Source organism: Rhinoderma darwinii, chromosome 7 (genome assembly GCF_050947455.1).
Source record: "Rhinoderma darwinii isolate aRhiDar2 chromosome 7, aRhiDar2.hap1, whole genome shotgun sequence".
Taxonomy (NCBI): domain Eukaryota; kingdom Metazoa; phylum Chordata; class Amphibia; order Anura; family Rhinodermatidae; genus Rhinoderma; species Rhinoderma darwinii.
Genome location: NC_134693.1, coordinates 110,469,097 through 110,541,185, shown reverse-complemented (window position 1 = coordinate 110,541,185; position 72,089 = coordinate 110,469,097). Strand labels below are relative to the sequence as shown.

Here is a 72,089-nt window from a genome sequence, read left to right as displayed (position 1 = left end):
TTTCGAGTACACGACGTGTTCCATGCCTCCCTCCTTAAACGCTGCTCCCCGTCCTTGGCTCCCTCGAGGAAACCTCCGGTCCCTGTTCTCACCCCTGAGGGGGCAGAATTCGAGGTGGCCAAGATTGTGGACAGCAGGATGGTCCAAGGCTCCCTCCAGTACCTGGTCCATTGGAGAGGATACGGGCCTGAGGAGAGGACTTGGGTACCCGCTCAGGATGTTCATGCTGGGATATTGGTCAGGAGGTTTCACCTTCGTTTCCCCAGTAAACCAGGTCCACTTACAAAGGGTCCGATGGCCCCTCATAAAAGGGAGGGTACTGTAAAGGATCTGCCAGGCACAGCTTCGGGGTTAACGCCCATAGATAATCAGTCTGCACCTGCTTCTATGTCTGTGAGACTGACTCCATCTTCCACCACTCAGGGTGGCAGACTTAGGAGTGGGAGAACCTATCACAGCCTGGCCAGACGGAGCTAGCTCCCGCCCTCTGTCTATTTATACCTGCCTTTCCTGTTCCTCCTTTGCTTGTGATTCTTCTCGTTTGGTTTCCTGGCCCTGCTGCAGCTTCTTGTACCATTGTCCTTACTTCATATTGACCCCGGCTTGCTGACTACTCTCCTGCTCTGCGTTTGGTACCTCGTACACTCCTGGTTTGACTCGGCTTGTTTACTACTCTTCTGCTCTGCGTTTGGCACCTCGTACTCTCCTGGTTTGACTCGGCTTGTTCACTTCTCTTGTTGCTCACGGTGTTGCCGTGGGCAACTGCCCCTTTCTCCCCTAGCTCTGTGTACCCTTGTCTGTTTGTCTGTCGTGCACTTATTGAGCGTAGGGACCGTCGCCCAGTTTTACCCCGTAGCCTAGGGCGGGTCGTTGCAAGTAGGCAGGGACTGAGTGGTGGGTAGATTAGGGCTCACTTCTCTGTCTCCCCACCCCCGTCATTACAATATTATCTTCAACAATAAATACAGTCACTTTTCCGTTCGCCACGGGGACATGGGTTTAAGACTTGAGTGAACAGCAATAATAGGTCTGGAACATCCCAATGCACTTCTATCCTTATAGGAGATTAATACCAATCCCCCCCTAGCTCTGCTACCAGTCAGCAATTCACCATGACAGTCTAGATCATGAGTTCATGAGGAAGGGCACACTTATCTCCTGTTGTGGTTTTCTTTACTGAAGTCCTCCTGATCCATTTCTCCAATCTCTCTCTGTACTAATCCTGTCAGGCTCCTCTCTCACTGACATCCTCTGCACTCCCTCTAATGGAGGCTCCTTTCTTTCCTCAGCATTCCCGCTCTCCTTCTTCTACTCACAGGGTAACCTCCTTGCTCCCCCACATTCCCGCTCTTGTAGGGAGGACCTCCATCCTGCAGCTTCTTGCCAGGCTCAGGCACTGGGAGACCAAACTGTTCACACACAGACACACACACACACACACACACACACACGCCCGATATCTCGCATAAGCACATCAAATCGCGCCCAGCTCCTCCTTCAAATAACAATAGCATATTCTCGCTGTGGATCTCTAGACTTACAAAAAAACCGATATGGATATTATAAATAAAATGGATCCGGTTACATCTTCTTTGTTTTAGTTTTCGTAACTTAGGTATAACATTTGTTTTTGCTTTGTTTGCATCTATTGAGTATGTATGATGATGATGATAGATAGATAGATAGATAGATAGATAGATAGATAGATAGATAGATAGATAGATAGATAGATGGATGCACTGGCGTAGCTATAGGGGTCGCAGCAATCACAATTGCACGGCCCCCCGCACCACATCAATAAAAAGTTACTATAGTAACTCGGGCCGCGGGCCCCTGTTACTATAGTAACATACTTTAGTTACCTTCCTGGTTCCGGATCGCAGCGGAGGTCCTGACGTCAAGCGCTGTGCGCAGCGCATGACGTCACAGCGCTATGCGCCGCGCACAGCATCGAGACGACAGAACTCCCGCCGCGGCCGAAGAGGAAGGTAAGGTTAGCCCTGACTGGCGGGGTCCGACTCCCGGGACCCGCCAATCAGCTGTTTTGAAGGGGCCGCAGCACTCGTACGAGAGCTGCTCCCCTTCATTCCTGTCACTTCATTCCGGTCACACTGTGAATCCGTGTCGGTGATTCACAGTGTGGGCGAGTAGTGAAATGAAGGGGAAGCAGCTCTCGTACGAGTGCTGCGGCCCCTTCAAAACAGCTGATTTGCGGGTCCCGAGAGACACATCAACTATTGATGGCCTATCCTGAGGATAGGCCATCAATGTTTAGGGACTGTACAACCCCTAAGCCTACGATGTAGCAGGCTTAGGGGGCCCATGAGACAGGATCACAGATTGTGTGATCCTGTCTGCTGGGCCCTGTATCTAAGCCAATAACATGGTAGGCTTAGATACATGGACCATGCGTGATCCTGTCTGCTGGGCCCTGTATCTAAGCCAATCACATGGTAGGCTTAGATACATGGCCCATGCGTGATCCTGTCTGCTGGGCCCTGTATCTAAGCCAATCACATGGTAGGCTTAGATACATTGCCCATGTGTGAGCCTGTCTGATGGGCCCTGTATATAAGCCTACCACACTGTAGGTTTAGATACAGGGCCCCAGCACACAGTAATCTTATGCTGTATAAGATTACTGTCTGCTGGACCCTGTATCTAAGCTTACGTTGTGGTAGGCTTAGATACAGGGTCCCACAGACAGTATCACACATGGGCCCTGTATCTAAGCCTAACACACGTGTTACTAATAATTTTTTGTGTGTTTTCTTACAGGTTCGGTCGTTGGACTACGTCGGATTCCAGCACTACTTCGATGACTGCTTTTTTTTTATTATCAATAAAATGGTTAATGAGGGCTGTGTGGGTTTTTTTTTTATTTCAATAAAATATTTTTTCTATGTCTTTGTGTTTTTTTTTAAACTATATTACTACCGCCTTAGTAATGGCCGCCGGCTGATTGACAGCATCCATTGCTAAGGCGGGGCTTAGTGTTAGCCGGTGCAGAGGCGAACACTAACCCCCTTTATTACCCCGGTACCCACCGCCACCAGGGGTGCTGGGAAGAGCCGGGTACCATCCAGTACCTGACCATCTGTAGTGATGGTTGGCCACTGGGGTGGCCGCAGGCTGGTATAATCAGGAGGGGAAAGGCCAGATACAGTGGCCCTTCCCACCCTGGTAATGCTAGGCTGCTGCTGCTTTATTGTATCTGGCTGGTTATGAAAAATGGGGGGGACCCCACGTCATTTAAAAAAAAAATATAATTATTGTAAAGAACGATGTGGGGTCCCCCCCCAATTTTCATAACCAGCCAGCTACAACACAGCAGCAGCAGGCAGCATTACAAGGGTGGGAAGGGCCACTGTTTTTGGCCTTCCCCAGCCTAATACTACCAGCCTGCGGCCACCCCGGTGCCTGTCCGTCACTACAGATGGTCGGGTACTAGTTCATACCCGGCTCTTCCCAGTACCCCTGGTGGCGGTGGGTACCGGGGTAATAATGGGGGTTAGTGTAGCCTCTGTACCGGCTAACATTATGCCCCGCCTTAGTAATGGAGGTTGTCAATCAGCCAGCCGCCATTACTAAGGTGGTGATAATAAAGTTTAAAAAGATACAAGCACATAGAAAAAATATTTGATTGAAATAAAAAAACACAACCCTCATTAACCATTTTATTGAGAATTAAAAAAACGCCGTCCTCGAATCCGAAGTCCAACAACCGAACCTGTAAAAAAAACACAAACACACAAAAATAATCAGTAACACATAAAGAAGCAAAATTATTATTCTTACCTATCCTGGGTCCAGCGCTGGAGACGCAATGTCAGCGAGCTGAGCCCTGTATCTAATCCAATCATGTGTGATACTGTCTGCTGAGCTGTGTATCTAATCCAATCATGTGTGATACTGTCTGCTGGGCCCTGTATCTAATTGTATCTTGTGTGATACTGTCTGCTGGGCCACTGTATCTAATCCTATCATGTGTGATACTGCCTTCTGAGCCACTGTATCTAATCCTATCATGTGTGGTACTGTCTGCTGAGCCACTGTATCTAATCCTATCATGTGTGGTACTGTCTGCTGAGCCACTGTATCTAATCCTATCATGTGTGATACTGTCTGCTGAGCCACTGTATCTAATCCCATCATGTGTGATACTGTCTGCTGAGCCACTGTATCTAATCCTATCATGTGTGATACTGTCTGCTGGGCCACTGTATCTAATCCTATCAGGTGTGATACTGTCTGCTCAGCCACTGTATCTAATCCTATCATGTGTGATACTGTCTGCTCAGCCACTGTATCTAATCCTATCATGTGTGATACTGCCTTCTGAGCCACTGTATCTAATCCTATCCATAGTTTATAGGGTCGTAGTGCTATAGATATGCTATGCTGTCTCATATACACACATTTTTTTGGGGCGGACACATATGTATTGGGGCTATTTCCCCTGACATTTTAAGCCCTGAGGGTATGTTCACACGGCAGCGTCCGTTACGGCTGAAATTACGGTGCTATTTTCAGGAGAAAACAGCACTGTAATTTCAGCCGTAATGGCATGTGCAGGCGTCTTTCGCTGCGTCCATTACGAACGTAATTGGAGCTGTTTTTCTATGGAGTCCATGGAAAACGGCTCCATTTACGTCTGAAGAAGTGACAGGCACTTCTTTGACCGTCGGCACAGAACATCGTAAGACCCATTCAAATGAATGGGCAGATGTTTGCCAACGCTTTTGAGACGCATTTTCGGACGTAATTCAATGCTAAAACGCCCGAATTACGTCCGTAAATAGGGTGTGTGAGCCCAGCCTTAGTGACGCCCCGGCTGCTAGTGCTGCATTGTTGGGTCACTTAGGAGACCCAGCAATGCAGCTGAAAGCTGCGGACCGTCGGCCATGAGGAGTTTGCGGGGGGGGGGCCCAGTAAGAATTTTTGCATCGGGGGCCCATGAGCCTTTAGCTACGCCCCTGGATGGATGGATAGATAGATAGATACACAAAAAATGTCAACCGCACAGTCCAAGTCTCATAAAAATGAGGGTGCAAGCCCGCCAGGGATACGGCCACAGTCTCCCAAGGTATATATTTTTCAAAAAAACAGGCAGCACTCAAAAAGTTGTAGCAAAATTAGAAAAGGTGCTTTATTCCATCAATCCAATACAGCAACCAGGGGCATAACTAGGAAAAACTGCGCCCCATAGCAAACTTTTGACTGGGGCCCCCCCTCCCCAGGGTGTCACACAACCCCCCCTTGTAGATAGTGCCTTTTTTACAGCCCCCCCTGTAGATAACGCCATACAGCCCCCCCTGTAGATAACGCCATACAGCCCCCCTGTAGATAACACCATACAGACCCCTCTGTAGAGAACGCCATACAGACCCCCCTGTAGATAACTCCATACAGCCCCCTCTGTAGAGAACGCAATACAGCCCCCCTGTAGATAACACCATACAGCCCCCACTGTAGAGAACGCCATACAGCCCCCTCTGTAGATAACGTCATACAGCCCCCCCTGTAGGGAACACCATACAGCCCCCCCCTGTAGGGAACGCCATACAGCCCCCCACCCCTGTAGGGAACGCCATACAGCGTGTTCCCTCCCAAAAAAATGCGACCTACAGTGTGTCCTACAGAAGACATGTATCCCCTATCCACAGGATAGGGGATACATGTGTGATCGCTGGCAGCGATAGGGAGAACGGGGGACTGAAAGTCCCCCAAGTTCTCCATGACTAACCTCTGACTTCCGGCGTCTGCGCAGCTCAATAAAAATGAAAGGACCGCTGGTCACGCATGCGCACAAGCGCGACCGGCGCTCCATTCATTTCTACGGAGCTGCCGACACAGACCCCGGAAGTCCGAGGTTTGTGATGGAGAACTTCAGGGGACTTTCAGTCCCCCGTTCTCCCTATCAATGCCAGCGATCACACATGTATCCCCTATCCTGTGGATAGGGGATACATGTCTTTTGTTTAATGGCAGAGCGGGGAGATAACTCCCTGCTTTGCCGTAGTCGTGTTCAGTGGTGTCCCGCTGTAGCAGCCTCCGGCCGCGGGCCCTGTAGCAGCTGCTACGGCGGTAGTTACGCCACTGACAGCAACCTTTTTCAAGCTAGTGAATGCACACTCAGATTCACAGAATATTATTGTGTCACTTATGAATCGGAACCTGCACACTGGCAGGTCATAACATTGCATGTGTTGTTGTTAACTCTTTTTATGATTGCTCATTTATTATTCACTGCATGTGTGGTTTCATGGTGGATTGCCATGTGATGCAAGTACCTCCCACTTGATTGTATTTCCCCTATATATATGCTGTTTGAGAAAGGTCCGGACTAGGACTGAAACGTAGCAATCTTACATATGGGTGAATAAACGATTTTCACTTTTTTGACTACTATGTTGTGGAGTGCTGCCTATTTTTTTAATTCCTAAATTTGGACTATTGGTTGTGGTCTGGAGGCTTGCACACACGAAACCCTTGATAGAGGTGATTTTCCAAAATCTGTGGTGCGGCTCTTCTTTGTATTAGATAGATAGATAGATAGATAGATAGATAGATAGATAGATAGATAGATAGATAGATAGATAGATAGATAGATAGATAGATAGATAGATAGATAGATAGATAGATAGATGTTTAATGGAGAAATGTGTTTGTTTTTTATTACCACTATTATTACTATTCTCCCTCTCCTGCCAGGAGAGGGAGAAGTTACAGCAGTCCAGCGAGGGGGGCACGGTGGGCGCCGCGATGGGGGTGCGGGAGCTGCAAAAAGAATGTGCCTGGAGACACAATATTTTCTAAAACCATAAAATAATGTAATTTATTTTATGATTTTAGAAATGCTAGTGTTCCCAGGCACTAAATAGTTTAAACTGTGTACTCACCAGTCACCACTGTCCTGTGGCTTCGTTCTTCTCCTCTACAGTGTTCCGCTTCGGTGTGTCTGCAGCACTCTGCTCCTTAGCTCCAGGCAGACTGCTGCGCAGGCAGTGTCGTTGCATGGGGGCGTGGCTGGCAACAGGGAGGGTTCGGGGCAGGGTGGGACATTGCTGAGACCGCCGGGACGGCGGGACAGCGGTTAAAAACTGGGACTGTCCCGCCGGATCCGGGATGGTTGGGAGGTATGGATAACACGTAGGTGTAAACATCACCTCACACAGGAGAGAACACAGAACGCAGGTACCAACAAACATGGAGGCTGCACTGGGCAGACAGTTCAATTTAAAGAGGCAGCATCACCCGCTTACAAATAGAATTGTATTTTTCAAATTATGGCAAGCATCACACACACCGTTTTTGTGGCAGTTGTTCACTCAATTTTTTTAACCAAAGCCACTTCTGGCTTTGGTTAAAAAAAAACAAAGCTAAAAACTGCCACAAAAACCGCATTAAAACGGTGTGTGTAAAAACAACAGAAGATACTACATTTTCCATATTACTATATACAGTTTCAAAAATGTATTTAAAATTCTTTCATCTATAGCCACTATGGGTAAAATCAATATTTTACACCTAGTAGAACATAACTAAACTCTGACAATTCAATTTTGCCTCTTGCATTTGTTACGTAGGATGGACATATTATTCTGAACATGGAGTTTAAGTGAAATTTTCAGATATCTTTCTGTTTCATTCTTAGTTGTTCATAGACGTTCGATACTTTCAATATGGGTAATTTTTCAGCTGAAAAATAAGCTGACCAATTCTTACCATCCCCACTTCTTAACATGATTTTTCAAAAGTGAATATTAATCTTTAGGGGCCTGTTCAGATATTGTGTCTGAACGCAGTCTGATTGCATACATTTTCTAAAAACACAGTGGCCAGATCCCAAAATCCCTTCCATACAATGCAACCAAAAATACACACTTTATAGGGCATGTAGCATATTTTTTTCAGACCACATTGTGCTCTACCCTGATGTTTCTGTGACATTTTCTCTACTGAAGCTTTAATGGGTAAAATTGCAGCGAGGAAGAACCACATGTAGAAACTGCAACCAGTATTAAGACAATGGTGAGGAAATTAAAATGTCTCCAAATAAATAGGTACATCATGGTCAGAGTGCATTTTTTTGCCTTTATTTGACATTTTGCGGAAAAAAAATAAAATAATGTTTTTTACCGCGACGTGTGAACCCAGCCTTATGTTGAACCCAGCCTTATTTTGAACCCAGGCTTATGTTGCAATTAGAACTAATTGAAGGGAGCTTAAATTGAGTGCCCTCTAGTGTGATTGGCTGAACTGAGAGCAGAGGGGCAGTGTCGGCCAGGATAAAAAAAATTGTTGGAGTGCGAAAAGATTTATTATTTATTATTGAATATTTTAAATACTTGCTATTTATAATTTTACAATGTGGTCCAGCTATCTATATGTGAATGAAATGTAACTAAACCTGTCAAATGCACAGAAGTGCCTATGTATTTATGAATTTATTTATCCATCATAAGCTTTCGCTCTTTTCTGGTCCTTGTTTCCAGGCAGTACAAAGTGACAAGACATGGAAAGCTCATTTGCCTCATGGAAAACAGATGTGCCTTTGGACACTGAACCTGATACTGAACCTTTAGATGATGAGATAGTTATTGATCAAGAAGGTGAATGTCTCACATCCCTGACAGAGGACACAAGCCAACTTTCGGAAAATTCACTGGAAATAAAGATGAGGGACATGATAAATCTAGACACTACTGGGCAAGAATTTGTGATTCTTCAACATTCTTGCATAGATACAGACAGGGGACAAGAGGATTTTAAATATTTAGAGGAAGAACCCAAAATGTGCAATGAAATAACGGCCACATACTGGACTGGTGGTGGAGCTGAGAACCTAAACGAGGAAGGTTTTCCAACCTTTGTAGATGACACAAAGTTGGATGTTGGTGAGACAGATCCCTGCCTCACAGTACAAATGGTACCCGTCCAGAATAATACTAGAATTTACCTTCCACTTAAGAAAACACTGAGAAACCTCAGACTCCTTGACCTGAAGCTGAAATACAATAATCAACAGTTAGCACATCCAGAACATACAGTATCAGAATGTAATAATGACTCTGTGTCAAGCTCAGATGAAAGTGATTCAAAATATCTAGAGTCAAGAGAACTAGATGAAAATCCACAGGGAAATGACGGAGAAGCGGACAACTTGTATTTGATTGATCTCCTTTCCCAGTGTCAGTTCAAGCTAGAACAAATGGAGGAGCTGAAGCATTACTGCAAGAAAGTCACTCAAAGCGTAAGTCTGGTTTTCTTTTTGAAACATCACACACAAACACTCTCATGTTCACTGCAGTTTTTCACATCCGAGGTTCATCCATGCTCAGCGCTGCGGGACGCGATGTCACGCATCCACCATAGTTGAGTGTCTATGGAGGGATGCGTGATGCGTGAAAAGATAGGACATGTCCTATTTTCGCACGGACCCTTCACACGGTCCGTTGAAACAACGGCTGTGTGAACGGCCACATTGAATTACATAGATCCGTGGGACGGCCGCTGTTTCTACGGCCGTCCCACAGACGTTTAACACGTTCGTGTGAATCAGGCCTAAGGCTACATGCACATTTTGCGGAATTTGATGTGTAGAATCTGCATCAAAATCTTAGATAAACGCAGATAATTCCGCAAGGAAAATCCGCACTTAATATTGCGGTTTTTATGTGTTTTTAGATGCCTTTTAAAATTTTGGGGCAGATTTTATGCTGCGGATTTTGGTGTGTTTTTCTTATAAACTTGTCAGATACAATTCTGAGATAGAAATGCAAAATAAATTTATATGTTTATGAGAGTCAATTCTGCTGACATTTAAAGCGTTTGGTGAAATAAAATTGATCGGCTATCCTGAGGATTGGCCACCAATATCTAACTGGTGGGGGTCCTCCTCTCGTTAAACGCTGTGACCCCTTCAAACAGTTGATCGGTAGGGGTGCCACCACCAATCAGATATTGATTGTTATTCTTGAGGATAGGTCATAACTTTTAGCTAGCAGGACAACCCCTTTAACTTGTACAGATGTATACATACAGTAATACATGTATCTCTACTTAATATATTTTCCTTTATATATTTTTCTATTTTTTCTGTTTATAAATTTATAGTACAGTTTTACCAGAGGCAACTAGGATTAGAGAATTACATTACCACAAGATATATATCTCATTGTTGGTAACTGCAATGTTTTCAGGCTGACCCTCAGATGCAGTGTACATCCTGCACTAAAAAGAAATAAATTCATATACATTATAGCCAGCATCATCAAGTAAAAAAAAAACAACAAAAAAAAAAACCCATGCACTTAATTTCTTCTCACTCCAGTGTCTCCGCTCATAAGTGACCACTCATATGTCATTTCACCATCTCTATCAGCTCTGGAGAAGGCTATTCGTCCAGTGCGAGCAGTAAATGACTGACTACTAAGGTTGGACAGACTCCCAACTTTGTGGGAGACTTGAATGCTCTGCCAAGAGGTCTTCTCTTTTTCAGAAGATTCCCTGACAATCGTGGAGAGTTGGCCAATCCAATATCCATATCCAATATCAGAGTCCTGATCTTTACGAGCTGGAAAATCCCAATAATAGAGCATGAAAGCCATGACATTCTGGGCCATACCAATATGTAAAAACCAACAACTGTAACAAGTTTTAAGGGAGCCACTTCAATAAAAGTTATACATATTACAGATTTGATGTGTACACTTAAATTATTATGTATTAGTAGCCCCTAAAACAGCAGATTCGTGATGAACAGAATAGTCTGATGATATGTTTTTTGTTGCAGCTATGGGAAGCTCAGGAAACCATTGAGTATTTAAAAGAAAAGGTAGCTGAGCTTCACCAAGAAAATGGACGAAAAGAAGAGGACATCTTCCTGTTGACAGAAGAAGTTATAAAATACCGGAGCCTTTTATGCCAGAAATGTCAGAAATACACAGATGTGAAAACAAAAATTACACAAACTGTCGACCATGTGGAGAACCGACAGATACATCAGCAGTTTGCCTCTATCTACAAAATAAATGACCGGTTAGCAGAAAATACAGAACCAACAGAACAGAATACTTCTAAGATGTGTGTTATTTTGTAAGTTATTAGAAAGAACTTATGTTTGCATATCAATATTAAAATATTTTCAAGATTAAAGGGGTTATTCGATTTGTGAACATTTTTTAAAAACACCTGCAAATGTAATGAAACAAAAAAGAATTAGTACTCACCTCTTCTTTCCCCCGGCAATCCAGCGCTGACACTCTGGCGGGCCTCATGACATTTGTTTACAACATGTGACAGCTGCACCCAATCAGACGGCTCAGCGGTGACATGTTGTACTCTTGGCGGCACCACACAGCGATGGGATCCATGATACCAGGAAAAGGCATGTGACAGCTCAGCCATCTGATTGGCTGCAGCAAATATATGATGACCGCCTGTAAACAAGGACCAGGAGGACTACTGGAGCATCACTAATAATTCTGGATTGCTGGAGGAAAGAAGAAACAAAACAACAAAATTAAAAGTCGCCCTTTTTCCCTTATAAAGTCCTTTATTATTAGGAAAAAAAATTAACTATGCATAATTGGTATCGTCGTGTCCGTAGTGGCCTGAACTCTAAAAATATAATGTAATTTATCCCGCACGGTATCCGCCATAAAAAAAAATAACGATACCAGAATCACTCTTTTTAGTCACTTCAGCTCCCCAAAAATTTAATAAATGGGGATCAAAAAATCACATATACCCAAAAAATGGTATCAATAAAAACTAAAGTTTGTTCCGCAAGCCCTCACACAGCTTTCTTGATAGAAAAATAAAAAAGTTGTGGCTCTTAGAATATAGCAACACCTAAAACATAAAATACCTATATATATATATATATATATATATATATATATATATATATATATATATATATGGTATCGCCGTAATCGCATCGACCCACAGAACAAATTAAATATGTCATTTATAATGCACGGTGAACGGAGTAAAAAAAAGAATAAAAAAACAATAGAAGTTTTTACGGCCTAAATACACTAAATTCAGCAAAAAACCTATGGGATCAAAATGCTCACTATACCCCTATATAAATTCTTTTTAGGGCTGTAGTTTCCCAAATGGGGTCACTTCTGGGGCGTGTCCACTGTTTTGGTCCCTCAGGGGCTTTGCAAATGCTACATGAAGTTTTATTGGAAAAAATTTAGATTTTCATTTTTACAGACTAATTCCACTAAATTCAGCAAAAAACCTGTGGGGTTAAAATGCTCACTATACCCCTTGATAAATTCCTTGAGGGGTGTAGTTTGCCAAATGGTGTATTTTTGGAGGTGTTTTCACTGTTTTGGCCCCAAAAGACCTTTACAAACCTGACATGGTGCCTAAAATATTTTCCAATAAAAAGGAGGCCCCAAAATCTACTAGGTGCTCCTTTGCTTCTGAGGCCTGTGCTTCAGTCCATTACCACACTAGGGCCACATGTGGGAATATTTCTAAAAACTGCAGTATCTGGGCAATAAATATTGAGTTGCGTTTCTCTGGTAAAACCTTCTGTGTTACAGAAAAAAATGGATTAAAATGGATTTTCTGACAAAAAAAAGGGATTTGTAAATTTCCCCTCTACTTTGCTTTAATTTCGGTGAAACGCATGAAGGGTTAAGAAACTTTCTAAATGCTGTTTTGAATACTTTGAGGGGTGCAGTTTTTAAAATTGTGTGATTTATGGGGGTTTCTAATATATAAGGCCCTCAAAGACACTTCAGAATTGAACTGGTAACTATAAGGGTATGTTCACACGGCCTATTTACGGACGTAATTCGGGCGTTTTAACCCCCGAATTACGTCCGAAAATTACGGCTTGAAAGCGTTGACAAACATCTGCCCATTGAAAGCAATGGGCTGACGTTTGTCTGTTCACACGTGGCGTATATTTACGCGTCGCTGTCAAAAGACGGCGCGTAAATAGACGCCCGCACCAAAGAAGTGTCATGTCACTTCTTCAGGCATAAATGGAGCCGTTTTCCATGGACTCCATGGAAAACCAGCTCCAGTTACGTCCGTAATGGACGCGGCGTTCAAGTGCCTGCACATGCCGTTACGGCCGAAATGATGGGGCTGTTTTCTCCTGGAAACAGCCTCGTAATTTCGGCCGTTATGGACGCTGCCGTGTGAACATACTCTAAAAATAGATTTTGGAAATTTTCTTGAAAATATGAGAAATTGCTGGTAAAGTTCTAAGCCTTGTAACGTCCTAGAAAAATAAAGGATGTTCAAAAAACGATGCCAACATAAAGTAGACATATGGGAAATGTTAATTAGTAACTATTTTGTGTATTATTGCTATCTGTTTTACAAGCAGATACATTTAAATTTAGAAAAATGCAAATTTTTGCAAAATGTCTCTAAAGTTTGGTGTTTTTCACAAACAAATACTGAATTTATTGATACAATTTTTTCCACTAACATAAAGTACAATATGTCATGAGAAAACATTCTCAGAATCGCTTGGATAGGTAAAAGCATTCCTAAGTTATTACCACATAAAGTGACACATGTCAGATTTGAAAAAATCGGCTGCATCCACAAGGCCAAAACAGGCTTAGTCCTGAAGGGGCTAAACATGTTTACCCCTTTAATAAATTGATGTTTATCAGTTTCCTTATAAGTTAGCTGCTTAAAGCTCTACCTTGAGGCTCGATTGACATCATTTATTTGTTGCAGATTTTTTTGCTGTTTTTGATGCAGATTTTTTAGCCAAAGCCAGGAGTGGATCCAGGAGGAATAAGAAGTTTAACTCCTTAACGTCGAAGGACGGATATATCCGTCCTCAGCAGCTGCTAGTTCGCGCAGGAGGACGGATATATCCGTCCTGTGATGACGCGGATACTGACACTGTACCCACGCGATCAGCGGCAGGAGCACAGCTGTTATACACAGCCTGGCTCCTGCTGCAACTGCTGGAATCGAAGCACGCTCCGATTCCGGCAGTTTAACCCATTAAATGCCGCTGTCAATAGTGACAACGACATCTAATGTGTTTGACAGAGGGAGGGAGCTCCCTCTGTCACCCCATCGGCGCCCCCGCAAACAAATCCCGGGTCGCCGTCGGGTTTCCATGACAGCCGGGGGACTAACAAAGACCCCCAGGTCTGTCTTCAGCAAATGCCTGTTAGGCGATGCCGGAGGCATGACCTAACTGGTTGCCTGTCAGTTTTACACTGACAGGCAATAATGCTTTGGTATACCAAAGCATTATATATGCGATCAGCAGATTTGGTATCGCCGTGACCGTAATGCCCTAAACTATAAAAATATTATGTTATGCCATTACCCATTTACAAACGCTCTCTACTTAGACACCTCCTCCAAGCGGCCAAATCAGTTATTCCCCGTAGGTGGCGAATGCCGGTCCCTCCACTGCTGGATGAGTGGTTCCAGGAGGTAGCCTTATTGCAGCGAATGGAGCACCTTCTGGCTCATTCTGCTGCTGCTTCTACCAGATACAAGGACACTTGGTCTCTATGGCTTATGTTCCTTTCTTCCTCCACCTACTGGAAAAAGGTGACTTGAGATACACTGCATATCCTCCCCCATGGGACTTCCTCGGGGCGGGGACTACATACAGATGTGTGGGGGTTTCCTTGCTCGAATCATGTTTCTGCAAGGTGCATAGCTGCTTCTTAATTACTCATGCTAATCCGGACCGGAGTCCAGGCTCACCATGAAGCCCCCCCCTCCCTTGTCTCTTCTTTGTTCTTGTTTGTTTCCCATTCTATCTTCTCCAACTACTTCCCTTCTTGTGTCTGTCTTAATTGGTCATCGGCTTCCTGTGATTGCGCTTGCCCACTGTTGCCATTGCATTTTAGGACGTATGGGAAGTTGAACTGTGATATTTTTATTTTCTCTCTTAAAGGAACAGTGTCATCACAAATTATTTTTTTATATGTCAAAGATGTTAGTGCTTTATTAAAAACGTTTATATTCATTTGTGTGTTTGTGTTTTACTTTTTCTTATTTTTACACTTTTTCTTCCCTATGGGGGCTGCCATTTTTTGTTCCATTTCTGTGTGTGTCGATTAACGACACATACAGACATGGAATACGGCAGCCACAGTCCCATAGGGACTGCGAACGGCTCCCGTCCCATTGACTTCAGTGTACGGCGTCTGTGTGGGAACTGCGCATGCGCCGCTCCCACACAGTCCAATTCGAAATTGGCGACGTCCGGCGCCATTTTCCTGTGGACCGGAAGTCGTGGCCGGACAGTAATATTACTACTTCCGGTCGCGGCTTCCGGATTTGTGCACTTGGACCAGCGGCAGCAAACGGAGCGGACGGGCCGGAGGGAGCCGCGGCGGCAGGAGCAGGTAAGAGATTTCAATGTATGTTCGTGTTTGTGTGTGTTTACTACTGTATGTAAACCTACTACACTGTGTGTTAGCTCAAAAAATGGCGACACACAGTGTAGGAGGTTACACCGTTCAAACCCCTCGTTTATCCCGGCACTAGCCAGGATAAAGGAGGGGGGGATGCTGAGAGCTCACTAGAGCGAGGGCTTTTTACCCAATTTTGCAAAGCTGCAATTTTGGGGACAGCTCCATCTAGTGACCAAAAATGGGTAGTATTATAAATTAGAATTAATTTATAATATTTCCTGACTCGTGAAAAAAATAAAAAAAATTTGAACAATGTTTAATCACCCACACACTAAATGTTTAATTTTTTAAAAAAAAACATGTTTTTCTGGTAACACATTCCCTTTAAGCAATGCTCCTTTCTCATACGCTTCCTTAGACTCCTATGGCACTTTGCGCTTTCTATAGGATGTGATGTTCACCCTCATGTTTGGGCTGTGCCCTCATCTGTCATGTTCCCTTTATTTGTGGGGACACATTTTCCCTAATTGTGTTTGTGCCTATTTGTATTAAAACCAATAAAAAAACTTTGAATTCGAAAAAAATATTATGTTATTTATTCCACGCGGTGAACGGCGTAAAAAAAAACTTAAAAAATAATGCAAGAATTTCTTTTTTTGGTCACTTTGCCCTACAAAAATTTAAATAAAAAGTGATCAAAAAGTCGCATGTATCCAAAAATGGTGTCTATAAAAACTATAGCTCGTCTCGTAAAAAACAAGCCCTCATACAGCTCCGTCGACTAAAAAATGTAAAAGTTATGGTTCTCACAACATGGCGACAGAAAAAATACATTCTTTTTACAAAAGTAATTTTATTGTGCAAAAAGTTGTAAAACATAAAAAAGTGCTATAAATTAGGTATCGCCGGAATCTTACTGACCCGCAGAATAAAGTTAACATGTAATTTATAATGCATGGTGAACGCTGTATAAAAAAAAAAACTAAAAAAACTATGCCAGAATTGCTGTTTTTTGGTTACCTTGCCTCTCAAAAAATAGAATAAAAAGTGATCAAAAAGTCGCATGTACCCCAAAATGGTACCAATAATAACTACAGCCCGTCCCGCAAAAAAACAGCCCTCATACTATTACGTCTATGAAAAAATTAAATTAGTTAAGGCTTCCATAAGTCAGGAAATAAAAAATATGCAGTTGTGCAGATTAGAGGGGAACATTTTGTCTGTTTCAAGAGGTGATTTATCGGGGCCCTAAACTTAGGGAACCAGGAAGGGGGGGCCCGAACATATCTGCTAGAAGCGAGGGCGCCCGTATTATACCAGGATAATACTTCCTAGCAAAATTCCCCAAACTGCAAAGGTGCGGAGTGTGGACCAAAAGGGGGATAAAAAAAGACACCGTTTATCACTGCGACACCGGCCTGTGCAGAAATGATTGCTTCACAGCGTAATACACATCTATGGATTATTTTATTGTTTACCCTATTATTATACCACCTGACTATGCCCCTGATGTACTCTGCCCAGCTTACATATGCCCCCACATTTTAAACGGAAACACCAGTAATACTCAAACAAAACTACTACCAAGCAAAATCTATGCTTCAAAAGCCAAATGGCGCTCCTAACCATCTGAGCCCTACAGCGTGCCCAAACAGCAGTATACTTCCACATATATGGCACCGCCATACCCGGGAGAACTCTTTTAACAATTTTTGGGGTGTGTGTGTCTACAGTGGCATAAGCTGGGCACGACATACTTACCACTGAATTGGCAATTCTGGGGAAAAATTTTCATTTTTACTTTGCACCATACGCAGCACATTTATTTATGGAAAATACCTGTGGGGTGAAAATGCTCACTACACCCCTTAATAAGTACCTTGAGGGGTGTAGTTTCTAAAATGGGGTCACTTCTGGGGGGTTTCATTTATTATTTCCCATCTGAGCCTCTGCAATTGTGAACCAATTCTGTGTAAATTGCTAAATTAGGCCTCAATTTCGCATGGTATTCTCTCACTCCTGAGCCCTGTCAAATGTCCAGGCAAAAGATTAGGGCCAAATGTAGGATGATTCTAAAACTGGGAAACACAGCATAATAATTAGAGAGCTGTCTTGTTATGGTGGCACAAGCTGGGCACCACATATTGGCATATCTATTGAAAAATCCCATTTTCACTATGAAATATCAAGTGCACACTAATTTATGCAAAACACCTGCAGGGTTAACATGCTCACTACAACCCTAGGTGAATACCTTGAGGGTTGTAGATTCCAAAATGGGGGTCACTTTTGGGGGGTTTCCACTGTTTTGGTCCCACATGGGTTTTACAAATGCTACATAGCGACCAGAAACCAATCCAGCAAAATCTGTACTCCGAAAGCCAAATGGCACTCCTTCACTTCTGAGCCCTGCCGTGTGCCCAAAAATTAGTTCATAACCACATATGAACATATGCCATACTGAGGAGAAATTGCGTAACAAGTGTTGGGGTTCTTTTTCTGCTTTATTTTTTGAGAAAATTAAACATTTTGCACTAAACTACGTCTTATTGGAAAAAAAATTAAATTTTTATTTTCACTACCCAATTCAAATAAATTCTATAAAACAGCTGTATGGTCAAAATGCTCACTACACCCCTAGATTAATTCCTCAAGGGGTGTAGTATCACAAACAGTCCCTTTTGGGTAGTTTCCACTGTACTGGTACATTAGGGGCTTTGCAAAAGCTACATGGTGTCAAGAAACCAATCCAGCAAAATCTGTGCTCCAAAAGCCAAATGCCACTCCTTCTCTTCTGTTCCTTGCCATGCGCCCAAACAGCAGTTTATGGCCACATATGGGGTATTGGCGTACTCCAGAGAAGTTGCTTTATAAATTTTGGGGTTCTTATTTTCCTTTATTTGTTGAGAAAATGAAAAAATTTGAGCTAAAGCTACGTCTTATTGAAGAAAAAGGATTGTTTTTATTTTCACTGCCCAATTCTAATAAATTCTATGAAACACCTGTGGGGTCAAAATGCTAACTACACCCTTAGATGGAATCCTCGAGGGGTGTAGTTTCCTAACTGGAGTCACTTTTTGGGCGTTTTCATTGTTTTGTCCCCTCAGGGGCTCTGCAAATGTGACATAGCCTGCACACACCATTATTATGGAACAATGAGGCCCTGGTAGCTGCATTCTGGCATGGACTGTCTCCTAAAATTAAGGACGAACTTGCCACTCGAGATCTGCCGTCTACCCTGGATGATCTCATCCTTCTGTCCGCCCGGATTGATATGCGGATCCAAGAACGCCTCCAAGAACGCCTACGTCGGGAGGGAGGCCTTCCTAGTCTGGTCCCTAATTTGCAGCAACCCCTGCTGTCCTCAGATGTCGATCCACCAAAGGAGTCTGTGATGATGGACCAGTGTAAGCTATCCACTCAGGAGAGACAACGCAGCCGCACTTCGGGACTCTCGCACTGTCTATATTGCGGCCTCGGTGGCCATCTTGTGCGTCTGTGTTCCAAAAAATCCCAAAGCCTAGGGTTGCTAGGAGAGACAACCTTGGGTAAGAAAGGACTTCCGTCTAAATTGTCTATACCAGTGACCATAGTGTCCGGCGAGAGAACGCATCAGGTCTCTGTCTATCTGGACTCTGGATCCGTAGAGACCTGGTGGATCTTCTTCAATTACCCACCACCACCCTGGAGAGGCCGTTGACGGTTGCATCTGTAAATGGACTACTCTGCCAGACCCAGTTATAGGTGTGACCAAGCCGCTGGGGCTCCAAGTGGGAGCTCTTCACTCCAAACTTCTGTCGTTCTATGTCCTATCCAAAGCTGTTAACGCTGTCTTGCTGAGCCTGGCTCCAACTACATGCCCCAGTCCTGGACTGGAATTCTGGAGAGGTTCTCCAATGGGGTCCTGAGTGTCAAAGCCGATGCCTGGTGCAGATTAGTTTGGCTTAGCCTTCGCTGCCTCGATCATTGGCAGGATTGTCGTGTCATTATGCTGTATTTTCGGACGTCTTCAGCAAGAGGGAGGCGGTGACACGGCTTCCACACTGGGCGTATGACTGCCCTATCAAGCTGATTCCTGGTGCATCCGTTCCCCGTGGTAGGGTATATCCTCTCTCCTTGCCAGAGACTCTGTCCATGTCTGCCTATGTGAAAGAGAACTTGGAGAGGGGCTTCTTACGGAAGTCTTTCTCCCCGGCAGGAGCCGGGTTCTTCTTCGTCAAAAAAAGGATGGTTCTCTTCGTCCTTGTATTGACTACCGAGGTCTCAACCAGATCAAGGTGAAAAATAAATATCCGTTGCCACTGATCTCAGAACTGTTTGATCGTATACGTGGTGCCAAGATTTTTTCCAAACTAGACCTGCGAGGGGCTTACAACCTAGTCCGGATTCGCCAGGGTGACGAATGGAAAACTGCATTTAACACCCGTGATGAGAAACCTATAGTGCTAGTGTACAGATAGTGCTTCCTGTGAGGAGAGCACCAATAGTAGTTAGAAAAATGTATCATATATGCAGAGATTGTGCAGCAAGATGGCTGCTGCCCCACTTCCGGAATCCGCGTCATCGGAGTGGATGTGAGCCGGCGATGTCTGACAGCGCCGCCCACATCCAGCCACGATTAGAGACTGCGGCCGAAAGGTGCGTAAGCCACTCCCCCCCACAGCCAGCGCACCACCCCTCTCACGGGACCCACAATATGATTCAGAAAAACGCAGCCAATGTGTGTGGGCAGTGGAGGCAGTATATTTATGTGTATGGAAAGACCGGAACCATTAGGGAAGATACAGAATGTAATATATAGTATATCAATGCTGGATTTTGGCAAAGCAGAATATGTGGGGAGAGAATTGCTGTGTTAAAGACAATAAGTGATACATGAATAGCTAGATAAATAATAAATAGATAAATAAATAATGAATCGGACGGTCCAGAAAATTTATATGAATACAAGAATATGTATTAAAAGGGACCGATCATAATAAAAATAAGAATGTGAAAAAAGAAAAGGCGCAAAACAAGGGTGACATGTGAATGAAAGGAAAAGAGAAGAAAAAAATATAAAAAATAAAAAATAAATAAAAAAATAGAAATATATATGATAGTGGATATAGTAGTTAACAATTAGAAATAATGTAAAAACACACATATCTCCATTATTAAGTGATGTGTATTACATTTAAAAATAATAAAAAATAATAAAAATAAGTGCATAGTATAACGTAAATGTAAATACCGTATACATCAAAAAATAACCATATAAAGCAGATGATTTAACAGATATAAAGGCATATATATGTTGTGATTGTGTATCCATGAGGACGCGCACACAAGTATTGCGTGCACGTAATCCCAGAGACACATTTATCAGAACCAGTGATTGTGCATATAAAAATCAACATTCGTCTGCCAACAGAGATACCAATACAAAAAATATATATATATATATATATATATATATATATATAGAAAAAATGTAAAAAATAATAATGTTACATAATAAATGAATTATAAGCATATATACACATGTATATTATACGATATAACTCCTATTCTGATCTTTTCCCATGTCCATAGCTTCCCGTATCGTCTATGTATAGTTCCAATAGTGGCTGCATATCTGAGAACCTTGTAGGTAAAGTTGAAAAAACACAAGGGAGGGTAGTTAACAACATAACAAATATGTGCATAAAATATAAAAAGTATATATATTAAAAACATAGACCCGCAAGGAGTCAGTGGTTAAAGAAATGGAGCGAAATTCAGGGATTCATTCAATCCTAATTGATGCATTGTCCCAAGGGTCCAGATCCACCGGGCTTCACATTGCGCTAATTTTTGTTTAATGTTGCCCCCTCTCATATTTGTGACAATGTGATCAATGCCTCTCACCTTCAATTTGGTTGGATCACAGGAATGGTGTGTCTTAAAATGTCGTGGTATCGGTTTCAGAGTTTCCATCGCTTCCTCATTGGCTGCTCGTCTAATATCGGACATGTGCTCCCTCACCTGCACCTTTAATTCCCTAGAGGTGAGACCGACACACACTTTAGGGCATGGGCATGTTGCATAGTACACTACTGCCTTCGTAGTGCATGATATAGGATGTGTAATGGTATATGTTCTCGTACCTGTCACATTGGAAAATGTTGTTGTTTTCTCAACATTTGGGCCTGCCACACAACGTCCACAGGGGGAGCACCCCCATATTGCGCCTTTTGTTCCGAAAGGGTATTTTCTTATAGTCGGATCATAGTGACTCCTCACTAGATAATCTTTCAGGTTTTTGAGCATCTTGCTGTGATGCTGGGGTACCTAGTCACATATTTTGCAAGGATTGGATCCGTTAATAAAATTGGCCAATATCTCTTAAAGATCTCTCTCATCTGTGGCCACCTAGAATGGTAGTTGGTTATAAACCTCACCTGTGTTTGTATGTCTGTTTTTCTTTTTGTGAAGAGGAGATCATCTCTGGATGTATACTTTGCCCTGTGATACGCTCTTTTGATAGACCGCAGGCTGTAACCCCGATCGAAAAAGCGATTCTTTAAATCCTTAGCCTGTTCCTCAAAGAGAGTGTCAGAGGAGCAGATCCTCCTTATCCTCAAAAATTGTACAATTGGAATTGCCTGAATTGTCTGTGGTGGGTGGGAAGATGAGAAATGTAAGAGAGAATTAACAGAAGTCTCCTTACGGTACACATCACTTTGCAGGAAACCATTTATACCTTTGGTCAATTTGATGTCTAAAAAATCCATGTATTGCTTATTAGATTTGTAAGTAAATTTAAGATTTAACTCATAATATTGTTCATGTTATTCATGAAACTATCCAATTCTAGTGATGTACCTTTCCAAATAACCAGGATGTCATCAATGTACCGTGCCCAGAATAGGACCAGGTCCATTGAATCATCCTGGTCATTCGCCATCAGGTCTCTCTCCCACAGCCCCAGGAACAAATTGGCATATGAGGGTGCACATGCAGCCCCCATTGCCGTTCGATGGAGCTGCAGGTAGAAATGCCCATTGAACTTGAAAAAATTATGTGTTAAAGTGTACTCAAGTAGATCGGCCAGAAAATCACATGTAGATTTTTTCAAATTGGACGTGGAGAGGAAGAATTTTGTAGCCCTAATCCCATCAACATGCCTGATACTAGTATATAGAGACTCCACGTCAATTGCAACCAGTAACATGTCGTCATCAATGCTGATGCCGCTGACCTTCTGAAGATCAGCGGAATCACGAATATATGAAGGTAAGTTTACGACCAGTTCTTTAAGATGAAAATCAATATACTTGCAAATTTTTTCTGTGATACTCCCCCTACCTGAGATTATCGGTCTTCCTGGAGGTATTGTGTCATTCTTATGTACTTTTGGAAGTAAGTACAATGTGGGAATAATCGGTTCGTCATTGGCGAGTGCTGTTAATAACTCCTTATTAATAATATCTTCCTGTACAGCCTTAGATAGTATTTGCTGTAATATGGATCTAAAAGACAGTGAGGGATTGAAAGTCAATTTTTTTATTTAGATACATTCATTTCCATTGGGTTATAGATCATACTAGTACTACATGTGTACAAATTGGCTTCTTAACACCCGTGATGGACACTATGAATATCTAGTAATTCCCATCGGCCTGTGTAATGGTCCCGCGGTGTTTGTTAATGACATTTTCCGTGACCTCCTCTATGTTTGTGTAGTAGTCTATCTTGATGATATCTCGATTTTTTTTCCAGATCCTATGACTCATCAGAGACATGTACGTCAAGTTTTGCTGCGGTTAAGGGAGAATTGTCTGTATGCTAGGTTGGAGAAGTGCGTATTTGAAAAAGATGCTCTACCCTTCCTGGACTACATTGTCTCGAAATCCTGAAAAGGTAAAGTCTGTCCTTGAATGGCCACGCCCTCAAGGCTTGAGGGCCATACAGCGCTTCCTGGGATTCGCCAATTTCTACAGACAGTTTATTTCAAACTTCTCACTGATTTCTCCTATCTCTAACCTCACTAAGAAGGGCATGAACGCCAAGGTGTGGACTCCTGAGGCAGAGTCCGCATTCTATAGCCTGAAGAGTGCCTTCACGTCAGCCTCTATCCTCCATCATTCAGATGTCTCTAGAGTTCTCGTTGGAGGTGGACGCATCCTCTGTCGGTGCTGGTTCACTCCTGTTCCAGAGAGGCTCCAAGGGCAAGTCAATGGTATGTGGATATTTTTCTAAGCTCTTCTCTTCCGCAAACCGCAACGACTCGATTGGGGATCGGGAGTTACTGGCCATCAAATTTGCTCTGAAAGAGTGGAGACATCTACTAGAGGGCGCAGCTCATCCCATCCTGATTTTTATGGACCATAAGAACCTCACCTATCTTCAGACGGCCCAACGGATGAACCCTAGTCAAGCCAGGTGATCACTGTTCTTTACCAGGTTCCAGTTTGAGCCCTATTATCGCCCGGCCGACAAGAATGTGAGGGCCGATGTCTTGTCAAGGGCTTTCGAGACAGAAGACACCATAGATATTCCACAGAACATTATTGACCCGTCTTGCATTGTCTCTGTCAATCCCCTGCAAGTTGGGGACATTCCTCCAGGGAGGACCTTTGTGCCCCTGGCTGACCATGGAAGAATCCTCCGCTGGGGACACTCCTCTAGACTGGCAGGTCATGCGGGGACCCATAAGACCCGGGATCTGATTGCTCATCATTTCTGGTGGCCCACGCTGCCCAAGGACATTATGGACTTTGTTTCTTCCTGTTTAGTATGTGCAGCCAACAAGGTCGCTCACTCCAGACCTGCTGGTCTGCTCCAGCCATTGACTGTGCCCAATGCTCCCTGGCAGCATACAGCTATGGACTTTATTACTGACCTGCCACTTTCTGCCGGATGCAGTACTGTCTGGGTGGTGGTGGTGGATCGATTTTCAAAGATGGCCCACTTCGTTCCTCTTACCGGTCTTCCTTCTGCTCCTCTGCTGGCCAAGCTGTTCATTCAACACATCTTTCGCCTGTACGGCTTTCTGCAGCATATTGTGTCTGATCGGGGGGTTCAGTTCACCTCGAAGTTCTGGAGAGCCCCCTGCGGACTCCTAGGTATAAAGTTGGACTTTTCCTCGGCCTCCAATCCTCAGTCCAATGGTCAGGTCGAGAAGATGAATCAGATCTTGGAGAACTACCTACGCCACTTCATCTCCAAGCAGCATGATAACTGTGTTCAGTTGCTTCCGTGGGCAGAGTTCTCCTACAATAATCACACCAGCGAGTCCACACACAAGACACAGTTCTTTATTGTCTATGGCCAACACCCACGAATTCCTCTCCCGATCCCTGTTACGTCCGAGGTGCCAGCTGCTGACACAGCTTTTGGGGACTTTCTGCAGATCTGGCAGCAGACTCGATCCTCCATCGTGCTGGCCGTCGACCACATGAAGCGGAAGGCGGACATAAGGAGAAGAGAACCTCTTCAGTTTCTTCCTGGCACGAAGGTCTGGCTGTCCTCCAGGAATATCCGACTGAAGGTGCTGTCGTACAAATTTGCTCCCAGGTTCCTCGGTCCCTTCGAGATCCTGCAGTGGATCAACCCTGTCGCCTACAAGCTTCGGCTGCCTCCTACCCTCAAGATCCCCAACTCCTTCTATGTTTCTCTCCTGAAACCAATGGTTCTGAACTGCTTTACCAAGACTCCATACCTGTGGTTGCCTCCAGCGTCCCTTCAGACACCTTCGAGGTTAAAGAGATCTTGGACACCAAGAGAGTGGGAGGAAAGACTTTTTATTTGGTAGATTGGAGGGGGTTTGGTCCTGAAGAGAGGTCCTGGGATCGAGAGGAGAACCTCAATGCCCCTACACTTCTGAAGAAGTTTCTCTCTCACTCTGTTCCCAAGAGAGGCGTAAGAGGGGGGATACTGTCATGTCCGTGGCTGCGGGCCATCAGGTTCACTCTCCCCCTGACGGCCGCAGCCATGGGTCGGTGAGTGCTGGCCCCAGTAACCTCCTCAGGAGACGCCAGCGCTCACTTCCACTCACCTCGGCCGGATCCCATAGGGGCAACGCGCGCACCGGACTTTAATGAACTATTTGCCCATAACTGCCCTCAACTATAAGAGGGGTTCAGCCCCTTGCTTCTATGCCTGAGCGTTGTTGTCGTACCTTAAGTTTGTCTATGCGATGGTCTCCTAGTGTATTCCTGTTCCTGTTACCTGTATCCCGTGCTATCCTGGTCGTGTGCCGTGCTGAGCCAGAGTCGTGCTGTGCTGTATACCACTCCTGTCCTGCTTCACCACACCTGACGTCTGCCTGCTGCCTAGTCCCAGCCGAGCCTGCCTTGCTACTGTCCGAGCTGCCACAGGTACCCTGTATGAATTATAGACTTTAACCCGCACCCTGTTGGCCAGCTGCCATACCGCCAAGGCAGTATGGCCCAGTGGGTCCACGAACCCTACGTGACAGATGCTATAACAAACTGTGGAAACATTTTAAAAAAAGCAGGCTGTGTGGATGTTGATAAATGGTTGTTTATGGAGAGATGAACAAAGGGATGGTTGAATGACCAGGAGTTTACTGAGTTAACTAGGAAAGCATGGCTTAGGCTTCGTTCACATCTGCGTCAGGTCTCCGTTCCGACGTTCCGTTGGAGCTTTCCGTCGGAACGGATCCCTTACTGATAGCCCCGACAGAGCCATGACTAGCGTAGTCGACTACGCTATTGATTCCGCCAAAACGATGGAACCCAACGGAACCCCTGCACAACTGAGACAAACGGAACCCATTGGCACCGGATCCGTCACCATTGAAATCAATGGTGATGGAAACAGAAACCTCTGGTTTCTGTTTTGTCAGTCAGGGCTCCGTTCCGACTGAAAGCTCAGGCGGAACATCAGAACGGAGCCCTGACGCAGATGTGATAGAAGCCTAAAAGTGACAAAGTAAGTGATTACAGGTAAGTTGGTGTGAGAGGTATGTGAGCAAAGCCTAAAATGCAGATATTGTCAGGAGAAATTCACTGTTCTAGGCCATTGCATATTACAGGGGGCCAAACATTTGTCCCCAGATAAAGTGCACAAACCTACTTTGCTGGGATATACAGTATTGAACCCTGCTACATTACTTCCACAGGGTCCAAAAACAGGGGAGTAGTGATGAGACTGATCAATTATGTCTCAGTGAGAGTAACCCAGGACACTGCACAATTATTTTTTTTAACATACCTCTGGATCCTTTCATATCACTCTGGATACATTTCTCTGCGTCCGGGAGATGTGACTTCATGACTGCTAATTCCAGCCCCGGCAATACATGAGTGAAAAAGGATTGTGTAAGAATAAGCTTCTCACTTACCGCAGTTTTAAAAATTTCACTTTTGCAATGCCTGACTTCCAGTGACCGCTATTAGACGATTAATCTCCCGGGTTTCGGCACCAAAAACTGTTGCCGGTAAAGACCAGCTGGGGCGGTGGTTTACTGTCTGGATTGCAACCCTATTGTAGAATCCTAAGAAGAGTCGAAGCAATGAGCAGCTCACATTCTGGAAGACTCGGCCCGGACACCTTTTACATAGAAAGCCATTTATTTGAATGGTTGCAATGTATTACTATATGTGTGGCCGGCTACAACTTCTCCCAGAGATATCAAATGATTGCCAGGGGTTTCAGGAGAAAAACCGTCAGTTATCAGCTGATTGCCTCAGATGCTTTCGATAAGAGAAGGGGTTGTCTTGTTGAGTAAACCCCTTTAAATTTTCTTTAAAAAATGACTTGATAATTCTATTTTTACTTTAACGTAGCCAGTTCTGACCTCCCAGGAATCTGCCATTGGACAGTAGTCAGAACTGTGTCTGCAGTACTATAAAAAAAAACAACCAAAGGACATGCAAATTTTACATGTGGTATTCTATGGTCACATCCCCCCCTTAAGTCACTACGGAACAAATGCCATAAAAAGCTCCTTAAAATCACAATGCAAGACACAACGTCAAGAATCTGACAGACTACGTTGGTCCCCAGCACTGAATAATGGATTCTTTTTAACTCGAATCTTGTGTTTTTTTTGAGGGAACAAGGGGCACAAAGGGGGCATTATTTCTTTGTGGGGGACACAAAGTAATAATCATTTTGTGGGTTTACAAAGGGGGTATTTTATTGTTATTATTATTGTAGGGGCAATATTACTTTGTGGAGCACAAAAGGGGTCCCTAGTACTGTGTGGGGTATAACAGAGGGCAATATTACTGTGTAGGGCTCATTTAAAGTTACAGACGGGAAGCGGCTGGTGGCCGTGAAGGCAAGTTACGTAGTAGTGGATGGCATTTGAATTGAACTTGCAGTATTCCATGCACCTGCTGCAGAAACAACCACATTCAGGTGAATGGAACTGATTTTCACCCTCTGCAGAATTTACATGTTTTTTTTTTAACAAATCCAGGAAGGAACCAAAACGTCTCTCCTGGTTTTGGCTTAAAAAATGCATGCAAAATCTGCAGCGAATCTGCAATGCGTGAACAAGACCTTACACACACACACACACACACACACACACACGCGTTGGCCTCCTGCACATAGGAGGGAAATGCTGTGGAATTTCCGTCCGGGACTTCTGTGTGGCAATTCTGCAACGTATTACAATACCCAGTGGCGGATTAAGGAGACCATAGGCCCTTGGCTGTTCCCTAAACTTGGCCCCCCCCCCTCTCCACCACCACCCTGCCATCCTGTGTCTATATTAAACACCACCTTTTTGTGTGAGCATTAACTAATTATTGTTACGATTCCCCTGGTCTCCAACCATCGCTGACAGTATAACACTGTGTAGGAACACATTCTCTTGACAATGCACAAAGACTTTTTATAGAATACAAGGATTTCCTATAACAGACATGTCAGCAGAGGTGACAGATCCTCTATAGATCCAGTGACTCACAAGTGATGACTTCTCTGATGGGAGTCGTTCTGTTTTCTTCTCTTCTCCATTTGACACTGATCATTATGGCGACTTCTCCTAATGACTGCAGCGTTTCCTGATGAGAAATCTTTAACCCTCGATTCTGCAGCCATTTTCTGCATCTATAGCAACACTAAAAAAAATTAAGACCCCAGGTCCATACATTAACTCAGACCAATAAATTCATGCCGCAAGGGGTAAATAAACTTTTAAAAAACTTTTGTCGTGTCATAGTGATATGTCAGAAATTTTGATCGGTGGGGGTCCAAGCACTAAGAACCCAACCAATCGCTAAAACAAAGTGGCAGAAGTGCTCGGGTGGGTACTGTTCCATTTCATATCTGATCGTCTTTCCTCGGAGTGGTGTGCAGACTCATAGACTTTCTATTGAGCCAGTACACCGCTTGCTCGGCTATCAGAGGAAGGACAATCAGAAACATTGTTTTAGCGATTGGTGGGGGTCTCAGTGCCCAGACCCCCACCAATCAAAACTTTTGACATGTCACTATGACATGTCAATTTTTTTTTTAAAGGTTTAGTTACCCTTTAAAAAGTCTGACACCCCTCCCCTTGCAGTAAAATAACTCCTGAGGGCTTTATGGGGGGATTATACTGCAAGGGGGGGGGGGGGGCAGTGCATCTGATTGACTGCTGAGTGCTCTATTGGAGGGTCTAAGTGTTTGACTCTTATGGGTCTGGGGGGAAGGAGTTACCCCCCCCCCCCCATAGAGACCTCACCAGTCAGTCAGACACTCTAATCCCCCATTGCAGTATAATAACTACTGAGGGCCCTATGGGGGGGGGGGGTGAATTATACAGCAAGGGGGGTTCTGAGCATCTGACTGACTGCAGGTGGCTCTTTGAGTGGAAAATAATTTCACACAAAAATTCAGAAACGAAACACCCTATATACAATTCACACATTATATATATTTAAACCACACACTACACGCACACACTATATATATACACACACACACACACACACACACACACACACACACTATATGGACTTACATTATACACACACACACTATACATTATATACACTATACACACATACTGTATGCATTATACACACACACTTACACTACACTATAGAGACTTACATCATACACACTATAAACTCTATACACACAGCATACACTATATAGACCTACATTATACACACTACAAACACTATACACACATACACCACAAACGATATAGACTTACACTACATACACTTTATACACACACACTATATGGACTTACACTATATACACCACACACTATATATACCATACACATACTATATACACAGCATATATATGAGAAAGAAAGAGTCATAAGCTATATATAAAGTACAAAAGACAATTTTTATTAGATATAGTTTACATGAATAATTTAATAAAAAACATGGCGAGGTTTCTAAAAAGAAGAAGTATGCCTGTGGGTCACATTTGGAAAGTATACGACCATGGGTACATTAGTATAGTAGACAAAGGATGACACAGGAGCATACAGGTATATATTGCTCAAATGCACAGTTAGCAATTTAACCAGCACTACTGATATTCAGGGGAACGAGAACAGCATAAAGTCTATGTCAAAAGTGAATGTGCCGTACAAGGAGATCCCCAATAATGGTACAAAGTGCCATCCAATCTAAAGAGTCCAAGGACTTATTGTAATAACTGCACTCTGTGTGCAAAGTATACACAATACGTACGGCTACTATTCCGGAATCACCGGATAGAGCCAGGAAGCGTACACTCACCCATGGTTAAAAGAAAATGAAGTCGTGATCCACAGACAGTGAAAGGCCACCCCAACGCGCGTTTCGCTGTATCAGCTTCCTCAGGGGGTCTCAAAGACCCGTTTCGCTGTATCAGCTTCCTCAGGGGGTCTCAAAGACCCCCTGAGGAAGCTGATACAGCGAAACGCGCGTTGGGGTGGCCTTTCACTGTCTGTGGATCACGACTTCATTTTCTTTTAACCATGGGTGAGTGTACGCTTCCTGGCTCTATCCGGTGATTCCGGAATAGTAGCCGTACGTATTGTGTATACTTTGCACACAGAGTGCAGTTATTACAATAAGTCCCTGGACTCTTTAGATTGGATGGCACTTTGTACCATTATTGGGGATCTCCTTGTACGGCACATTCACTTTTGACATAGACTTTATGCTGTTCTCGTTCCCCTGAATATCAGTAGTGCTGGTTAAATTGCTAACTGTGCATTTGAGCAATATATACCTGTATGCTCCTGTGTCATCCTTTGTCTACTATACTAATGTACCCATGGTCGTATACTTTCCAAATGTGACCCACAGGCATACTTCTTCTTTTTAGAAACCTCGCCATGTTTTTTATTAAATTATTCATGTAAACTATATCTAATAAAAATTGTCTTTTGTACTTTATATATAGCTTATGACTCTTTCTTTCTCATATATATGCTATGCTATCAGTGAGTTTGCTATCTCATGACACTGTGGGGGTACTTTATACCAATGTGGGTTGTACCCAACCAGCTACCTGTCCCTGTGAGACATCTGTTTATAAACATACTATATACACGCTGTATACAGTATATAAACTTACACTATATACACTATACACACACCACACACTATATAGACACACACCATATACACTATACACACACCACACACTATATAGACTTATACTATATATAAACTATATACACTATATACACACTATGCACTACACACACACACACACACACACACACACACACACACACTATACACAGACACTATATGCACTATACACACACTATATACACTACCGTTCAAAAGTTTAGGGTCACTTAGAAATTTCATTATTTTTTAAAGAAAAGCACAGTTTTTTTCAATGAAGATAACATTAAATTAATCAGAAATACACTCTATACATTGTTAATGTGCTAAATGACTATTCTAGTTGCAAACGTCTGGTTTTTAATGCAATATCTACATAGGTGTATAGAGGCCCATTTCCAGCAACCATCACTCCAGTGTTCTAATGGTACATTGTGTTTGCTAACTGTGTTAGAAGGCTAATGGATGATTAGAAAACACTTGAAAACCCTTGTGCAATTATGTTAGCACCGCTGTAAACAGTTTTGCTGTTTAGAGGAGCTATACAACTGACCTTCCTTTGACCTAGTTGAGAATCTGGAGCATTACATTTGTGGGTTCGATTAAACTCTCCAAATGGCTAGAAAAAGAGAGCTTTCATGTGAAACTCGACAGTCTATTCTTGTTCTTAGAAATGAAGGCTATTCCATGCGAGAAATTGCCAAGAAACTGAAGATTTCCTACAACGGTGTGTACTACTCCCTTCAGAGGACGACACAAACAGGCTCTAACCAGAGTAGAAAGAGAAGTGGGAGGCCCCGCTGCACAACTGAGCAACAAGACAAGTACATTAGAGTCTCTAGTTTGAGAAATAGACGCCTCACAGGTCCTCAACTGGCAGCTTCATTAAATAGTACCCGCAAAATGCCAGTGTCAACGTCTACAGTGAAGAGGCGACTCCGGGATGCTGGCCTTCAGGGCAGAGTGGCAAAGAAAAAGCCATATCTGAGACTGGCTAATAAAAGGAAAAGATTAATATGGGCAAAAGCACACAGACATTGGACAGAGGAAGATTGGAAAAAAGTATTATAGACAGACGAATCGACGTTTGAGGTGTTTGGATCACACAGAAGAACATTTGTGAGACACAGAACAACTGAAAAGATGCTGGAAGAGTGCCTGATGCCATCTGTCAAGCATGGTGGAGGTAATGTGATGGTCTTGGGTTGCTTTGGTGCTGGTAAAGTGGGAGATTTGTACAAGGTAAAATGGATTTTGAATAAGGAAGGCTATCACTCCATTTTGCAACGCCATGCCATACCCTGTGGACAGCGATTGATTGGAGCCAATTTCATCCTACAACAGGACAATGACCCAAAGCACACCTCCAAATTATGCAAGAACTATTTAGGGAAGAAGCAGGCAGCTGGTATTCTATCTGTAATGGAGTGGCCAGCGCAGTCACCAGATCTCAACCCCATAGAGCTGTTGTGGGAGCAGCTTGACCGTATGGTACGCAAGAAGTGCCCATCAAGCCAATCCAACTTGTGGGAGGGGCTTCTGGAAGCATGGGGTGAAATTTCTCCCGATTACCTCAGCAAATTAACAGCTAGAATGCCAAAGGTCTGCAATGCTGTAATTACTGCAAATGGAGCATTCTTTGACGAAAGCAAAGTTTGAAGGAGAAAATGATTATTTCAAATAAAAATCATTATTTCTAACCTTGTCAATGTCTTGACTATATTTTCTAGTCATTTTGCAACTCATTTGATAAATATAAGTGTGAGTTTTCATGGAAACCACAAAATTGTCTGGGTGACCCCAAACTTTTGAACGGTAGTGTATACTATACACACACTATATGCACTATACATACACACTATATACACTATACACACACTATATGCACTATACACACTATATACACTACACACACTATATGCACTATACACACACTATATACACTATACTCACTATACACACACTATACACACACACATACTATATGCACTATACACACACTATATACACATACACTATATGCACTACACACACACACACACACACACACACACACTAAATGCACTATACACACACACACACTATACACACGATATACACTATACACACACTATATGCACTATGCACACACACACTATATACGCTATACACACACACACACACAATATACACTACACACACAGTATATACACACACTATATTCACTATACACACACTATATGCTCTACACACAAACACACACACACACACACACACACACTGTATACACTATTCACACTATATATACACTATATACACCACACACACACACACACACACACTATATGCACTATGCACACACTATATACACTACACACACTATATGCACTAGATACACACTATATGCATTATACACACTATATGCACTATACACACATTATACACACACACTATACACATACACTATATGCACCACACACACACACACACACACACGATATACACACTATATGCACTATACACACGATATACATTATACACACACACTATATACACTATACATACACTATATGCACTATACACATACTATATGCACTATACACACACACTATATACGCTATACACACACATACACGATATACACTACACACACAGTATATGCACTATACACACACTATATGCACTATACACACACACTATTTTCACGATACACACACTTTATACACTATATACACACACGATATACACTGTACACACACACTATATGCACTATACACGCATACTATATACACTATACACACACACACTATATACACACACACACTATATGCACTATACACACACTATATGCACAATACACAAGCACTATACACACACACACTATATGCACTATACACACCTTCACTATATACACTATACACACACACAGACACAGACACACACACACACACACACACACACACACACAAACAAACAAACACTTACCAGAGCCTCTTCCTCTGTGGTGCTTATGCTCTGGTACAGCCTACAGGACCTTGATCATGTAACTGTGATGTCACTACAGGTCCTTCACCTCCTACTTTCAGTCTTGCAGTTATCATGCAGCTGCTGGAGGTGTAGACAGGTGGGACAGTGCACAGCAGCACAGAGGAGCAGACTGTCAGAGAGAGTGACTCCAGCGCCTGCCCATCACTATGTCTGACAGTCTGCTCTCTACAGCTGATGTGCTGTGCCGCCCGCCCCCTGTTCCCTGGCCTAGCTCCCCCTGTACCCCCCACCTCTTCATCCGCAGGTGAGACCGATGACCGCTAGAATGTGGGAGCCTTGGGCACCGGGCGGCCGCCCGAACCGCCCATATGAGGATAAGCCACTGACAGTAGCAGCAAAGTGGATGTGATTTAAAAAAATGTCATCAACACACTGCAGAAAACACAAACGTAGAAAACACGTGCAGATTCTCAATATTATAGATGGAAATTCCCCAGCATTTCTGTCCCGTGTACAGGGGCCTATCAGTAGTTTTTGGGAGTGTTAGGCCTCATGCACACGGCCGTGCCCGCACTCACGGCCCGCGATTGCGGGCATGGCCGGCCGCTGATGGCCACATTTTTGGCCCATGCTCCCATACAAATTATGGGAGCATGGCCCGTAAAAAAAAAAAGTATGACATGCTCCATAATTCCCGGCACGGTTCTACGGCACGGACACCTATCCATAGCGATACGGAAAGGTGTCTGCGGCCAATAGAACAGGGCGGGTCCATAATTGCGGACCGTATTACGGTCCACAATTACGGAGAATTTTTACAGTCATGTGCATCTGGCCTTAGGCCCCATGCAGATGGCCGTGCCCGTAATATGGGAGTGCGGTCCGAAAAAAGCAAAAGATAGGACACTTCTACGGCCCGGACACCTTCCCCTAAATAAAGGGGAAGGTGTCCGTGGACAATAGAAGTGAATGGGTCCGTAATTTGTAACCTTTTACCATCGTGTGCATGGGGCCAGAGAGGAACTGCACAGGAGAAATGTTGTGGACACTAATTAGCTGCTATGGACATCAAGGACACTTTGAGGGCATTTGTATGGAAGTGGAAGAGTTGGACATTAATCTGCATCTGACATGTAGAAAAATTCCATCCAGCTGCAGGTGCATTATTTTCTTTTGATAATAAAATGATAATAATTTAATGTTTTACATTTATACAGAACACGTTTATCAGTTATTTAATCCATTACGTCAGCTAGTATAATAAACAGCATAGAACATAATTACCACGTAGTTCTTACTACTGTGTAATATTTCATCTTGACAGCAGATGGCGGAGGTGGACCGCAAGTAATGACACACAATACGCTTAATATGTGCGCCGATTTTCGTGACGTAATTTCCGGTGCGCCGGTCGTGTTCTACAGAACTCGCGTAGTGGTGCTGTCAGTGTTCCGAAAATGGTGAGATGTAAATAAATCGATAGCGCAGCGGTGCTGTGTAACCTGCCGCTCTCCTGTTGTTGTAGAAGTCCCAGCATGTCCGGATAACGGGCAGGCTGCCATAGCGTGCTGAGATTTGTTTCCCCACAGTGGCTTGAGCGGTGTAGTTTCCTGATCCGGCACTCCCAGCCGTTGTGAACCTCCAATTTGCAGCATGCCCCGACAGCCAAAGCCTGGGATTTGTAGTTTTACGTTTTACAGCAGCTGTAGTGCCGAAGATTGCTGACCCCTGTACTGATGTATCGTGAAGCTCCCAACCAAGACCCACTGTGTAAAAGGGAATCTGCCATAGGGTTGTAGGCACCTAAACCGCCACCATGTTGTTATACTGGATGGAAATCCGTTTATAAAGATGTCCCTGTATAATCTGTCCGATGCTGTATAATGGTGAAAAAGATTTTATAATAAAGTGCGTTGTATGCTAATTACTAATCAAGAGTCATGTGGGCGGTGCAACTCTCCTGAAGAGTCACTTAGTCCAGGGCCTAAACAGACTTGATTGACGTTCAACAGGCCAGGATTTGGAGCGGAGTTGTAAACTGCGAAATCCGAAAACTGCACGCGGTTTTTGCGGCAATTTGGTGGGTTTTTCGATGTGATTGTGTTTTTTTAATGCAACCGGTTAAAAAAAATTGCGCAAAATCTCGATAAAATTTCATGCAGTTTCTAGACACTTGTTTTGCCATGTGATTTTAAAGAGGCTCTGTCATCACATTATAAGTGCCCTATCTCCTACATAAGGAGATGGGCGCTATAATGTAGGTGACAGTAATCTATTTTTACTACTTTATTAGGGATTTTTGGTTTATGCTAATGAATTTCTTAATGCCCAAGTGGGCGTGTTTTTACTTTCGACCAAGTGGTTGTTGTACAGAGGAGTGTATGACGCTGACCAATCAGCGTCATGCACTCCTCTCCATTCATTTACACAGCAGCATCGCGTTCTTACTAGAACACGATCTGCAGCCACATACAGACATGAACGTTAATCAAGTGTCCTGATAATGAATATACATGACCTCCAGCCAGGACGTCATGTGTACTCAGAATCCTGACACTTCTGAATCTTTTCTGTGAGATTCCAGCAAGGGGAACTAAATCTCGTTTACCTCGTAATCTCGCGAGATTACGCGTGGCTTGCTGGAATCTCACAGAAAAGATTCAGAAGTGTCAGGATTCTGAATACACATCACATCCAGGCTGGAGGTCATGTATATTCATTATCAGGACACTTGATTAACGTTCATGTCTGTGTGTGTGGCTGCAGATCGTGTTCTAGTAAGAACGTGATGCTGCTGTGTAAATGAATGGAGAGGAGTGCATGATGCTGATTGGTCAGCGTCATACACTCTCCTGTACAACGCCCACTTGGTCGAAAGTAAAAACACGCCCACTTGGGCATTAAGAAACTCATTAGCATAAACCAAAATCGCTAATAAAGTGGTAAAAATAGATCGTTTTTTAATATAAAAAGCATTACTGTCACCTACATTATAGTGCCCATCTCCTTATGTAGGAGATAGGGCACTTATAACCTGGTGACAGAGCCTCTTTAATTGCACCTACACCGCTTTGTTGGAATGGACCCTTAGGCCTTATTCACATGGTGTAGTTTTTGAAGCAACAACCAAGAGTAGATTTAAAAAAAAAAAAAAAAAAAAAGGTAGAATCTTTACTATATACTATCCCTCCCTTTACGATCCACTCCTGGTTGTAACTTAAAAAAAACTGCACTGTGTGAATAAGGCCCTACTCTTCAGGATGGCGGTACCGCCCAGATGACTCGGACGGTAATTAGCATACAGCGCATGCTATTATATTCTTGTTCTACATCCTTCAGCATTGGACAGATTATACAGGGACATCTCTATAACTCTATTCCTGTCCAGTATAACGGCATGTTGGTGTTTAGGAGCCTAATTCTCATGACAGGTTCCACTTAACAGTCGAGGGTATAAATGTCAGTTGATTCAAAGAGTGCCGTGTTGCTGGCAAAATGTGTATTAAACCTTATTCACACCAGCGGATCCGTTTTGCGTCCGCAAAATAGGGGCGTTTTTCATGCATACGACTGTCGGTGTAGTTTCCGTGTGTCATCTGTTTTTCTTGTCCGTGTTTCTCCTCTGCAAGCACTTCCTGATTTTTCTTTTATTTTTTTTTCTCTGCATTACTTTGCCAACTGATGTGTGGAAAACGGTTGACGTTTTAACTTTTTAATGACTGTCCATTAAATGCATTGATGGGCTGGGTCTGCCAGGTCGGGAGCTGCTCTTACAGAGCAGTTTATCGTTCTTTCTCATTAGGGTGGCTCGGAGTGGGGGACCCCCCTATGACGTCCAAAAGTTGTGGATCCCCCTCTATGACATATAATGCATATAGACAGAGGTTGTATTCATGAGACAACCCTTTTAATGGCTTCTAATGTAAACACTGTTGGACAAAATTGGTCCCTAAGTGCCAATCCAGTACGCGGGCGGACGGATTGGCGAGCAGTCTTTGTACTTCTAGTTCCGCATGTGAGATTTTTACATTGATTCTAATGTCCGGTAAACGAGGACTTGCCCAATCACCTGCAGTCAAGATACGAGCTCAGGGGAAAACATTTTTTGATTAAGAATCCTACTATTGGAACTATAAGTCCTAGTAATATACAGGAATGCTTTCTGAAATAGCTGTGAAGTTAAGTTACATTATGATTGTGGGAAGTTTTATAATAAGCAAGATTTTCCCTATAAATTCTTGAACATCTACTATTTTCTGTTCCTCGATAACAGGCCCGTAATGCAGAGAAAGCCATGTAAGTATATGTTTATTTTCTACAAGCATCTTAAGAAATTTAGATATTGGCATGTCATTTACCTATAATCTATGTCCCAAGACTTAGTGGGCAATATGAATGTTGTAGACTTGATAAGATTTCGTCAAGAAATTTGTCAGGATAACAGACCTCTAACAAGTCAATGGGTGAAGTTGCACTTGCTGTATGTTGCCTCTGTCTCTTCTTTTTCGTGGCTTCTGAAGATAGCAGGCACTGAAATCCACTACATGACTATATCCACAGTAAGGGTATGTTCACACTCAGTGGTTTCAGTCGTAATTCGGGCGTTTTACACCTCGAATTACGCCTGAAAAAACGCCCCTAATACGCCTACAAACATCTGCCCATCTCTTTCAATGGGAATTACGATGTTCTGTTCCCACGAGCCTTTATTTTACGCGTCGCTGTCAAAATACGGCACGTAAAATGACGGCTCCTCAAAAGAAGGGCAGGACACATCTTGGGACGTTTTTGGAGGCGTTTTTCATTGACTACATTGAAAACGGCTCCGTATTTTAAGACGTTTTTGCTCACAGCGTGTGAACATACCCTAACTTATTCCATAGATGCGCCATATATATATATGAAGTATCTGCTACACTTTATTGTGAACAATCTTGTAAAGAAATTTCTGGTTTAGAATTTGAAAGCCTTTGTCTCTTTGTAAGTTTGAAATAGTTCTTTGGATGATAATAATTTATTAAACGTTCTTCCTTCTAGGACTGCTTTGGCAAGGTTTCGCCAAGCCCAGCTCGAAGAAGGGAGAGTTAAGGTAAGATTGTTCGCCAACTGTTTCCTTCACAAGTTTGTGCGATTTGTCATCCAATTGGCTAAAACATCTTACGATTTCAGACAGGACTCCTACAGCTGTGACATCTGCAGCATGAGTGATGTTGGGGTGCCAATTGCCCTAAAAAATCTGGGCACCATAAAAATGTGATACAGTTGCAACATTTTGCTAGCAACACTAGCTGTATGGTGGCTCCTTGCATTCTTCCGTTCCTGTAAATACAATTTAAAGGGCTTTTACTATTAGAAACATATACGACATATCCATAGGATATGTCATAAATGTCAGAGACCCGCACCTATCTCTAGATCGGGTCCCCCTAAACCCCTTTCTACCGCTCTGTGTTCCCGCTGAAGCGTGTGTTTTCCGACCCATGTTAGGTGAAAACAGCGTAGCTCTCTGAGCTATGCTGTTTCCGTAACTCCCATAGAAGTAAATGCCGGTTATGGAAATAGCATAGCCTGCGAGCTACGCTGTTTTCGTCTCACATGGTCGGAAATCACACACTTCAGCTGGAACACAGTGCGGTAGAATGAGGTTTAGGGGGCCCCGTTCTAAAGATAAGTGTCCCTGTTGGGAAAACCCCTTAATGTATCTGTGAATGGGGTCAACCCTTGACTGATATATTGGCTGAGATGTAGCCTGAAGTGTTTCTCATTCAATAGTTATAGTTATTTATACTAATATAATCAATTGTTTTTCCTCAACAGGAAAGGCGGCCATTTCTTGCCTCCGAATGTAATGAGTTGCCAAAATCAGAGAAGTGGAGAAGACAAGTATGTGATCTGGTTTATTATATAGCTAAAAACCCCACAATGTGAGACTTTTGAGGAAGCCAATTCTACATTTGTCAGAATAACAGTAAAGTGTGTCATGATGGTAATACATTACATGAAAAGAAAACCTTACACAGGGTCTTCAGTTTACCACTTACTCAATTTGTCAGACACCACCATTGCTATATACAGAAGATGATTTAAATGTGATCTATTCTGTAAAAGAGATCTCGTCAGTAATAATAAATTGGCCGAGGCATCTAAAAATGAACTTGGATGTGATGGATATTAGCTGGATCCTGTGTGTCAGAGACATACAGGACCGGCTCTCAGCCAAGCCGTCAGTTCAGCTGCACTGTATAGAGAGAACGATACAACTTCTATGTATAAAGGATACATAGAAGCTGCATCGTAAAAAGTAAGAAAAAGTTTCAATAAAAGTGAATTTAAATCAAGACATTGATTTAAAAAAATAAAATAAAAAATCTTTGCTTCCAATAGTGCACATAGCCTTTAAAAGAGGAGCTGTCACTAGGTCAACATATCAATGTTGTATATCTGACCTGAATCCCGCTGTCACACCCTGTTGACTAACTAAAGTGAATTTGCATATCGGGCGGCAAAACAACCAGCTGCCATATCTAAGGAACGGGACCCAGGAACAATAATAAAAAAACTGCGCTGGAATCAGGGCGACAGCGGGATTTAGGTCAAATATGCAGATTTGATGACCTAGCGACAGGTCCACTTTAAGGGTATGTGCACACGAGGGCATTACGTCCGTAATTGACGGACGTATTTCGGCCGCAAGTACCGGACCGAACACAGTGCAGGGAGCCGGGCTCCTAGCATCATACTTATGTACGACGCTAGGAGTCCCTGCCTCGCTGCAGGACAACTGTCCCGTAGTGTAATCATGTTTACAGTACGGGACAGTTGTCCTGCAGCGAGGCAGGGACTCCTAGCGTTGTACATAAGTATGATGCTAGGAGCCCGGCTCCCTGCACTGTGTTCGGTCCGGGACTTGCGGCCGAAATACGTCCGTCAATTACGGACGTAATTCCCTCGTGTGCACATACCCTAAAGGCTATATGCACCTTTAACATATGTCATAGGTAAACTAGTTTAACCCAAAAAAAAGTTTCAGGCTGCGTTCTCCATTCCTTTAGTCATTTTCAGACCGCCGGATAAGCAGTTTGCAACCTGCTCCTAGTTTCAGATTCATGTGATTGCTTCCCTTGCCAGTAATACATGCTGGATCTGTGGTCTGTGAATGCAAAATGGGAAAGGGCCCTGATTATTTTACAATATGCGGCCCAGAACATTTTTGGCTGCCCTGCTGGAGAGTAATATCTAATGTTTATGATCCGCTTCAGTTTGCTTCCATGCAAGTTGTCATGCTTTTCTCTCCTAGTTTGACTAATGAACGTCTATTTCTTTTAATAGATCATTGGTGAGATTTCAAAGAAAGTGGCACAAATTCAAAATGGTAAGGCTGTATGTGACACATAATGTAGCCTTGTGATTAGATAATTTAAGGAAAACGCGACATTTAAAATCAACATAAAATGTTGATCAGCTATGTAAATACTTATCTGTACATATTTTCTTCCAATATTGAGTCTGCATTCATGGTCGACCAGCAGAACTCTGAAAGCACACTAGGAATTTGATAGTACACTAGCTATTTGTGAGGTCAGACACTGATGTTGGAGGAGAAGGTCTTCCCAATTCTTCCCAAAGGTGTTCAATGGCGTTGAGGTCAGGCCTCTGTAGGCCACTCGAGTTCCTCCTCACTAAACCCATCACACCATGTCTTAATGGACCTTGCTTTGTGCACTGGGGCACGGACTTGCTGGAACACGAGAGGGCTTTCCCCAAACTGTTTTCACCGTTTGAAGCATATAACATTTCCCTTCACTAGTAATAAGGGCCTAGCCATAACCCTGAAAAACAACCTCCGACCATGATTCCTCCTCCACCAAATTTTACAGTAGGCACTATGCACTCTGGTAGGTAGCGTTCTCCTGGCATCTGCCTAACCCATATTTACCCATTAGCACTCCAGATAGTGAGACGTGATTCATGACTCCAGAGACAAGTGGTGGCCTGCGTTATACCACTCTAGACTGTCCGTTTGCATGGTCCACTGCATCGTGGCTGAGCTGTTGTTAATCCTAGACTCTTCCACTTCACTTGGGGTATATTCACACTCTACAGATTTGCTGCAGTCTATTCTGTGACTGAAGTTCTGTTCTTTTCATGGATTTCTGCAACCCCATTCAGATGAATGGGACAGTCACAGAAAGTCCTGCAACAAATTTACCCTTCCAGTTTACCAGAGCAGATCTAGCAGATCAGAAATTTCTCAAACTGACTAGTGACATCCTATGGCAGTGCCACGTTTAAAATACAAAACGTTTATTTGCAAAGTTATGAGCATTTTTCTATAGCCGAATAGGAGGTGACTTTCTTTTCACTCTGGGCGGTGTAATGTTTTCTGTATGACGCTGTCCAATCAGCACACAGCTTCTCCCCCTTCCCTGCCCAGCAACACAGTGTGATCATATAGTATACAGCTGCCATTCCTGACTGTGTATTCAACTGGCGATCTCTCCGGTTGTTTCACCGCTAGAACTGCGACTGGTGTCATAAGAAAGATTTAGAATCCGCTTCATGTTGATAGGTCAGCGTCAGAGGCTGTGAGGAGGCTCCACCTCTGGAGAATCGCTGGTGTTGACTCCCATTTGTCTAGTATGGGATAATTTGCATATGTAGAAAAAAGCTCATAACTTTTAAAATTAATAAATGTTTTGGGACACAATTTTCACTGGCATTTATCAGGGTGACAGCACCTTATTTAAAAAGTGCCAAAATCCACAGCATAAAATCTACGCCTGGTTCTGCATCAAAATGTAAAATCTGCATTAAAAAAAGCAATATTATGCTCGGATTTTACCTTCTGATATACCTATGGTTCTCTGCATCAAATTCCACAATGTGTGCATGTAGCATAATACTTCTTCATTCAGTATTTACGTCCAGGGAGCGTGTACTTCATGCTGCCTGGAGATGCCATAACAAGAAGAATTATTATTATATATATATATATATATATATATATATATATATATAATATACACAATCGAGTCACATTATTATAAGCAGCAGTTAATATCTAGAGTAACCACCGTGTGCAGCACGGACAGCAGCTAGACGGGCTGGGAGTGACTCAATCTAAGGCGCTGGTAGATTGTCCCAGATATCTGGCGCCGTGCTGACTGCAGTACATCCCACATTTGCTGGAGGGTGCGGGGGGGGGGGGGGGAATCCATAGAGCGAACACCACGATCGAGGTCCCACAGATGCTTAATTGGGTTCAAGTCTGGCAAATTATGGGGCCAGGGAAGTACTTGGAAGTCTTGTCGTGCTCTTCCAGCCACTGTCAGACATTTCTAGCCGTGTGACGTGTCACATTGTCTTGTTGGGAGATTCCATCTGCCCCAGTGAAGACAAACAGCATGTATGGGTGGACGTGATCTGCAACGATGGATTTATACCCAAATCGGTTGAGTGCCTTTCACATGGATGAGGGGGACCGGAGAATGCCATGAAAAAAAATAACACTGCCCCCACCAGCTTGTGTTCTTCTAGCAATGGTTGCAGGGAGTTTATTCTCTGATGTTTCTCAACTCACACGCCAACGTCCATCTATTAGTTGAAGCAGAAAACGTGACTCCTCGGAGAAGGCAACCCTTTGCCAATCATCGGTAGTCCAACTCTGATACTGCCGTGCAAATTGAAGCCTTTTATTTGTCCAATGCACTTTTGCTAGCATAGGAGCAGTGACCATCAGTCTGCTTCGGAGCCCCATACACAGTAGGGTTCGCTGAGCTGTTGTTTTAGACACATGTCTGGTAGCCCCCTGGTTGATTTTCACGGTGAACTTCTCCATTGCAGCAAGTCTTTCAGCCCTCGCGCACCTTCATAGCCAACGTTCACCTCTCGCATCAATGGCACGTGGTGCTCCGCGGTTTCCATGTCAGTTATTCCCAATGGTGCCGTTTGTAGACTCATGATACACTTCCAATACAGCAGCACGCGAACAGTTAACAAACTGCGCTGTTTGAGAAATACTGACACCCATGTGTTCACGGTTGTCATTTATTCATAGATTTTTCAGGAGGAATGGCAGAACTCACTAAGAATAGGTGCTCCAGAACTATTTCATAGGGAATACAATTATTTACTAAAACAGACAGAACTGACCGGTCCTCTTTAAACTGGCCGTACACGTTTAGATAATGCTGATAATTGAAGCTATGATGCTATGTTCACACGCTGAAGTAAAAACGCATGTAAAATACGGAGCTGTTTTCAAGGAAAAACAGCCTCTGATTTTCAGCCATTTTTAAAGCATCAAACGTTTTTGTTTTTTTTGGAGCGGTTTGTCTATTGACACATTGAAAAACAGCTAAAGAAGTGACATGCACTTCGTTTTATGGGTCGTTATTTTTACGCTCCGTTTTTTCAAACAGCGGCGTAAAAACACGCCCCGTCTGAGCGAAGAACTGCGTTTTTCCCATTGAAATCAATGGGCAGATGTTTGGAGGTGTTCAGCTTTCATTTTTTTTTTCAGGCGTTTACGCCCCGAAAAACATCTGAAAACACTGCGTGTGAACATACCCTTAGGGGACAGCCCGGTTGTCCCATGACATTAGCTGTTCGAGAAACAAGGGTCAAGCATGTGGGGTTTCAACAGGCCTCATCATCTCTTTCCCAGGGTAAAGTGACACCAGACCTGTCTGGCAGTGGTTTATCCCCCTCTTCCTTTCACCATAAATACCCATGTTTGATTTATCAAGCATGTGTGCTTTATAGGGGAGTTGGGGGAGATGGTTGTTCGATATTTATAGAGAATCTGATAAAATTTGTTAGATTAATGTATTTTTTAGCTTAATCTAATTGGCTTAAACTGATATCAAAGCACATGATATTTACCATTTGTTTTTTTTTTTGTTTTTTTTGCTGCCTTTATAATTTGCAAAAAATAAGACATTGGTTGCTTTTTTTTCTTCCATCAGTCCTGCAAAAAAGAAATATTTGAGTAGAATTCTAAAGGGATAAAAACATTTCTGGACATTCAGGAATGGGTTAACCCCTTAAAGGGAATGTGTTGCCAGAAAAACATGTTTGTTTTTTTTAATTAAACATTTAGTGTGTAGGTGATTAAACATTGTTCAAATTTTTTTTTTTTTTATCACGAGTCAGGAAATATTATAAATTAATTCTAATTTATAATATTTCCCATTGCTGGTCACTAGATGGAGCTATTCCCAAAATTGCAGCATTGCAAAATTGGGTAAAAAGCCCTCGCTCTAGTGAGCTCTCAGCATCCCCCCCCTCCTTTATCCTGGCTAGTGCCGGGATAAACGAGGGGTTTGAACGGTCTAACCTCCTACACTGTGTGTCGCCATTTTTTGAGCTAACACACAGTGTAGTAGGTTTACATACAGTAGTAAACGTACACGAACATACATTGAAATCTCTTACCTGCTCCTGCCGCCGCGGCTCCCTCCGGCCCGTCCGCTCCGTCTGCTGCCGCTGGTCCAAGTGCACAAGTCCAGAAGCCGCGACCGGAAGTAGTAATATTACTGTCCGGCCGCGACTTCCGGTCCACAGGAAAATGGCGCCGGACGGCGCCAATTTCAAGTTGGACTGTGTGGGAGCGGCGCATGCGCAGTTCCCACACAGACGGCGTACACAGAAGTGGATGGGACGGGACCCGTTCGCAGTCTCTATGGGACTGTGGCTGCCGTATTCCATGTCTGTATGTGTCGTTAATCGACACATACAGAAATGGAACAAAAAATGGCAGCCCCCATAGAGAAGAAAAAGTGTAAAAATAAGAAAAAGTAAAACACAAACACACAAATAAATATAAACGTTTTTAATAAAGCACTAACATCTTTAACATATTAAAAAAAAATTTGTGATGACACTGTTCCTTTAAGGACGCAGCCTAGTTTTGGCCTTAAGGCTCAGAGCCCATTTTTCAAATCTGACATATTTCACTTTATGTGGTAATAACGTCGGAATGCTTAAACCTACCCAAGCGATTCTGAGATTGTTTTCTCGTGACACATTGGGCTTCATGTTCGTGGTAAAATTTGGTCGATATATTCAGTGTTTATTGGTGAAAAATTGCAAAATGTAGAAAAAATTTTGAAAAAATTGCATTTTTCAGAATTTAAATGCATCTGCTTGTAAAACAGACGGTTATACCACCCACAATAGTCACTAGTTCACATTTCCCATATGTCTACTTTAGATTGGCATCGTTTTATGAACATTCTTTTATTTTTCTTGGACGTTACAAGGCTTAGAACATAAATAGCAATTTCTCATATTTTTAAGAAAATTTCAAAAGCCTTTTTTTTAAGGTACCTCTTGAGTTCTGAAGTGGCTTTGTGGGGCCTATGTATTAGAAACCCTGATAAAACACCCCATTTTAAAAACTAGACCCCCTCAAAGTATTCAAAACAGCAGTTAGAAAGTTTTTTAACCCTTCAGGCATTTCACAGGAATTAAAGCAAAGTGGAGGTGAAATTTGCAAATTTCATTTTTCTTGCTGAATTTCAATTTTATTCATTTTTTTTTCTGTAACACAGAAAGTTTTACCAGAGAAACACTACTAAATATGTATTGTCCAGATTCTGCAGTTTTTAGAAATGTCCCACATGTGGCCCTACTGCGCTTGTGGACTAAAACACAAGCCCTAGAAGCAAAGAAGCACCTAGTGCATTTTGAGTCCTCCTTTTTATTAGAATATATTTTAGGCAGCATGCCAGGTTTGAAGAGGTGTTGAGGTGCCAAAACAGTAGGAATCCCCCAATAGTGACCCCATTTTGGAAACTACACCCCTCAAGGAATTCATTTAGGGTTGTTGTTGTTACCATTTTGACCGCACAGTTTTTTCACAGCACGTATTTGAATTGGGCTCTGAAATGAAAAAAATGTCATTTTTTCCAATAAAATGTCATTTGTGATCAAAATTTCTTATTTTCACAGGGAACAAAATACCCCATTTTGTTGCCCAATTTGTCCTTAGTGTGGCAATACCCCATTTGTGGTGATAAACTGCCGTTTGGGCCCATGGGAGGGCTCAGAAGGAAAGGAGCGCTATATGTTTGTTGGAGTCCAGATTTTGTTGGATTGGTTTTCGGGTGCCATGTCGCATTTGCAGAGCCTCAGAGGTATCAAAGCAATGGAAACCCACCAAAAGTGACCCCATTTTGGAAACTACACCCCTCAAGGAATTCATTTATGGTTGTTGTTAGCATTTTGACCACACAGTTTTTTCACAGCACCTATTTCAATTGGGCTGTGACATTAAAAAAAATGACATTTTTTCCAATAAGATGTAATTTTTTACCAAAATTTCTTATTTTCACAGGTAACAAAATACTCAATTTTGTTGCCCAATTTCTCCTGAGTGCATCAATACCCCATTTGTGGCAATAAACTGCCGTTTGGGCCCATGGGAGGCCTCCGAAGGGAAGGAGCGCTATGTGTTCTTTGGAGTACAGATTTTGCTGGTTTGGTTTTCGGGTGCCATGTCGCATTTGCAGAGCCCCAGAGGTATCAAAGCAATAGAAACCCACCACAAATGACCCCATTTTGGAAACTACACCCCTCAAGGAATTAATTTATGGGTGTTGTGACCATTTTGACCCCATAGTTTTTTCACAGAACTTATTTGAATTGGGCTGGGAATGAAAACAAAATTATTTTTTTCAAATAATATGTCGTTTTGGCAGAAAATTTCTTATTTTCACAAGAAACAAAATACCCCATTCTGTTGCGCAATTTGTTCTGAGTGCCGCAATACCCCATTTGTGGTGATAAACTGCCGTTTGGTCCCATGGGAGGGCTCTGAAGGAAAGGACCACCATTTGGCCTACTGGGGATTTTCTAGTGCGAAGTCATGTATGCAGAAGCCCCTGAGGTACCAGTACAGTTGAAACCCGCAAGAAGTGACCCCGTTTTAAAAACTACACCCTTAAGGCATTCATCTAGAGGTGTAGTGAGCATTTTGACCGGAGACCTACACCCCATAAACTGTAATGTGGGTTCTCCCGGGTATGGCAATAACCTACATGTGGCTGTTATCAGCTGCCTGGGCACACAGCAGGGCCCAGAGGGGAAAGACGAGGGGGGATAAGCTGTGTGGAGTGCATCAGGGTAAGTAAAATTGGGGTAAATTATAAACCAAGGGATGTATGATAAATTTTAAAACACTCTTTCATACAGAGCTCTGGTTATTCGGGACACGTGTCACATTGATATATTGTGTCATCCATTATCGCCCTCTTATAGCAGACTTTGCACCTCTTTTGACTTTTTCCCTTCTTGCCAGTTTGGGGAACTTCTCCTGGAAAGTGTTGCCCTGGTACGATGCATGTGGCCCCGCTTCCAGAAGTACTGGGTGCCCCCCCTTCTTGGTCCCTAAAGATTAGGTTCTTGATAATCACCTCTTGAAATTCCAGGAAAGTTCCCATCTGGCCTGCACATCGACGTAGCATGTACGCATTGTACAATGCCATCTGTATGATGTGCACGGCCAGCTTCTTATACCACACCGCATGGCGCTGTAGGGCTTCAGTTCTTGATCTGACAAGTCCACCCCTCTCATGTACCTATTGTAGTCCAGGATGCAGTCTGGTTTGGGGGTAGCATTTCCTTCATATATCCTAAACCTGTAGGTATACCCTGATGCACTCTCACAGCTTATACATCTTCACGCCATACCTTGCCCTCTTACCCGGCAGGTACTCGCGGAATTGAACCCTCCCTTTAAAATGTACCAGGGACTCATCAATAGAAATACACTTCTCGGGGGTGTATGCTTGGGAAAACCGGGCACTGGAACGGTCTAATAGGGGTCTCCGTTTATACAAACGGTCAAAACTGGGGCCATCTCGGGGTGGGCACGGCTCATTATCAGTATAATGTAAGAAGCAAAGTATTGCCTCATTTATTTATTTTTTTAGGTTCCAGTTCAGTTCTGAAGTTGCTTTGAGGGGCCCATTTATTAGAAACCCCTATCAAATACCCCATTTTAGAAACTAGACCCCTCAAAGTATTCACAACAGCATGTAGAAAGTTTATGAACCCTTTAGGTGTTTCACAAAAATTTAGAGCAAAGTAGAGGTGAAATTTACATTTTTTTTTTGTCAGAAAATCCTCTTTATACCATTTTTTTTATAACACAAAAGGATTTATCAGTGAAACGCAACTCAATACGTATTGCCCAGATTCTGCAGTTTAGAGAAATATCCCACATGTGGCCCTAGTGCGGTAATGGACTGAAGCACCGGCCTCCGAAGCAAAGTAGCACTTAGTGGATTTTGAAGCCTCTTTTTTATTAGGCACCATGTCCGGTTTGAAGAGGTCTTGTGGTGCCAAAACATTGGGAACCCCCCAAAAGTGACCCCAATTTGGAAACTAGACCCCTTGAGGAATCCATTGTAGATTTCTTGGGGTGCATGCAGCTTTTTGATCAGTTTTTATTCTATTTTTAGGTGGCGTGGTGACTAAAAAACAGCAATTGTACGATTGTTTTTTTTTTTCGTTTTTTTTCCAGCGTTCACTGTGCGCTATAAATGACATATTCACTTTATTCTGCGGGGCGATACGATTATGGCGATACCAGATGTTTATATTTTTTTTTTATGTCTTATGGCGTTTGCACAATAAAATAAGTTTTGTAAAAAATCACTCACTTTTTGTGTTACCTTATTCTAAGAGCCAGAACGTTTTTATTTTTCAATCAATAAAGCCGTGCGAGGACTTTTTGCGTAACGAACTGTAGTTTCGATCAGCACCATTTTTCGGTATATGCAACTTTTTGATCTCTTTTTATTCCATTTTTTGGGAGGTGAAGTGACCAAACAATTGTGATTGTGGTTCGGTTTATTATTATTTTATTTTACGGCGTTCACCGTGCGGGATAAATAATGAAATAATTTTGTAGTTCAGGCCGTTACGGACGCGGCGATACCAATTATGTATAGTTTATTATTAATAAAAATATATAAAAAACAAATAAAGGACTGATAAGGGAAAAAGGGGGATTTTTACTTTTATTACTTTTAAATCTTTTATTTTCTTATTTTTACACATCTTTTTGTAACTTTTTTTTACTTTATTACTTTGTCCCACTAGGGGACATGAGGGCAGGAGGCCCTGATCGCTATTCTAATACATGCGTAGTGCAGTGTATTAGAGCTGTCAGCTACTCACTGACAGCAAGCATAGTGACAACGTCAGGACCCACTAGGCTTCCGTCTATGGCATAGCCGGACGCCATTGTTTGGTGTCCGGTTGCCATAGTCACCATCGCCGGCCGCTATCGCGTAGCAGGCCGGCGATGGCAGCTTAACCCCTAAAAAGCCGCGATCTCTATAGAACGCGGCTTTTAAGGGGTTAATCAGCGGGGACACAGCGATCGGTCCCCGCTGTAGGAGCTGTGACAGCTGCTGAACAAGACAGCAGCGTCACAGCTCCTGTATGTGTCGGGAGGACGGCCGAAACGGCCGTTACTCCCGAGACGTACTATTACGGCATGGAGCGCGAACGATACAGCTGCCATGACGTAATAGTACGTCAAGGAGCGGGAAGGGGTTAAAGAGGGTCAGTCACCAGATTATAAGTGCCCTATCTCCTACATAATCTGATCGGCGCTGTAAGGCCGGATTCACTCGAGCGCGTTCAGTCCGTGATGTACGGTCCGCAGGTCGGCCGCATTTCCCAGACCGAACACAGTGCAGGGAGCCGGGCTCCTAGCTTCATAGTTATCTATGATGCTAGGAGTCCTTGCCTCTCCACGGAACTACTGTCCCGTACTGAAAACATGTTATCAGTACCAGACAGTTTTCCCGCAGAGAGGCATCGACTCCTAGCGTCATAGATGACGGTAAGAGCCCAGCTCCCTACACTGCTCAGTCCGGGAAATACTGCCGACATACGGACCGTATATCACGGACTGAACACGCTCTTGTGAATCCGGCCTAATAGATAACAGTGGTTTTTATTTTGAAAAAAGATTATTTTTGACCAAGTTATAAACAATTTTAGATTTATGCTAATTAGTTTCTTAATAGACAACTGGGCGTTGTGAAGAGGAGTGTATGACGCTGACCAATCGGTGACCAATCCGTGTCCTACACTTCTCATTGTTCCAGCCCATTGTTACAGTGTGATTGTGCAGTGAAAGAAGCTGGGCTGGAACAATGAGAAACGAATTAGCATAAATCTAAAATTGTTTATAACTTGGTCAAAAATGATCGTTTTTCAAAATAAAAACCACTGTTCTCTACATTCCAGCGCCGATCGCATTATGTAGGAGATAGGGCACTTATAATCTGGTGACAGAGTCTCTTTAAAGGCAATGTGTTGCCAGAAAAACATGGTTTTTTTTTTTAAATTATTTAGTGTGTGGGTGATTAAACATTGTTCAAATTTTTTTTATTTTTTTCACGAGTCAGGAAATATTATAAATTAATTCTAATTTATAATACTACCCATTTTTGGTCACTAGATGGAGCTATTCCCAAAATTGCAGCTTTGCAAAATTGGGTAAAAAGCCCTCGCTCTAGTGAGCTCTCCGCATCCCCCCCTCCTTTATCCTGGCTAGTGCCGGGATAAACGAGGGGTTTGAACGGTGTAACCTCCTACACTGTGTGTCGCCATTTTTTGAGCTAACACACAGTGTAGTAGGTTTACATACAGTAGTAAACACACACAAACACGAACATACATTGAAATCTCTTACCTGCTCCTGCCGCCGCGGCTCCCTCCGGCCCGTCCGCTCCGTTTGCTGCCGCTGGTCCAAGTGCACAAATCCGGAAGCCGCGACCGGAAGTAGTAATATTACTGTCCGGCCGCGACTTCCGGTCCACAGGAAAATGGCGCCGGACGGCGCCAATTTCGAATTGGACTGTGTGGGAGCGGCGCATGCGCAGTTCCCACACAGACGCCGTACACTGAAGTCAATGGGACGGGAGCCGTTCGCAGTCCCTATGGGACTGTGGCTGCCGTATTCCATGTCTGTATGTGTCGTTAATCGACACATACAGAAATGGAACAAAAAATGGCAGCCCCCATAGGGAAGAAAAAGTGTAAAAATAAGAAAAAGTAAAACACAAACACACAAATGAATATAAACGTTTTTAATAAAGCACTAACATCTTTAACATATAAAAAAATAATTTGTGATGACACTGTTCCTTTAAGGCTAACTTTTTTTTAAATGTACATTTGATTGCTGTCTATCGTATTCTCTTAAGCGTCCACGCAATGTTGCTGGTAAGGGCTTATTCAGACGAACGTAAAATACACGTGTGCAACGCGCGTGATTTTCACGTGCGTTGCCCGTAGCTATATTAGTCAATGGGGCCGTGCAGACATGGCAGCGTTTTTTGCGCAGCGTTGCTCCGTTGCAAAAAACTCACGACATGTCCGTTGATTCTGCGTTTTCAACGCATCACGCACCCATTGAAGTCAATGGGTGCGTGAAAACCACGCATGTCGCACGGAAGCACTTCCGTGCGAACTGCGTGTTTGCGCAACAGCTGTCAAAAGGATGAATGTAAACAGAAAAGCACCACGTGCTTTTCTGTTTCCGAACATCCAAACGGAGTGTCTTTGCGATTAGCGAAGCCGGACAAGCGAACCGAACTTCACCGGGTTCGGCCGAACTCGGCAAAAAAATTATCGGTACGCGACGTCAGGAGATAGTCACTGTTCATGGTGCAGAAAGAGTTAAACTGTTTCAGCACCATGGACAGTGACTACCGATCCCAATAAACATGAACCTGTAAAAAAAAAAAAGAAGTTCTGACTTACCGATAACTCCCGGCGTCTTCCTCCAGTCTGACCTCCCGGGATGACAATTCAGGCCAAGTGACAGCTCCAGCCAATCACAGGCCAAGCACAGCCTGCAGCGGTCACATGGACTGGCGCGTCATCCAGGGAGGTGGGGCCCGATGTCGAGAGGCGCGTCACCAAGGACGCGTCACCAAGGCAACGGCCGGGAAGTTCTCGGTAAGTACGAACTTTTTCTTTTTTTCACGGCATTCACTGTCGAGGGTGCTGAAAGATTTAGCTCTTTCAGCACCTTGGACAGTGACGGGCGTCGACTAGACTCATCTCTATGATGGCGGCTGCGCGAAAATCACGCAGCCGCGCATCAGACACGGATGACACACGCAGCTGTCAATGGTGTTTGCGCGCGCAAAACGCCGCGTTGTTTGCGCGCGCAAAAACGCAACGCTCGTGTGAATCCGGCCTAAAACGTCTGTTTACCTGCAAAATCGATTGGTCATTAACCCCTAGGCGCACCAGGACGCAACTGTACGTTCCTGCTGCCAGTGTCTTAGCGCACAAGGACGTACAGTTACTGAGTTTTTCCCGGTGCACACTGTCGGCGACAGTGTGCACCGGGAACCGGGAGGTCAGCTGTCGCCGACAGCTGACACTCCACTCTTGCCGACCAGCGGTCCTTTGCAGCTGGTTTCGGCGAATTAACCCCTTAAATTCGGCGATCGGGTGCAATCGTCTAATTTTGGGGGTTTCTAACATATCGGCAGACCCCGGTCCGAAATCGCGGGGTTTGCCGATAGTTAGTATGGCAAACACGGAAGCCAAACAATGGCTTCCGTGTCTGCCATGGACGGAAGCCCATCAGGACCAACCTTCGGCTGGTCCTGATAGGCTTCCTGTCAGAGTGACAGGAAGTCACTGTGTCGTTCCCGATGCACACTGTCGGCGACAGTGTGCATCAGGAACTTGGAGATCAGCTGTCCCCGACAGCTGACACTCCAGTGTTGCCGATCAGCGGCTCATCGCCGCTGATTTAGTCAATTAACCCATTACATGCGGGGCTCGATTGCGATCTCCGCATGTAGGGGGTTTGTAGCACATCAGCAGCCCCCATTCAATTGTGGGGGCTGCTGATGCTTGTGATGGCATCCGTAGGCCAGGCAACGGCCTCCAGGTCTGCCATGTATGGAAGCCTATGAGGATCAGCCTCTGCTGATCGTCGTAGACCAACTGTCAGAGTGACTGTGACGTCACACTGACAGTTGGAATACGTTACACTACCTAGGTAGGGTAATGTATTCTAGCAGCGATCAGAGCTGCAGGTCAAAAAAATAAAGCGTAAAAAGTAAAAAAAAGTGAATAAACAAAAAAAGAAAGTGTAAAAAGTTAATAAAAATGTTTTAGAAAAGTGTAAAAATAAGTTGTTTTTTTTCTATAGTAAGTTATTTGTTATAGGGAAAAAATGAAAACGTTAAAAAAAAAAAGTACACATTTGGTATGACCGTGTTCGTAACGACCCAAACTATGAAACTATAATGTTAATTTTTCCGCACGGTGAACGCCGCAAACAAAATAAACGGAAAACTATGTCAGCATCGCTATTTTTTTGGTCACCACCCCTCCCAAGATATAGAATAAAAAGTGATAAAAAAGTCGCATTTACCCCAAAATAGTACCAATAAAAACTACAACCCTTCCCGCAAAAAAACAAGACCTCCCACAGCTTTTTTGACGAAAAAAAGTTACGGCTCAGAATAGCGTGTCTCAGAAAATAAATTCTTTTATAGAAACGTCATTTTATTGTGCAAACGCTGCAAAACTTTAAAAAAACTATACACGTATGGTATCGCCGTAATCGTACTGACCGGCAGAATAAAGTAAAACGTAATTTATTTTGCACGTTGAACGCTGTAAGAAATAAAGAATTGAAAGTGCCAAAATCTTTGTTTTTTGGTCACCTTAGCTCTAAAAAAGATCCTGTGGGGTCAAAATGCTCACTATACCCCTACAAAAATTCCTTGAGGGGTGTAGTTTCCAAAATAGGGTAACTTTTGGGGGGTTTCCACTGTTTTGGTCCCTCCGGGGCGTTGCAAACCCGACATGGCACTAATAACCAATCCAGCAAAATCTGCTCTCCAAAATCCAAAAGGCGCTCCTTCCCTCCTGAGCCCTGCTGTGGGTCCAAACCACAGTTTACGACCACATATGGGGTATTGCCGTAATCAGGAGAAATTGCTTTACAAATGTTGGGGTGCTTTTTCTCCTTTATTCCTTGTAAAAATGAAAAAATTCTATGTTTCAACAGAAAAATAGGTGATTTTCATCTTCACAGACTAATTCCACTAAATTCTGCAAAAAAAACTGTGGGGTCAAAATGCTAACTATACCCCTAGAAAAATGACTTTTGGTGGGGCTTCGACTGGTTAGGTACCACAAGACCTCCTCAAACCTGACATGGTGCCTAAAATATATTCCTAAAAAAAGGAGGCCCCAAAATCCACTAGCTGCTCCTTTAGTCCATTAGGACACTAGGGCCACGTGGGATATTTCTAAAATCTGCAGAATCTGGGCAATAAATATTGAGTTGCGTTTCTCTGGTAAAACCTTTTTTTTTTTTATTACAAATGAATGGCGGCAAAAAAAATGAAATTTATAAATTTCACCTCTACTTTGCCTTAATTCCTGTGAAACGCCTAAAGGGTTAAAATACTTTCTGAATGTGGTTTTGAATACTTTGAGGGGTGCAGTTTTCAAAACGGGGTGATTTATGGGGACTTTCTAATATATAAGGCCCTCAAAACCACTTCAGAACTGAACTGGTCCCTGAAAAAAATGGCCTATTGACATTTTCTTGAAAATATGAGAAATTGCTGCTAAAGTTCTAAGCCTTGTAACGTCCTAGAAAAATAAAAGTACGTGAAAAAAAATGATTCAAACATAAGGTAGACATATGGGGGATGTTAACTAGTAACTATTTTGTGTGGTATTACTATCTGTTTTACAAGCAAACACATTTAAATTTAGAAAAATTTTAATTTTTGCTAAAATTTGAAGTTTTTCACAAATAAATATTGAATTTATCGACCAAATTTTTTCACTATCATAAAGTACAATATGTCACGAGAAAACAATCTCAGAATCGCTTGGATAGGTAAAAGCATTCCAACGTTATTACCACATAAAGTGACACATGTCAGATTTGCAAAAAATCGGCTGTGCCACAAGGCCAGAACAGGCTGTCTCCTAAAGGGGTTAATGAATACACCCTTTATGGCCGCACGTTTTTACAGGTAAACAGACGTTTTACCCGCAATACTGAGCGCCCATTAGTGAGCAGGCTGCCGGTGCAACTGAGGGCGGAATCATGGTAGAGTCCATGCCACTCCGCGGGGCTTTTCTGTAATTGTCCATGACATTTCTCTGTCAATTGACTTCCGTTGATTTCAGCTGCCATAAAGCGCGCACACTCTGGTAAATATACAAACAAAACAAGAAGCTAGTGTGTGCCTCCAATATGGCCGCCCCGCTGGAAAGTTAAAAAAAAAAAAAAAAAAATCCCACAAAAAAAAGCACTTTATTTTCTACAGGCTTGTATCTAAATAATGAGGCTACAATAAAATATTAGACGTTTTTGTTCTCTGCATGTGACACCCTAGATTCTGCACGACTATGCAGATCCCACTCTGTCACTAAGAAGGAGCCAAAACATTGTATAACACGGACATGGAACGTTATCAAATTGAATGCGAATTATTGCATTTTCTCAATAGAAAGTCTCTAAAAATGACTTCTTCATATTCTAATGAGGCAATGTGTCAAACTGCTGTGAAGATATTAAAAATCTATCCCCTTCTGTTTAGCTGGTCTTGGCGAATTCAGGATCCGTGACTTAAATGATGAAATAAACAAGCTAATCCGAGAAAAAGGTCACTGGGAGGTCCGGATTAAAGAGCTCGGTGGTCCTGATTATGGGGTAAGTACAATTCTTAAACTGACCATACATGTGAAAATTTTCTGCAGAGAACAAAGATAATTGTCTTTTACATATATGTGCGACATTCATTCATACCGTCAGATAAACGTAGTAACCGAAAAAAATTCTCTTTACGGAGATAACCTTTTGTTTGTATGGAAAACTGAAACGTTTTTTGTAAAATTGTATAGTGCAGATGTAATGCTGGCCATACACGTAAGATACCGATCAATCGTTTAAATAAACAATCGCACCAGCTACAAAAAAGACAAAAGTGGCCGGTCAGGGAGTCCGTTTTACAAAAAAAAACTGATTTCTTGGGGCTTTGTGCACAATGACAAATGATTGTCCGAATTTCGCTGACCGTGCCATACAAGTAGTTTCTGCCGACCATGGACGAAATTTTCCAAACTTGCCAATCACAACTTCAGCAAACAGTCTGCCGTCGGCTTTCGCAAATTTTACAGACTATAGTTAAGGCCCTTTTACACGAGCCAATTATCGGGCAAACGAGCGTCCACCGAACGCTCGTTCCAGGGCAACGATCAGCCAATGAATGAGCAAACGCTTGTTCATCGGCTGATTTGTATAGTTTATGCAGCCTAAAATATTATCGTTGTCAGCAGCACATCTCCCTGTACACAGGGAGACGTCCTGCCGACATGATAGAAATGTATGGGGGCGAGCAATCTTAGTAATGAGCGCTCGTCCCCGTACACAGCTTCTTGTGAAAGTAGCAAACGAGCGCCGATCAACGAGTTGTCTCGTTGATCGGTGCTCTTTTACACGGTCCACGTCGGGCCATGTAAACAAGTGGCGATCAACGAGACAGCTCAATGATCGGCGCTCGTTTGCTCCTTTCACAAGATGCTGTGTACGGGGACGAGCGCTCATTACTACGATCACTCGCCCCCATACATTTCTATTACGTCTGCAGCGCGTCTCCCTGTTTACAGGGAGATGTGCTGCCGACAATGATAATATTTTAGGCTGTATAAACTACAATCTGCCGCTGAACGAGCGTTTGCGTTTACACAGGACAATTATCGGGAACGAGCATTTTGTAAACTCTCGTTTGCCGATAATTGGCCAGTGTAAAAAGGCCCTTAGACAAAAATTGCCCATTTTGGAAGACTTTTCTGTTATGCGTATGGCCAGCTTAAAGAGGATCTGTCACTAGTTTAGTAATGCCCTATCTCCTAACTATTCTAATAGGCGCTGTCACCCTGATAATGCCAGTGAAAATTGTGTCCTAAGACGTTTATTATTTAAAAAATTATGAGCATTTTTCTAAATATGTAGATGAACCTTTAATAGACAAGTGGGAGGTAACAGCAGCGATTCTCCTGAGGTGGAGCCTCCTCACAGCCTCTGACACTGACCTATCAGCATGAAGCTGCTTCACACAGTGTGAGAGACTGAGGCTGGAGGGAAGGGGAATCACTTCAAATAGCCATATCTCGGTGAGATTCTAATCTTTCACATGACGCCAGGATCGCAGTTCTTGCTGGAGATATCACCAGTTGAATACACAGTCGGGAATGGAAGCTGTATACTATATGATCACGCTGTGTTGCTGGGCAGGGAAGGGGGAGAAGCTGGATGCTGATTGGACAGCGTCATACAGAAAACATTACACCACCCACCTCCTATTTGGCTATTAGAGACACATCATATTTAGAAAAATGCTCATAGCTTTGCAAATAATTTGCAAATAATTAACGTTTTTTTAAAAATAAATCACACTGTAGTTCTCAGCAGCAAAGCGCCTATTAGATTAGTGAGGAGATGGGGAATTAATAAACTGGATACAAAAATAGAATCCAGCAGCACAGGCTTAAATGAAAGGGGGTGCAAGCCTTAGGGAACTGACCACTGTCCCTCTAGACAAAAAGCAGTAAATCGGCAGCACTCACAAAGGCTTATGGTGAAAAAAGTGGGTGATTTATTGACCCCAAAAGTGCAACGTTTCGGCTCTCGCAACCGGAGTCTTTCTCAAGCCTTATTAATAAACTGGTGACAGTCTCTTTTAGGGATGCACTGTGCATCGAAACTTAGATATTGTGCATCCCTAAACGGTTCAATACCGCTATTTCCTGTATTTCGATACTGAGCTGCGTAGCCGCACAGCTCAGTATAGTAATACATGAATGCATGGGAGCGCGGCTGTGTAATTCAGCCACAGCCCCGCTCCTGAGTCATGATAAGTTCGCGGGGTCAGGATGATGCGATGCGGCCAGCGCTGCACTAATGAGCGGCGGCACTGAAGACGGAACATGGCGGGCGCTCTACAAAACACCCCCATGTTCTCTCTCCAGTGCCTAAACTGCCGCTCATTAGTGCAGCGCCGGCCGCACCTCCTCATGCTGACCGCGCGCGCACTTCCTGTCAGGAGCGGGGCAATGGCTGTATTACACAGCCGCAGCCCCGCTCTAAAACGACGGAGATCAGAGAAACCTCTCATCTCCGCCGTTATTCCCCTGAATGCTGCGATCACAGCTGACTGCAGCATTCAGGAGAAAATGAGAAGGGGGGATGGGATGCCCCTGGATCGCGTCACAGGGAATTCCTGTGACGCGATCGAGGGCCATACCATATATGGGCAGACAGCCCAGGGTCTATTGACGGACCCCAGGGCTGTCTTACCATATTTCATGTTGTTAGGACATACCCAAGTATGTCCTAACAACTGCCTGTGTGCTATCTGTCCACAGGCTAATGTACTGGCACATATCTGATATAGGTCAGTACATTAAAGTTTAAAAATAAAGTAAAAACAAAGTATTGTTAAATTTAAAAAAAAAATACACCTTCACCTTTTTTACAATAAACATTCAAATAAGTCTCAATACATCAAATATTCACACATTCAGTATTGGCGCGGCCGTAATAACCCGCACAACAATTTTTTTGCATCATTTATGATGTGTACGCTGTAAAAAAATGAAATGAACACGGCTTTCATTCACTTATTAATGTGAGGCGCGAGGTGCGATGAATTTACCCTCCATGTTCCTCACATTAATAGTAATTAACCCCATCATGTACCTCGCACATTAACCCTTTATGACTGAGAAACATGATGGGATTAATTACTATTAATGTGAGGCGCATTCAAAATTCATCACACGTCGCGCCTCACATCAGAAAACGCAAGAATTTTTTTTTTTTATTACTGTTGGCAAAGTATCGAAATTGGTATTGAAATCGCAATACTAAACGAAGTATCGGTATCGAAGTCCAAATTCTGGTATCGTGACATCCCTAGTCTCTTTCTACCTGTAATGAAGGGAGGAGATCGTGGAATAAATCTTCAGATTGCTTTGATTGTAAGGGTATGTTCATACGGCTTATTTTCGGGCCATAAACGTCAGAAAAACGTCAGAAAAATCGGGAGCAGAACGCCTCCAAACATCTGCCCATTGATTTCAATGGGAAAATCGGCGTTCTGTTCCAACGGGGCATTTTTTTACACGGCCGTTTTGAAAAAACGGCCACTCAAAAAAAGAAGTGCATGTCACTTCTTGAGCCGTTTTTCATTGACTCTATAGAAAAACAGGTCCAAAAACGGCCGTGAAAAACGTGAGTTCCTAAAAAAAATGCTGAAAATCCGGTGCGGTTTTCCCTTGAAATTCACTCCTATATTTTCAGACGTTTTTTGCTAAGTATGTGAACTTACCCTAACACAACAATTATCTCAGTGTTTAAGCAATTGTATAAGGTTACGTTCACATCTGCGCCACGGTCCTGTTCCGTCTGAGCTTTTCGTCGGAACGGGACGCTGACTGACACAAACGGAAACCAGAGGTTTCCATTTCCATCACCATTGATTTCAATGGTGACGGATCCGGTGCCAATGGTTTCCTGGCCAATGGTGCCAAAGGACCCTGGCGCAGATGTGAACGAAGCCTAAGGAACTTTCTTCAGAGAATTGTATTTATCTGATCTTTTGGCTGCAGAAAACGTGTCTGGGCTGTTATCTAGGACAATACTGTGTAAATACAAATTACTGTCAAGAGCTAAAGGGGGTTTTACACAGGACGATTATCGGGCAGACGAGCATTCATATAACGCTCGTTGTCAATAATTGCCCTGTGTAAACGGGAATGAACAGCAGACGAACGGGCAAACGCTCAATCATTTGCTGGTTGTATCGTTTTTAAAAAAAAAAGTTAAATATTGTTGTCGGCAGCAGGTCTCCCTGTAAACAGGGAGATGCGCTGCCGACGTGATGATAATGGATGGGGACGTGCGATCGGAGTAACGGCCACTCGTCCTCATCCATAGCTCCATGTGACAGGAGAAAACGAGCGCCGATCACTGCACCAGCCGATTATCGGCCGGTGTAAAAGGGCCTTAAGGGTGTGCGCATGCATTTTCTATTATTTTGGGCCTCCTCCAGACAATTATGGCTATTTCAGTCTGTAATACTGTGCACAATGTGGAACTGAATGTTACATTGTGTTGCGGACCGCATTGCTCTATATTGCGTACTGCAAACACTGCAGCTCCTGTGTCCCTGGCCCTCAAGATGAAAGCTCTGAGATTGAATTGAGATGCATATCAAACTTTTCAAAGTCCCGGCGTCCCACCTTACTTACGTTCTCTTGGAGAATACCTTTAAAAAAAACTATTCTATAGACAATTAGGGCCAGTTCACACAGATTTTTTTGACACGGTAACAAACGCGTGCGAAAAACGGCCGAAAATGGCTCCCATTGATTTCAATGGGAAGCGGAGGCGTTTTTTTCCCGCGATCGGAAAAACGGCTCGCGGGAAAAAGGGACATGCTCTATCTTCGGGCGTTTACGCCTCTGACCTCCCATTGACCTCAATGGGAGGCAGAGAAAGCGTATTTTGCTGCGTTTTTTTGCCTGCGGCGCTCAATGACCGTGGGCGTAAATCGGCGTGCACGCAGAGCAAAATCTGTCTCAAAACTCCAAACGGAATTTTGAGGCAGATTTTCTGCCTGCAAAAAAACTCAGTGTGAACCCAGCCTTACTTTGACATTATTTTGCATGGTCTTGGTTTGCTAGTATTTATTACATTGATTGGCATATACATTATGTGTAGAAGTCAGTCAATTTTCATTATCTCTAGATAGTAAAGTATCATGGATATATGTTTTTAACTGGTTTTTTAATAGCGTATAGGGCCCAAGATGCTTGACCATGAAGGCAAGGAAGTGCCAGGAAACAGAGGCTACAAGTACTTTGGAGCGGCCAAAGATCTGCCAGGAGTTCGTGAGCTGTTTGAAAAAGAGCGTAAGTACTTTATCTATTGGAATTGAGAAACAGTCACTAAAATCCAACTTAAAGGGATTTTCCCATCTCGGACATTTATGGCATATCCACAGGATATACCATAAAGCTCAGATGGATGAGGGTCCGACCTCTGGGACCAGCACCTATCTCTAGAACAGGGCCCCTTAAACCCCATTCTAGCTTACTCGGCTCCCGCTGCCTCCCGGCTTTGTACGAGGGGAAAAGGCAACTTTTTTTTTTTTTATTCCACTTTGGGGCTTACCTTACCTTCTGATTTCTCTTATACATTGCAATACTTCTTTATTGCAATGCATTATATGTGTCTGTATAAAACGAATAGGCTTCCATGTATAGCAGACCTGGGGTTCAGGGCGTGGCGATGGGATTAGCTCTCTCTGTTTAACCACTTCTACGGTCAGCAACGAGCGCAGTATCGAAGGGGTTTAACTTCTGGGATCGTTGTTATCTCCAGTCCCGGCCGTTAGAGCGGGGTGTCGGCCGATATCCACATGTGATGACCCCAACTCGCCGCCTAAGGCTGGGTTCCCGTATTTTCCGCAACGGAATTCTGTAAGGAAATTCCGCAGCATTTACAGTAGCCGCAAAGTGAAAGAGATTTAGAAAATCTCATACCCACGCTGCGGAGAAATTTTGCGGAAAGTGCTCTGCGGTAAGACTTTCAATTTATGCTGCGGGTTCTGTGCAAAGATGCTGCATGTTTTGCCCATAGACTTCAATGTGGAGCATAAATTCTGCAACAGATTTTTGTTGCAGTTTTTACGTAGTTTATGCAGCAAAAAAACAAACTGCTGGAAATCCACAGGTACATCTATTATTTTCTATAATCCTTGTGTAACACTAAATCCGCCAGTAAAAACGCAGCGTTTCCACAGCAATATGAGCAGGAAAAACGCACTATTTGGCACTGATGTTTGTATCCGTTTTACCAGCGGTTTTCTTAAAGGGTCTGTTGCAGAAAACCTGCAGCGTATCGTGTGTGGGAACATACCCTAAGCCTGTGGCTCACGTTAACTAAATGCGAGCTGGGAGGGGTTAAAGCGCATGTCCAACAACTTCCAGCACCATTTTACAGTTGACATGTAAAATTCTACTTAAGGCTACATTCACACGAACGTAGCCCAACTCGGACATGAAAAACTGCAGTTTTCCACGTCCGAGGTGGACCCGTGCGGGACGCGTTGTCACGGATCCCCCACAGACTACAGTCTATGGCGGGATGCGTGACACGCAGGAAAATAGGACATGTCGAAACGACAGTTGTGTGAACGGCCCCATTGAAACGCATGGGTCCGCGTGACCGCCGTTGTTTTAACGGCCGGCACACGGAGGAGATTCCCTAAAAGTTGACTAGCTTTGTAAAAACAATCCTTATCTGGTACTGATCCTGAGTTACAAGTATTGCAGTGTATTATTGAAGCATGCATGGCCTAGTCCGCTAGTGGGACTAAAAACAAAAACAAAAAGTACAATAAAATGGTTCGAAAAATACTTTTTCCCCCTTAACAAATTATTATGGAATTTTTGTTTATAAAAAGTACACAATTGCACTGTGACCAGAGGTGGGATCCACGTGGCATGTCCTGTGGGTGTGCCAAATATGTCTAAGATGGGAATACTCTAACATTCCCAGAGCTTTCACTTTATTTTGTATTTCTCCCACTATAAGTTTGGCATAGCATGGCCCTGGTGTCTACATTTATCTGATCACTTTAGTCTTCATGTGCTAGTCCTCTCGATTTGTGACCTTGTTCAAAATTCACTGGCGGGGGTGGAGGCATGGTAACATGGTAACCTGGTGTCCTAGTGCAAATGCTGAACCTGACTTATGAACTGACATCTGTTTTTGTTCTTTTCATGCTTGTTGAGTATAACCAGTCAATCATTTGTATCCAATATTCTTTATAATAAAATCCTTGCTGGTTGCCTGTGTTAAATGCTAAGGCCAGAACTCTTTCTATTTGTATAACCGTCTGATTCATAGAGTTGTAATTAAATAAGTAAAATTCAATTTGCATTTCCTCAATTAAAATCAAGCGGCTCAATATAATTTCCCACTATAACTTACATTGGGAAGTTTATTATTAAAGTCGGGTGAGTCCTCCTGAGAAGATGCTGCATTCACTTACTGCTCAATCACATGAAACGAGATCTAGAGATGTCACGCTTCTTCAGAACATTCCGTTTCTAACTGTCCTTGTCATACAATTCATAGTTTGTTTTTTTTTGTTGTTTTTTTGCTTTATTGTAACCCATTGGAAAAAAGGCATGATATGGTCATAATAGTTGGGGTCCCCTGCTCCGGATTCCGCTCTAAACCATAGAGGAGAGCCACTTCCAAATACCGCCTCTCACTCTGTTGGACCCGGCGCTTCTATGTATTACATGGATGACTATTCATTTGAATGGCCAGCGTGTAACACTACACCTGCCCTGCAGCCGTTTCAGAGACATTTCTTGCCAGGTGCTCTTGAAGTTGCCTGGTTTCTGAAGCTGTACCTGTGGCAATCGGCTGATTTGAAAAGGGGTTATGTACTAGAGCCCACGCTTTTTACACCCAACTAATTGTAAGCAGGCACCCGATCTAGTGCCCTCCAGACCCTCTCATGCATAATACGAGTATGTATGGGGTTATAAGTCTCCCTGACCTGGTACTGTAAAGGATGGCGCCAGACACATGATGTCACACGCCTCTGCTCACCAACCCAATGTAAATAGGCTGTATTGGTATCTAATAAAAGGTGTCAGCACAGTCTTAAAGGGTAACTAAACTTTTCAAAAAACTTTTGACGTGTCAGTAACATGTCAGATGTTTTGTTTGGTGAGGGTCCAAGCACTGAGACCCCCGCTGATTGCTAAAATTAAGGGGCAGAGAGCGTTGTGCACTTCGTTTCTGATCAGTTTTCCTCAGAAAGCTGAACAAGCGGTGTGCGGACTCAGAGACTTTTTATTGAGCTCGTAAACCGCTCGCTTGGGTTTCGAGATGATCAGAAATGGGGCAGCACAGCGCTCACCTGAGCGCTTCTGCCGCTTTGTTTTAGTGATCGGTGGGGGTCGTCCTGGCGCAGTTTAAATAGCAGTACAGGACGTGCAGTCCTGTACTGTATAGAGGCGCTAGTAGACAGCCAATCAGGACGTGCACTGCATTACAGCAGGTGTTTTACCAGTAAAATGCCCATGCTGATTGGCTAGATCTTCCAGCCAATCACACGCGCCTGAGATCTAAACATTTTGTGGCATTGTATGTTGAATGTGGTTTCAAGTTACAGGAAAGAGCATTGTATGCTATAAATATTGTAACCTGACGCCATTGTAACTTTTTTTTTTTTTTTTGTAGCTGCTCCTCCACCTCGGAAAACTCGTGCTGAGCTAATGAAAGAGATTGATGCAGAGTATTATGGGTATAGGGATGAAGATGATGGTGTGTTGGTCCCTCTGGAGCTGGAGGAGGAGAAGAGAGGTAATGCAAGTTTGATCATCCTAGGAATGTCAATTGCTTTTCTACATTCCGGGATCTCCAAAATGTCATTGCTGCCGTTATAATATTATCTTTAAGACTTCAATGTATTTTTATGAACTTAGAGGGTAACTAAACCTTCAGAAAACTTCTGACATGTCATAGTGACGTCAGAAGTTTGGATCGGTGGGGGACCGAGCACTGAGACCCCCATCGATCGCTAAACGAAGCGGCAGAAGCGCACTGGTGAGCGCTCATCTGCTTGGTTTCTGATCTGCTTTTTTCGGAAAGCCGAGCAGTTGGTGTACAGGCTCAATAGAAAGTCTATGAGCCCGTAAACCAATTGCTCGGCTTTCTGAGAAAAGCTGATCAGAAAGGAAGCAGCTCACCTAAGCACTTCCACCCCTTCGTTTTAGAGTTCGGTGGGTGTCTCCGTGCTCGGACCCCCATCTGACGTCACTATGACATGTCAGAAGTTTCTAAAAGTTTAGTTACACTTTATACTGTGAAAGAAAAATTCACTCAAAAATGACCCATATAAAGTGGCCATATATTTTCATTACCTAAACCATGTTAAAATGCTGTGCTCTGGTATTTTCTATGTTGTTCCACCAACTGGTTATTTCTATGACACAAATATTTCCAGACCATGAAATGAGTCCGTGGTATGCAAATTATATCTCCTTACCTAGGTGTCAGTTGGCAACTTCTCCTATGATGGCAAAAACGTAAAAAAGTTAAGAATTCATCATAGGTTAAAGTAAATGAAACAAAATGTTTTACGTCACTTCATGAGCCCGATCATCACCGGGGCCCTTTTAAGTGTCCTGCCCTATTTTACAATTGTGATGATTGGATTACTGATTATGCCAAACCAAATTTGCCCTTGTGATGCCCTGCGGTAATTCTGTAGCTGCTTTCATTTCTTTTCTATGAGACTCCACATTAGAGAGATGTAGGAGTGCCTTTGTGCTCACCTGTGGTGTGACTTTTCTACAGCAATTGCGGAGGCCATAGAGAAATGGAAATTGGAGAAGGAAGCTCGGCTGGCATCTGGGGAGAAGAATGAGGAAGAGGAAGAAGTGAATATCTATGCAGTGACTGCTGATGAGGTACATGCACATTACAGATGTCACAGAAACCTCCTTTTTGGAAATTAAAGGGATTGGACCCATCAGGAAAATTCCCTGTTTTGTTTTGTTTTTAACACAGTTGTGGGCAGCCGCACCTTATGTAGGGGTAGTAGAACACAGTGGACATACAAATAAATCTTCGCTGTGGGTAATAGAGTAGACTACTGTATGGCCTCATGCACACGACCGTAGCCGTGTGCACGGACGTGATTTTCGGGTCGGCCGGCTGCGGACTGTCAGCGGACTGTCAGCCGCAGGCCGCCCGCACATGCACATGGCCGCGGCCATTGTTTTCAATGAGCCCGGACCGCAGAACCGGGCCGTAATAAGACATGCCCGTTCTTTCTGCGGTCCGGGCTCCCGGGCCGTGCACGGACCGCAAAAACTATGGTCGTATGCACGGCCCCATAGAAAAGAATGGGGCCGCAATTCTCCCGTGGATTTTCGGGGGAATTGCGGCCGCAAAAACACGGTCGTGTGCATGAGGCCTTAGTCCCGACTGGAAGCTGCAGTGATGCAGAACTCCTTTATAGAACGCTATATAGGCATTCGTTTAATTGGCCGGAAGGCCTTGTGGTCTTTCCGAATGTTCCAGAATAGAAGAGGAAGGAGGTTAACGTATGCCTCTCATTATTTCATTAAGCTGTTAAGAGCTGGCCAGAAAATCTGAAGCTGATAGTAATAAAGTTATATGCAACACATGACAGGGACATGATGCTTACTTGCTTTTTTTTTTTTTCTTGCGTTTGACTGAAGTGACTGTAACCTTATAGACTTACTTTGCAAAATCACCATACATGAAGCATTATAGAATGAATAGGGTATTTTTCACTGACAGTTCACTTCTATGTGGACGGTTGGCAATCCCAGTCTAAATTTGTTTCCACTTTCTAAAAATACTAAAGGGGTCACCTCATGTATGGTGATTTTTCTAAATGGAAGCCGCCCAGACACTTCTTGATAAGGTATAATGGGGGATGAGTTACCCTCGTTCTGGTGATAGGTGCAGGTCCTAGAGTTGGGACCCGCGTCTATCAGACGTTTATGGCATGTCCTGTGGATATACCATAAATGTTTGTTGGTAATACCCCTTTAATGAAACAAGGTATCCAATGGCAAATCTATACTAAAAGATGTTTTGGCTAGAACTAAATTGGACAGGTTGTGCTTGGGTTGTCATGCAATGTTTGTACACCATTTACTCCAGGATCTAGGGTAGTAGTGGTCAGATAGTGTGGTGGAGGCCAGTGGATCTTCTGTCGGCCACCAGGCTGTTTTCCAGTTCACTTCAACACAGATGTGGAAAAAACGGCACCCCATTGGTCCATGTATCCGTGTTCCTCTCACCAGCTTTTTCTAGTGAATTTATCACTGATGAATCCTATATACAGATTTGTGGGGTTTGACCAGTGCTATTTGTTAGTGTGGGTTTCATACAGAACCTATGATTGATATACGCTCTAGCACAGACTAAATACTGATATACACTCCAGGACAGACCAAATGACTAATATACTGATTTACGCTCCAGCGCAGACTAAATTACTAATATACTGATCTACGCTTTAGCACAGACTAAATGACTGATATACTGATATACACTCCAGCACAGACCAAATGACTGATATACTGATATACACTCCAGCACAGACCAAATGACTGATATACTGATATACACTCCAGCACAGACCAAATGACTGATATACTGATATACACTCCAGCACAGACCAAATGACTGATATACTGATATACACTCCAGCACAGACCAAATGACTGATATACTGATATACACTCCAGCACAGACCAAATGACTGATATACACTCCAGCACAGACCAAATGACTGATATACACTCCAGCACAGACCAAATGACTGATATACACTCCAGCAGAGGGCCGGGGGAAGGAGCATGTATGAAGAACGCGTGGCTGTGGAGCAAGTGCAGTAAATAACGGTGGCTTCTTTCATTATTGTGGGGGCACTGGAACAAATAATTATAGCATTGTGCACCATGCAACACGTGCCTTTCCCTGCTCTCCTGATAGATTTCCGAACTAAATTTCCACAAAAAGTTTATTCTATACTGAAAATGTTTGGCCTGGCAACAGCTTATCAAAATTAGTTTAAGCAAAACCTTTGTCCTTTTCGAAGCATTCTAGCACAGGTAGCCAGGCCCAAGCGGTCATGTGTCTGGAACGTGATTCTGGACGTATCTGACACCGGTAACGGGATTAGGCCAATATGTGACTAGAACTCGTGCCCAGAACAAAGCTTAATATGGCAGATTGACACAATGGTCATGAAAATCCTGCATGTCAATGTTTATTTATTGATTAGAGTCCTAAGACTTATGCAATGTTTAGACGGTTTTATAGTTTATTTGGGGACATGGTTTACACTTTATATTTCTATTTATTCTCTATGGAATATGGATTTCCGTTTACCGCAGCCCACACGACTGAAACTAAACTACCTCGTTTTCTTCCACATTGGTATATTACAGATGGCAGGTATAGATTTACCTGTATACTAGGATGACTATATAGATACATTGTGGCCATCTGGGCAAAGGCAGCTGAAAATGTCAAACCACTTTGAGAATGGCCTCCAAAATCTTCTCATTTCCAAAGGGGAAGGACCAGAAAGACTCTCATAAAGGACTTTATTGCAAAGTCTCAAAATGTTCCCTAGGACTTTGTATAAAGCGATAGAATACAGCTATGTGCAGGGGACGACTTCATGCCGCTTGTGTCATATTCTTTTTACTTTTAACTGACAATTCTTATATTGATTGTATTTCAGTCTGGAGACGACAGTGACCATGAGAATGAAAGAGAGGAGGGACAGCAAAAATTTATTGCACACGTACCAGTACCATCTCAAAAAGAGGTAATGTGGAGTTAAACAGGAGAAGCAAAGATATCTTGTTAGGAAAATGAATGAAGATTTAGTGTTTATATATACCGTTTTTTTGTTTTTGTTTTTTTGTGTTTTTTTTTTATAAGTTAAGGCCCTGTACACAGGGCAATGCTCAGGGACGAGCGTTCATATGAACGCTCGTACGCCCTATAATTGGACCGTGTAAAACAGGGCAACAAGCAGCCGATGAACAAGCAAATGTTTGTTCATCAGCAGATCGTGTGGTGTATGCTGCGCAAAATATAATCGTTGTCGGCAGCACTCCTTGTGTAAAGCGGGAGATGTGCCGCCGACATGATGGAAATGCACGGGGATGAGCGATTGTAGTAACGAGCACTCGTGCCCATATTTAGCTCCTTGTGAAAGGACAAATGAGCGCCGATCAAGGAGCTGTCTCGTTGATCGTCGCTCGTTTACACGGCCCATGTTGGGCCATTTTAAGAAAGCCCTTAGACATTAGAGAGAGCGGATTGTTTAGCAGGCAGCTATCAACCCTAACTTCTTGATTCACTTATCATTTCATTAGACTGTGGCAGGTCTGCTGCCGTTTATCGCAGGGGGGGGGGAAACAAATTACCTTTTGGATTCTTGTTTCCCTGGATGGATGATGTTTGGGGATCAACTTCAAGACCTCATAGGGAATAGGATTGTCTACAGATCTTTCACCTCAAATCTGCCAACCGATTTAATCTGGGCCATACATATTTCAGCGGCCATGCAATAAATTATCTTAAAAATTGCTACTGACACCTAACTTTTTGAGTTTTGTTCTACTTATGTCTATGAACGCTCAGGCGCCAATCGGAGTGTATTGTACACGTCTGGTCTGTCATTGGCTTTGGATTACTGGCAGTAACTGGATCTGCAGGCATTGCCTAAAGTCAGAAAAAAATGTAAAGATTTGCTTTCAATATAATCTGGATGTTAAATAGAATTTCATATTGAAAATCTTTCCCAATGTGGCAAATATTTTTAATGTGCATCGGATTGTCAATATTGTTTTTAAACTTTTTGGGCTACCCTAACCGGTATTATAGTAGCTTTAGAGAGTCAGTCATGTGGAGTGATCACAGCCGGCTGTTGCATACGATTGTCCCTCCTGTGACAATACAGGAGGGATAACCCCAAAAATGTATGCGACCGCCCCCTTCGTCTGAGTAAAGGTTGCAGGAATCCATGCGCGTGCTGCAGAAACACAATGTTCAGATGGATGAAATGGATCTTTCACTCGCAGAAATTGCGACAAATTTGCTGCGTGTGAATCCACCTTAGTTGTGTTGTCTCTCTACGCACACTTTCTGCTATAGCTGTGTGGGCAAAACTGCCCATATAAAAAATGTTGTGTTTCAGAAAGTAACGCCTTATTTTTATCTTTACAGATTGAGGAAGCCCTGATACGACGAAAGAAAATGGAACTTCTTCAGAAATATGCCAGCGAGGCTCTCATGGCTCAAAGTGAAGACGCTAAACGGCTTTTGGGCATATAAAATTGTAAATACATGCAGCACCCCGCAGATCCTTGTAAATTCTCCTATTTTGTTACATTTTGTACAGAAAATGAAAAATATAGACTGATTTTGTACAAAAATAATTTCTTCATATGGGTGATTATTATGGTCAAGCTTCACTTGAATGGGACTGAGCTGCAATATCGGGCACAGCCGCACATATGGGCAAGTCGCAGTACATGTGTAAGCAATGAAGGGAACGTGGATATGGCCTTTATTGTGCCGATTGGCGGAGAATAGGCCGCCAGTGTTTTTCAACATGGAGGATTCCTTTAACCTGTTGCTGATGCATGACATTTATGCTCGTCGTGAGCGGCTGGACGTTGGCGTATAATCACTAGCGTAGACATCATGCTGGTCGCATGGGTACAACATGTGTGCCAGCGCAATCAAGTGCGGGGCAACAGCTATAATACACAGTCGCAGCCCTGTTCTAACGGCAGAGATTAGAGAAACCCCTCATCTGCGCCGTTAACCCTTTGAATGCTGTGATCAAAGCTGATCGCACCATTCAAAGGAAAATGAGGAGGGGGGCCCCACTTTGATCACGTCACAGAATCCGCTCGTGGGACATACCTTGTATGGCCAGATAGCCCATGGTCCATTGAGGGACCCCAGGGCTGTCTGACCATATTTTTTTGTTGTTAGAATATACTTCGGTATGTCCTTATAACTGCCTGTGTACTGTCAGTATGTGCAAGTACATCATAGTTAAAAAATCTAAATGAAAGATCCCCCTATGGGACTAAAAAAAAAAGGCGAATTCATAAAAAAGGCCATGTTAAATTAAAAAAAAGTGTCTCAAAACATAAAATAATATACATGTGTTTGGTATCGACTGTAGCAAGGTGCACGACAGATATATTTATCGGAACTGCTTTTTTCTGCATTTTTGCCCAAATAATATATATACATTAAACGATAATATTAATATACCAAAAAATGGCGCCTACATAAAGTACAACACGTCTCGCAAAAAGCAGTCCCATATAGTAACATTGAAGAAAAAAATGTAAAAAAAGTTATGAGCGCAGCGATGCAAAGAGGAAAATATCAAAAAATTGTTCTGTCCTTTAAGGTCAAAATTGGCCGTTTGAGAAACTTCTGACGTGTCATAGTGACATGTCAGAAGTTTGGATTGGTGGGGGTCCGAGCACTGAGACCCCCACCAATCGCTAGAACAAA

At 43.2% G+C, this 72,089-nt stretch overlaps 1 protein-coding gene and 1 long non-coding RNA gene across 2 annotated transcripts; one reads left to right on the top strand and one right to left on the bottom strand.

Moving 5' to 3' along the window:
* Nucleotides 1-20,927: 20,927 nt before the first annotated feature.
* On the bottom strand, nucleotides 20,928-21,973 carry LOC142657321 (uncharacterized). Its single transcript, XR_012849895.1, has 4 exons — nucleotides 21,806-21,973; nucleotides 21,512-21,695; nucleotides 21,273-21,405; nucleotides 20,928-21,008 (listed from the first exon to the last, which is right to left on the bottom strand). It is a non-coding gene; the product is annotated as an uncharacterized LOC142657321 (long non-coding RNA).
* A 13,268-nt stretch (nucleotides 21,974-35,241) lies between these two features.
* Nucleotides 35,242-70,987, top strand: ISY1 (ISY1 spliceosome associated protein). Its single transcript, XM_075832347.1, has 11 exons — nucleotides 35,242-35,325; nucleotides 38,139-38,161; nucleotides 38,903-38,954; nucleotides 39,683-39,748; nucleotides 41,195-41,237; nucleotides 56,494-56,606; nucleotides 61,753-61,870; nucleotides 65,226-65,348; nucleotides 66,345-66,457; nucleotides 69,280-69,366; nucleotides 70,776-70,987. Exons 1-11 carry the CDS (start codon nucleotides 35,323-35,325, stop codon nucleotides 70,881-70,883), a joined length of 849 nt encoding a protein of 282 aa, XP_075688462.1. The 5' UTR covers nucleotides 35,242-35,322; the 3' UTR covers nucleotides 70,884-70,987.
* Nucleotides 70,988-72,089: the final 1,102 nt, after the last annotated feature.

Bases quoted from the DNA above. Each gene is read 5' to 3' on its own strand.
- ISY1 (XM_075832347.1), top strand. The intron at 39,749-41,194 runs GTATGTGATCTG...TTCTTTTAATAG, and splicing joins CAGAGAAGTGGAGAAGACAA to ATCATTGGTGAGATTTCAAA. The intron at 61,871-65,225 runs GTAAGTACTTTA...TTTTTTTTGTAG, and splicing joins TGAGCTGTTTGAAAAAGAGC to CTGCTCCTCCACCTCGGAAA.